The 72,089-nt window shown below is 33.4% G+C and overlaps 3 protein-coding genes across 5 annotated transcripts; all 3 read right to left on the bottom strand.

Annotated features, from left to right (window-relative positions):
• Window positions 1–17,716: 17,716 nt before the first annotated feature.
• Window positions 17,717–30,028, bottom strand: Sou (required for meiotic nuclear division 5 protein souji). Its single transcript, XM_088258306.1, has 9 exons — window positions 29,770–30,028; window positions 28,175–28,267; window positions 25,134–25,327; window positions 24,024–24,184; window positions 23,400–23,497; window positions 21,979–22,126; window positions 20,718–20,835; window positions 20,452–20,597; window positions 17,717–19,093 (listed from the first exon to the last, which is right to left on the bottom strand). The coding sequence occupies exons 1-9, from the start codon at window positions 29,903–29,905 to the stop codon at window positions 19,030–19,032; spliced, it is 1,158 nt and encodes a 385-aa protein (XP_088114432.1). The 5' UTR covers window positions 29,906–30,028; the 3' UTR covers window positions 17,717–19,029.
• Window positions 30,029–34,432: 4,404 nt separating this feature from the next.
• LOC148310523 (uncharacterized) lies at window positions 34,433–61,008 on the bottom strand. 3 transcript variants are annotated; one of them, XM_088258299.1, is made up of 24 exons: window positions 60,207–60,996; window positions 58,628–58,804; window positions 57,809–57,934; window positions 57,126–57,248; window positions 56,317–56,650; window positions 55,681–55,857; window positions 55,484–55,596; window positions 54,663–54,829; window positions 53,672–53,807; window positions 51,877–52,043; window positions 51,104–51,250; window positions 50,422–50,636; window positions 49,155–49,471; window positions 48,541–48,612; window positions 47,797–47,914; window positions 45,779–45,841; window positions 41,585–41,685; window positions 40,348–41,022; window positions 39,665–39,832; window positions 38,941–39,055; window positions 38,647–38,747; window positions 37,608–37,685; window positions 37,024–37,132; window positions 34,433–36,310 (listed from the first exon to the last, which is right to left on the bottom strand). In XM_088258299.1, the coding sequence occupies exons 1-24, from the start codon at window positions 60,627–60,629 to the stop codon at window positions 36,159–36,161; spliced, it is 4,374 nt and encodes a 1,457-aa protein (XP_088114425.1). In that variant the 5' UTR covers window positions 60,630–60,996; the 3' UTR covers window positions 34,433–36,158. The 3 variants fall into 3 exon arrangements, with proteins under 3 accessions (XP_088114425.1, XP_088114424.1, XP_088114426.1); XM_088258298.1 differs by having other exon boundaries at window positions 35,596–36,310; window positions 41,585–41,700; window positions 60,207–61,008; XM_088258300.1 differs by having other exon boundaries at window positions 35,596–36,310; window positions 41,585–41,700; window positions 49,239–49,471.
• A 3,719-nt stretch (window positions 61,009–64,727) lies between these two features.
• On the bottom strand, window positions 64,728–71,465 carry Gmd (GDP-mannose 4,6 dehydratase). The gene is made up of 6 exons (XM_088258305.1): window positions 71,362–71,465; window positions 70,156–70,350; window positions 68,481–68,712; window positions 67,187–67,419; window positions 65,936–66,151; window positions 64,728–65,418 (listed from the first exon to the last, which is right to left on the bottom strand). Exons 1-6 carry the CDS (start codon window positions 71,422–71,424, stop codon window positions 65,287–65,289), a joined length of 1,071 nt encoding a protein of 356 aa, XP_088114431.1. The 5' UTR covers window positions 71,425–71,465; the 3' UTR covers window positions 64,728–65,286.
• Between the last annotated feature and the right edge of the window lie 624 nt (window positions 71,466–72,089).

Below are 72,089 nucleotides of genomic sequence, written 5' to 3'. Positions count from 1 at the left end.
CTGCCAGTTTAGCTTCCGCTGATAGATTTTTATTTGCTAAAACTGATTTTAGTGCACCATTCACTCTGTTCCCAGCATTCACTCTCCTTTCTATGTCTTTATCAATCTTTCCGTCCCTAGAAAACATACTACCCAAATATATGAAATCATCTACCTGTTCCAAAATCTCCCCATTTACCAATATTTCACACTCAGATCTACATTCATCTCTTTCAAAAACCATGATTTTGGATTTGCTAACATTCATCAATAAATCACTTTCCTTGCACACATTATACACTTTTGTCACCAACGTTTGCAGGTCTTCTTTGCTATCGGCAAGAAGAACAGCGTCGTCAGCATATAAAAGGCAACAAACGGTCAAATTATTCATTCTTGCTCCAATATTCAAACCTTTCAGCTCTTTCATGCAGTTATCCATGTATAGATTAAACAGCCAAGGCGACATTACACATCCCTGTTTTACACCTTTAGAGATGTCAAACCAGGATGAAAAAGAGCCATTTACCCTAATGCATGCAGTGCTATCCTCGTACAAGGATGCAATGCCCTGGATGAGTTTACTGCTCACTCCATACTCAGATAACACCTTCCATAACTTCATTCTATCAACGCGGTCATACGCTTTTTGCAAATCCACAAATGCGCAGAAAAGCTTTTGGTTCTTTCCCAAAAACTTTTCTGTTATATCGCGCAAGGCAAAAATTTGATCCGTACATCCTCTCCCATTCATAAAGCCACTCTGAACATCCCACACTTTATCCTTAGTTATGGTTCTTACCCTTTCTATGAGGATTCGTCCATACATTTTACCAACAGCACTCAATAGACTGATTGCTCTATAGTTTCCACATTCCACCCTAGATCCTTTCCCCTTGTAAAGAGGCATTATAACTGCCCTTCTCCAATCGACGGGAGTATAATTCTCCTCTAGACACCGGTTAAAGAGCCTATGTAACCATGTGAGAACTATTTTGCCACCATTCTTGATGTATTCTGCAGCAAAATTATCGAATCCTACAGCTTTTCCATTTTTTAGGGACTTTGAGGCATTCACAATTTCTTCCATACCTATCTCTCCTGAATCATCATCCACACATATTCTAGGAAGTGTATTTACGACACACATGCTGTTATTATTAATTGCATGCGTTTCATACACCTCCTCGAAATACTCTTTCCATCTCTCTTTTATATCTTTTTCATTCGTCACCATTTTTCCGTCTTTCGCTGCAATCGATTTCATATTTGTATGCGTAGGAATACTGCATTCGCTTTTTATTTCATTTCTTAAAAAATATGATAAATGATTTGATTTATAAAATGACGAATTTCACTAACATACCAATTATTAATTAATAAACAACTTTTAATTACAGATATTCTGTATGTTATAAATTTATAGTATTATACTAACAAAAAATATTAACCGTTGCATGATACAAGTCCTTAGTTTTTGCCTAAACATGATTCTTTAATCGATTACCGTCGAAGTAATGATAATTCAATTAGATCTTTATTAGGGTACCAGTTTTTTTTATGGAATGAAATTTTATATTTCATGTTTAATAGTATAAATAATAAATAAGCCACATTTTTTCCCATGAATACAGGTATACAATAGATAAAAATATAAATGTTAGTTTGTTCAACATCTCAAATATCCTTACGTTTTTTATCGATCTCATTGAAGTTTTGAATACGTTGCATTCGAATAAGCTCATATTTTTTATGTACCTGTGACAGGTAAAAACATCCGCAATGGCAACGCCATCTGTTTAACGTAAGGGCAACACTCACAATACTAAACATTATTAATGGCGGACAGCTTGTTTCCTGACTGCTGCTAAATTATTGTATACCTACAAAGAAGCAATGTGAAATTAAACACATTGAAATTTCTGGCAAAGACCAGTCTTTATGATGTCGGTTACGACGAAACCCGGTCGCTAGTCAAATAAAAATTTTGTGGATAAGACTATATAGTTGTAATTTTGATGCGTGCGAACTTTTATGGTGGGGACTGACCGGAGCCATTTAAAGTGATGTGGGGACTGACCGGAGCCGTAACGTGACATGTTACGATGCGAGCCTTCGTCTAGTCAGTACAGCGAGCCGAGCACTCCATCCATAGTCGGAAAGCTCGCCGCGAGCGACGTTACGACGTTACGTTACGACGAAATGCTACCTTTATTTTTTTCTATTAAACCAGAGTGAACCACAGCAAGACATAGCTGGGTACAGCTAGTTCTAAATAAGTACCGTTATATTGCACAAAATCAACTTTCGCCTATCGGTCCATTACCAGAATTATGTATATAGGTAACATACATAAATATTATGTCGCTCACTCCTTTCAACGACGTCATATATCAAAAATCGTAAATTTTCAGTTGTGCATGTTGTCGGAATGCCCAGAAAATGTACTATATCCCAGAAAAAGCGGCATATTTTGAACTTAATATTTACCCGCTACAGGGCAAAAAATGTTGTTTTTGCATTTTGAAGAAAGGGTATTGTTTAACAATTTTTTTAAATATACTAATTATTTTTCAAATGGAGAAAAAACATTCAGGTTTTACCTAAAAAATCTGTTGCACAGTAAAAAGTTTAATAAGTGGCATGATTTTTATTTTTAAACATTGTATTATATTTTCAAACTTTAAAAACGATCTCCTGAAAAATCAAGTTTTTTGAAATATGACGTTGTTGAAAGGAGTGAGCGATGTAGCAAATAGACGCTATAAGTAAACTACTTAGTTAAACCTTGAAAGTTGTTGGGTCCTTTACGTTCCGAACACTGAACACAAGTTTGTGTCAGGTTAAAGGTCTTATTAAGGCACTCAATTGAAACGGGTTATTGGAAATATTTCCAACAATCTTATCACAAATTAATTATTTCCGTTTAACACGTTTCGTCTAGTAACGTTTACCACAATATCTACATATGTATGTACAAGCATTTCTAATTCTAAATTTACGTACTGCAGGAATTATTTTAACTAAATAACTATCAGAGAACGCCACACCACTCTGTCTGCAAAAAATCTAAAAAAAATATTTTTGGTAAAAAAAAGTTGCGGTAGATCAAAAACACGTCTACATACGCCGCGGGTCGGGATTTGGGACAACCGTGATTCTTTTAACTGGGCCACGCCTCTAGTTAATTAGGGTAGCCACTTATTCGGCCCGAATCTCAAAAAAAGGAACTAAATCAAGAAGCTATTAGTAATTTATATAAAAGGGTTTCAATCCACAATTCTGAGTCTCCTTAATTAAATCAGGCAAATAAAAACACACAGGTTGGAAGATTGGAGCAGGCACTTATTAGTATATCTTAATTTGTTAAACTTTATAATAAGTATATGTAAATATATATATATATATATATATATATATATATATATATATATATATATATATATATATATATATATATATATATATATATATATATATATATATATATGTATATATAAATATATATGTATATATATATATATATATATATATATATGTGTATGTGTCTGTGTGTATTTATATTTATTTATTTATTTATTTACATATACATATAATAAAGAAATTAATAATCAAGGCGGTATGGACATGTGGAGCGAATGGATAGCGACAGAACGACTAAGAAGGCGTATTTGGCGTACGAATGTGAACGGGAGAACAGAACGAGGATAGCCGAAAAAAACTTTGCATGTCCAAATCAATCAGAACACTCTTCTTATCATTCATCGTTCACTTTGTGTAAAACCATTTTAAAAAACATTACTTCGTGACTACCGGTTTCGAAATAATCATTCCAGCATCAGGTCAAGTGTAGACTTTAAAAGTGTTATATTACCATACCACAAAGTTAACAATGCTTTTAATATACAAATTAGATCAATCAAAACCTAAAATCTGGTGTTGTCAAAAGTCTTCGCAATCAGAGGGCATGTGACGAGATGTATGGATCTGAAGGAAGTTGAGAATATATGTCAGGACAGAAAATTCTGGCGTTGAGAGGATTCTCTGCCTACCCCTTCGGAGAAACGGCGTGATAATTGTAGCAGTATATATACATATAGCGCTTTGGTATCCGCGCTGATATTATAAGCTTTTTTCAATAGTATCTGTTTTATGCTTTAGGTCGTTTCCTATAACTGTCTTTATACAAATAATAACCCCCATACCGTGTATAACTTTGTTTGTGATTATTGTAAGTATTGATACATTCTAGCAAAACATAAAATTTTATTACAAAAAATACATTTACATTGATTTATCAGGTAATAGAAACACCTATGTGGGTAATAAATTCCAAAAATCAATTAAAATTTTCCTAATAGCTGTAATAATTATTTTTAATTGTGCACTAAAGGAATAAAAATATTATGACTTACGCTTTTTACCTTGGTAAACATTTTTTTTATTATTATTTCTAAAAAAATGGAATTGCAACTCCTTCATTTCATTTTTTATTTAAGTTTTACCTTGTAAATACCACTATTTCTTAAAATATAATGTGACACGTGTTTCGATGCATTCCGGATGAGTTTCAAACACCATATGTGAATTTATGTATTAATTTTAAATGAAACACAGATTTTTTGAGTCTACTAAGTTGTATTTTACTAACAAAAACACATTTAAAAAAATATATTGTGACCATATCGCTCACTCCTTTCAAGAACGTCATAAATCAAAATTCGTCAATTTTCAGCTGGGCAAAATTCGTCATTTTTAACTTAATATTTACCCGCCACAGGGCAGAAAGTGTTGTTTTTGCATTTTGAAGAAAAGGTATTGTTTAATTATTTTATGAAATAAACTAAATATTTTTCAAATGGGGAAAAAACCTTCAGGTTTTACTTAAAAAGATCTGTTGTACAGTAAAAAGTTCAGTAAGTGGCTTGATATTTATTTTTAATACATTGTATTATATTTTTTAACTTTAAAAACGTTGTCCAGAAAAATCGAGTTTTTTGATTTATGACGTTCTTGAAAGGAGTGAGCGATATGTGAAGCCAAGTATAAATTTTAGAGTTGTGTCCTTGGGACGTTGAAGGATAAAGAAAGGGTGAGAGCTGTTTCTAATTTTTATTTATTGACTTTAGCCTCTCCACTATTGTCTATGTTCCCACTGATATAAACAACTGATATAAACTGATAGAAACAGCTCCTACCCTCTACCACTGTCCACAATTTAATTTTTTTAAATTTATTTTGAATGTGTTTAATACATCACCAAAAAACCACATCAAATTAAATCAAGCCATTATTTTTTAAGGTACCCATGTAAACATTATTATCTGTTTCTCTTTTAAATAACTCTAATGTATGGAAGTGAAACATGGAGTTGGCAAAAGAAGGATGAAAGTAAACTGAATGCAGTCGAAATGCGATCTCTCAGAAGAATGTGCGACAAAACGATGTATGATAGATGTGCGAATAGTGAAATAAGGAAGCAATGCAAAGCTGAGATAAGCATTATCGATAAAATTAAGAAAGGTGTGTTGAGATGGTTTGGACATGTAGAACGAATGAGTGAGGAAAGAACGGTAAAACAAATTTATGAGGCGAATGTAAGTGGAAAAAAGAGCAGAGGAAGACCGAAAAAAACATGGCACGATCAGGTATGCCAAATACTTGAAAGTGGTCAGGTTAGGAGTCGTAACATCTCCTCATACATACCCGCCGATGCGGGTATGTATGAGGAGATGCATGAACGTGGAAGAGGCGAAGAATGTTTGCAAAGACAGAGTGGTGTGGCGTTCTATTCTCTCTGCCTACCCCTGCGGTTAAGCGGCGTGATGGTTAGTTAGTTAGTTATAATTTCGATACAATATTTACCAAGGCACAATAAAGTAAATCATTTTTAAAAGCAGTAATTCAATGACACGTGAATGCTTTACGATGTATATGAAAAGTTAATAACACGATGATGAGAATTTAATTTATAGCATATTGCAGCAATATTATTTTGCCTTTTAAATTTATTTGAAAGCATATCAAAACGTTTTATTTAAATTTCAAATAATAACGTACACACGAAATATTACGAAAACTATTTTTGCAATTAAATGAATAATTAAGTGGGCCAAGTGCCTTCCTAAAAATAAGTCTTGAAAGTTCATAAAGTCATGTATTGGTTCGTGCCATTAACAACTTAATTTAGACGTATAGAATATACTAATTGACAGATTTTGCAGATTTTAAACTAATGAAATATAACGTGATTGTAAATCTCTACGTAAAAGCCAAAAGATCACATCACATTTCACTTTTTTGACATTCTATAACCTGCAAAATGATAAAATCCTTTTTTTTTAAATATGGTTACAAAAGTTTTTTTTTTTAATTTTAGTTATTTTTCTTGACATTTCAATTCTCTCCGATAATGAAACGAAGCTCCTGTGTTTGGAGAGGGACTTACAATTATTATTTATTTTGTATGTTTGTAAGAAATATAATTTATTTTTATCATAATTCTTTTTTTGTGTTTTTTTCTTTTTTTCTTTCTTAAATTAAAATGCATATAGTTTATTTATTTTTTTTTTACATTTTAATGTCTTAATTTTTTATGTCTGTAGGAAGGTTATCAAAGTACTTGGTTCCCAAATATTTAAAGTTCTGTTGGAATGGTATGGTATTACAAAGTCATGTTGGTATCTGCAAGATGAACTTTTCTTTAGATTTATTATCGTTTTTTATCTAAGTATCTTTTATCTTTAAATACTTGGAGAATTGCTGTTTTTTTTAAATGGTTTCTACTTTTTTATGGCCTTATAACTCTAGAAAATAAAAATAAATATTTTAAAATATCTAAATAGGCCATTGTTTACGTTAGAAATTTAATACTGTTATAAAATACAGTATTTTTTTATTTTAGGGGGAAGGGGTGTTTGGAAGTCTAACCCTTTTAAACTTCAAGCCTGTTGCGTTATTCGTCATCTTAAATGACAATGACATCCTCTTTAATCGATCGTATAATATATTTTCTTTTTCGATATTTTTAATGTTAAAATATTTTTACGCAAATATTGAATTTGAGGGTTGGCATAGATTTGAAGTTACTTTCATCGCTTTTTTCCTTAAAAACTTTCCTTAGAAACTTTTATTTTGTATAAAAGCGATATATACATCATCTCCAGTCGAAACACCCATAATTTTATATTTTAACTATATTCAATAACATTGCTCCAAGATATATGCATATTATTGATGCAATTTGTATGTTTCTATAATGAGCAGAATCCTGAACGTTACACAAGTGTAGAAAATGATCACGATAAGCTAGCCAAAAAAACTGGTCGCCCTGGATGCTCAGACTTTCATCTTATTTCATATAAAAAATGAAAGATGTTACATCTCAAATTGAGACACCTGTAATATTTTTTTTATAATTTTAAAATAGAACTGACGGAGTCTTCAATAACAGATTTAAAAAAATACCAGTACACTGTCGTGTCAGATGGAAGGAATTCCCTTGACTGGGGTCACATGTCGCTCACTCCTTTCAACAACGTCATACATAAAAAAATCCTCAATTTTCAGTTGTGCATTTTTTCGGAATGCCCAGAAAATGTACGATATCCCAGCAAAAGCGGCATATTTTTAACTTTATATTTACCCGCTACAGGGCAAAAAGTGTTGTTTTTGCATTTTGAAGAAAAAGTATTGTTTAATTATTTTTTTAAATATACTTAATATTTTTCAAATGGAGAAAAAACCTTCAGGTTTTACATAAAAAGATCTGTTGCACAGTAAAAAATTCAATAAGATATTTATTTTTCATACATTTCATTATATTCTTAAACTTTAAAAACGATCTCCTGAAAAATCTAGTTTTTGATTTATGACTTTTTTGAAAGGAGTGAGCGATGTTTTAACCACTCACAGTCATTTAAGATGGATTCAGACAAACATTTTATTTTACTAGCCAATTTTCGATATTGTAATTTTGACATCTTCAGTGATTTTCCTGCCTAAGTACTTTTTTGAAACTACTGACTTGAATCAGCGCTCCAAAAATTAATACAGAATTCATGAATTCTAACCCAGGGGCAAATGTGATATTTTATTAATACAAAATTATTCAAATGTGCATAATATTATTTTCTTTCCACGATATGGGTAATTTAAAATTACGATCTAATTGAGCAATTTTACTATCATTCATAATAATTACCATTAAAATCGTGACCACCAACAAACAATTCACCCGTAGTTAATTCCTTCATGATACTTTTTTTTAAATATATAGGAAATAATAAAATAAAAAAAAATGCTTCAACAGAGATTGATTATCATTTGATTTATAATAGATATCGCTCATATCACTGTTTATAACACGTTATAACGTGTTTCCGCATTTGTACGCGTGTCATTTCAATCAATTTATTTAATATACCGCGAAGTTCCCAAATTTATTTTATTACCATGCAAAAGACGAATATTCTTTTTTTTAATGAGCTCTTGATTTTTAAAAAATAACGATTCTTCAATGTGTATGTAGGTACCTACCATTATCCTTTTTCGTGTTATTTTTTTATCATACTTTAATTGCTGGTTTTACATAATAATAAAATACTCAATGTTTATGATACTTAAGATAATTATTTGAAAAAATATGCATGTAACTTTTTACACATGTCGCTCACTCATTTCAAGAACGTCATAAATCAAAAAACTCAATTTTTCAGGAGAACGTTTTTTACGATGAAAAATATAAAACACTTCATTAAAAATAAATTACTAGCCACTTATTGAACTTTTTACTGTGCAACATATCTTTTTAGGTAAAACCTGATGATTTTTTCTCCATTTGAAAACTATTGAGTATGTTCAAAAAAATAATTAAACAATATCATTTCTTCAAAATGCAAAAACAATACTTTCTTCCCTGTAGCGGGTAAATATTAAGTTAAAAATATGCCTCCTTTGCTGGGATATAGTACATTTTGTGGGCATTCCGAAAACATGCACAACTGAAAATTGACGATTTTAGATTTATGACGTTGTTGAAAGGAGTGAGCGATGTGTGGAAATTGTATATAGATATGTTTGCACACTTAGATAGCTTATACTTACAACCTCCAATAGTCTCTGAAATTAATGAAGACACTTATTGTGTTGTTTTTCAACACAATTTTTTTTTGTTAATTATTTTTTCTATAATATAATATACACACAAGATAGTGAAAATGAAAACCAATTTTATAATTTTTATGACATTTACTCTTATTCGTTTATTCATTCCTGATAGCTCTAAAATTTCAGCGATTGCTTTGAAATTTCGACACAACGTCACATTTGAACACGTGCATATTTCTATATACATCTATCATAGGTGTATATTAAATACGCGTTTATAAAAAACACCCAAAACTTTATTTATAAAAACGTAACATTGCTCATGGCGGAAGGCATGCTTCTTGACGGCACCTGTGTATTTTCAATGTTTTCGATTGCAATTTTTAAATATCTATGCTCTTTCTATTTTATTTATTTTCTCATTAATCGATTCGGCAGTCACTTTGTGGTAAAATCTATCCATTTTTAATTCATGTTTTACTTAGTAAATACCACTATTTGAAATTATGTGAAATTGTGAAATTATTTCTTTTCCATTAAACCAGACTAAAGCATACCAACTCTTGGAAGGCACCGCTAGTATTGAATAAATAAATAAATAAATAATAATAATAAAATAATAAAACCCTTATCCGCACCCCAATGGTGCATAGGGCACTGTGTCTTATAAACGCAGTGTTATCATGATCGTTTTACACATGAAGGAAAGGCGATCAGCCCTCCTCTTCAGGTACCACAGTCCATGGTAATATTGAATGAATATTACTGTGAAAAAATTACCTATATTTATTTTTACCCCCCTTGGGAATCGAACCCGGGACCTCCAGAACGGTAGCCGAGCGTGCTGACCATTACACTACGGAGGCGGACAATAAATTAATATATAATTAAATTATAGACATCTATTAAAAATCTAGTTACCTCAAGATATTGACATAGTCTAATGCTTTAATTTATAATATTATATTTTTTTTTGCTCACTCATCTATAAAATATATTTATGCAATAAATAATTGCCAGTAAATCTAACTGAGAATTATATTTATGGCGTCGATCGTGGAAGCGTTTGATAGCTAATTATTATTAATATGTATTCTCTAAGTAAGCGCAATATAAGGAATAAAATACGACTATTATCTCCTGAAGAGTGAGTCAAGTGAACTGCATTGTGCGCATTCTGTACTGGTGATTGTGTTAATTCGCACGATGGCTGATTAAAAACGTATTTTTATTAATTAAATTCAAAGCCAGCAAATATGTATTCTGAAAATTGAATAAAGACTCATTGCACGGATCAAACCGTGTAAACTAGAAATGTAAAAATACTCGACTAGGTGAAATTTTATTTATTTTTAATTGATGTTTTACTTAGTAAATACCACTATTTCTTAAAATCTACTGTGACACGTGTTTCGATGCATTCCGCATTATTTTTTTTTTTCCGAAAATGATGCGGAATGCATCGAATCACGAGTCACTGTAGATTTTAAGAAATAGTATTATATATTAAGTAAAACATTATTAAAAATGGATAAATTTTACCACAAATTGACTGCAGAATCAATTAATTAAATTTTATTTATTACTAAGCCAGCCAACGTTTTTGTATCTCAGTCTGGTTATTTGAAAAATAAAAAAAATAAAATACACATTTCTATGTTTTTTTTTAAATTTCACAATGCTTGTAAACCAATGAAAACATTTGATATGCTAAGTGTCAGCGGCTGTCTAGAAGCATGCTGTCTGCCATGAGCAATGTTTGATATTACTTGTGTTGCTGTTACGTTCAATAGGCGCTGCCATTGAGGTCATAAAAGCTATTTAAAAAAACGTGGTTTTACCTGTCACAGGTAAAAATGTGGTTTCAATATTTTGTGTGTGTCAAAGTCATTTATATTAATATCTTAACGTAGATGAAGAAGACTAAGTATTTACAGGGCGTATGTCCTGTCACAGACTGGTTTAAGTGAATTCATATGAACGTTACATTCAAATACTCGCTATTTTATATTTAAAATAATACGCGAGTATTCAAATGTAGCGTTGTGTCAAAACTTCAAAGCAATCCGTGAATTACTTTAGGAAATTTAAGATTTTGAGAGAACGAACATTTTTATTTTTATAGAATTTGTCGCTTAGAATGTCGCGTTAGTTTTATTAATTTCTGCTCATTGCTATTTTTTTAATGCCGTCTTACTTATAAACTTACTTTCGTCTCGACTGATGAGTAAAAAACGATCATAATCCACTCTGAGATTCCAGTGTAGGTACCGTGAATATCGGGTAGGTACTTATTATGTTTTCAGTAGGTAGCTGTAATCACAAATACCTAATAATTTCGTATTTTTTTATGATTCCAACATACAAGCGGTCATTGCCTAAATTATTGTAGATTTACGTTTATATTACATATCATTATAATTTGTTATTTCTGTCGACATTGAGCCATATGTTAATATCATGGAATAAAACACAATATTACTAAGAATGTGAATGTTTACCTACTTCTAATAGATGCCTAATAGACATTTAATTATGGTAATACTGTAATGCCTCGAGTCAAACATCAAATGAAAATCTTGTACCGACCTGCAGTAAGTATTGGCTATGCAGATCCAATCTAATATTTATGTTAATGGGCCCCCGAAATAATTGAATTATTATTGTCATAAATATGCATTTTTATCTAAACGCCTTGAAAATTACAAATTTTATGCGTACCTACAGAAAATTAAGAATTTTTATGATAATTTAAACAATAAAAAATATGTAGATTTCACAAACAGATTTTTTGATCGACGCCTCCGCGGTGGGTACGGCCTAACGCAATGAGGACACATCCGATTCCCGGCAATGCCAAGAATACTTATTCAAATTATTAAATAATAACAATAATAATAATAAGCTATAAAATCATAATAAAGTAAGAGAAATATATCAAATAGAAAATTTAAGAAAATTTCTGCTGTTTGAATAATTTACCAATATTATTATTTATTGTTTAATTAAAGCCCAGCATTCAAAATCGCATTAATTTCACCGGAGACCACCGGAGATGTCACATGTCTTTCACGCCCGATTTTTTTAAAGAATATGTGTATTGGATTTTTTGTTTGTTTTTTAGAATATATATATATATCGTAGTCGTACAGGAGAAAGTGACCAACTACCAAAACGTGAAATGTTCAGGAGGGACATTTAAGTCACTTTAGCTCGGCAAGAAAATAAACATCAATGCAGTTAGTCATTTTTAACAAATCAATATATTATACTTCCAAATTTAAAATCCTTTGGGTTTTTTTTCAGGGCAATATTAAGGCTAGTAAGACATCAAATAATCAATGATCAAGTTTTTGTAAAAAATGCACTTGGTCACTTTCTCCTGTATGACTGCGATATAAAAAATATTTTTGAACTCCTTACCTTTCAATAACTCTTAGCTTTTCCAAAACATATCATTATTTTAAGGAAAAAAATCAATTTCGTAAAATGTTACCTGGATTTATAGAAAATTAGGTTGCGACTTAACGATTGCTATTTAAGATTATTATTTCTGTTTCTGAACACACTTTATAAAATAATATAGAATTAGATTTTCTTGGAAATATTTATATCTTTTAACTCCTTTCCTTTTTAACTCCTCACCTTTTACTACTCTTTTCTTTTCAAAGTCATATATTTATTTCGAAAATATTTTTTTCATACATAAAATATAAAAGGTTTTTTAATAATAAAAAAAAATACGTTAAACATGACCTGGGTTTAAAGAAAATTAAGTTGCGACTTAACGAATACTGGACCTTACGTGATCGAATAACCGAACCAATGATAGCTGCGTAAAAGCCCAGACTCCAATATTCCCATTTCATTTTTTTTCCAATATAAGAAGTACAAAAATTTTAATTGATATTTTAGGTATAAAAATGTCTGTTATGAAACCAATAAAACCTTAAATTTAGTTATCATTTAAATATATATACTTTGCGCGAAGTAAATGACTGTTTAAACTTATCTCTGAAGCTTTTTTTTAACAATTCTGGCTTTTGTACAATGAAATTGAAAAGTAAGCTTCAACATCCACCTAGCGTATTTTTATCAAAGCTCATCACTGATTTGGGTTTGAATCTCGGATGCAATTTATAATGCGCTTGCGCAGAGGCGTTTCTGCGTTGGCGAAAATAATTGAATGAATGATAAATCATAGATGCAAATGGCGCCTATGTTATCATATTTATTGTTTATTCATTTTATTCACGTAGGTTGCAAATCAAGTTTATAATCCGTAACATATATGTACGTATATACTATCTTCAAGATTTTATCTTCTAGTTCGTGTTTTTGCTCTCAAGGGTATACAACCCCAAGCACCTCAGCCATTGGTATTATTTTCCTTGTACTCTTCTTGAGTATTGGTACCTTTTTTTCCTTGTCCATTTCCTTTCCTATATCCAATTAAGTCATGTAAGCTCCACTAAATTACATCATTTGTATTCCATGAAATACATTCCACTCTTACATGTGTCGCCAACTTTCAAAATCCGCCAGATCCATACATGTTGATTTTTCAAAAAATGCTTAATTCTCCGGGTAACATTTATATTTCAAAAATTTGTCTATCTTTAGATAAAATATTATGAAATAGAGAATTTTCCCATTTTTTTGGAATTTTATTCAGTATATAAAAAAAAGACAAACCGATAATGACCTCAACTTAATTTTTGATGTATCCTCGCTCTCTGATTGGCCGATATGGGTCAGAAGGCAAGTTTCATGAATATATCAGAATTTGAAATACGACGCTATTTCTAGCAGGGTTTTCAAGTATGTATATAAATTTTTTAAACAATAAAAGCCACAATTGGCATTCCGATAAGAGTATAAATTTTAAAATCTTATAAAATTGAATCTGGCAGATTTTGAAAGTAGGCAACACATATATCCAAGAGTTTAGAAGACAGAACTTTTGTTGGTCTCATAAAATTAGTGCATTGATTCAACACGGTCCTCTATGCAACATTTGAGCAAAACTGCATTTTGAATACGATTTTGTAGAACATTTCTTGATTTACGTAACCCAAATTTTTCAAATCATTTAATAATGCGTGATAGGGTGCATTTACCCTTATCAGGATACATGAATAACTGATGAGAGACCTCAACAAATTTATCAGCAACCTTCAGCATTCCACAAAAGTTACTGTATAGTGCAGTGTGATTGCATTTAGAATTTTAGACCAGTATGTTTTTTTAAAGGTGGAGACTGACCGGAGCATTTTGTCGTAACATAATCTCATAATCGCTCACGGCGAGCATCGGCGAGCATCCGAAACTATGGATGGAGCGCTCGGCTCGGTGTACTGACTGCCTAAATGCTCGCATCGTAACATGTTACGTTACGACGAAATGCTCCGGTCAGTCTCCACCTTAAGATGGGCGTGCAGTAAATGTATTTTCTGAACAGTATTTTGAGGTACATACATTAATTCAAATATTTTTTTGTTGTAAAACTGGACTAAATATGTAATAATTTAAAGATATGTGTCTTTAAATGATTAAATATGTGGTCCTTTTGACCTTGGTCATTCCGTTAGTATATCCATAATAACTCTCTGAAAACCGTCAATACCCACCTGTATATAATGTCAATATAATCAAAATTAAAAACAAATCTCTTTGCAGCTATATTTTATTCATGAAAACTTACTACAAATAATTATATGTATAACATATCAATGAAGTGTAAAATTGAACTAAATATCTAAAAATATATATGGTATATGTATCTTATTTTAGTGCTAACACATTTGTAAATACACATTATCACCAAATGAAACTAAAAAGGATGGTTAGAATAGGAAAATACTAACACAAAATAGAAATATACATATACTCTCATATTGATATCTAGCATCAAAGAAAATAAATTCTAAATACATAGTAACTATACATAAAATAACTTTCCCTTACAGTTGGGAAATGGGGAAAAAATCACAACACAAATTTAATATGAAATCTAATTTTCGTGTAAAAATTTATATAAAACTGGAGGTTTTTTATCAACTTTTAACAGAACAACTAAAAATACAAATTTTCTTTTGGAACAAAAAAATGGGAATAGCTAACAAATGAGAACTAAGCATTGCCGTGAAATATTTGAATGTTTCATTAATTGATTCGGCAGTCACTTTGTGGTAAAATCTATCCATTTTTAATTAAAGATTTACTTAGTAAATACCAAGCACGTGTCGCAGTGGATTTTAAGAAATAGTGGTATTTACTAAGTACAACTTAAATTAAAAATGGAAACATTTGAATGTTCTGAGGTCAATGGTAGCTTTGACTAGCAAGCCTGTAGTATTTAACAAAGTCACAGTTATGAATCAAAATATTATTTGATTTATTTTTAAGAATGTTAATTGTCAATAAAATTTCAGTAGTAATATGTATATGGAACTTCGGAATACTAAAGAATATTTATCGTAAGGGATTACTACAAACCTTATCGTACATATTGAACATTGACAAATCAAGAATCTACATTTGTAAAAACCAGAGTATCTCTGACATTTATTCTTATTCATACTTTTAAACACACATTTTATTTTTCAAATGTAGGCTGCTGAAAACTAGCAGACAGAAACACCCTATTGATACGAAATTTTCCAAGTACAATAATACGCGAATTTAGGGTCACAATATAGACTAATTTAGAACTTATAGTTCTAGGTTAACCGAAACGTTTTCAGCTCACATTTGAAATCTATATTTAAGTCTACATAGAATTTGACATTTGTTTTTAAATGGTTAGTTAGAGTTGTTTTTGTAGAGGCACTAAACTTGATATTTATTTACGTTCAATTTCTCAGAAATCTAGTTAAAAAGAAAATTAAATGTTTTTAAAATAATATAATTAACAAGCTGAAATAAAATGGCGCATATTAACACATTGTTGTCGGGCAGTTTTTTCATCAACCCCGATCCTAATTAGTATACTAATTAGGGTCGTATACTAATCACAAGTAACCTAATCAAAAGTAACCGCAAACCCGATACCGATCTGTGCAATGTTTTTTGGCATCTATCGTGCTATACCAAAAGTAAGCAAATAGAACGCATATAAGCGGCTCCCGCTCTCTACCAATAGTATGTAAAAGACGCTTTTAAGCGTTTCCCGCAAACAATGTGTTAAGTGCGTTGGAAACATGACATCATGGTTCAAGAAATGTTTTTTTTTTATTTGAATGAATTGTTTTACGTAGGTTAAAAATTGTAAAATACAATATATTTTATCCGCCAAATGAACATACAAATATACAAATTACATCATAGAAAATACTTCATTATTGCTTTTTTATATATGCTGCTTTTTCACGGTACTCTCCAGAAAAAAACAGATTAAGATGTACACATTTGTATTCTAAAGTGTAGTTTAAAAAACACTAGACAGACGAAAATCAGACATAGCTTTCGTTTTAATATTATAAAATATACATTATTTTTAACATTAAATTCCTCAAGCGATCCAACAATATGAACATATTATTCAACTGAATAAGTTGTGGTTGAAAATTTTAAGGCAGCACGTCGTACTTTGTCATTTTCTTAAAAATTATTAATTACTACATTTGAAAGAATTAGATTTTTGAAAAACAATGTATGTATGTAACAAAGAATAAAAAAATAAGCATCTTAAAAACATGTACAGTGGAACCTCTCATGAGGAGCATAATTCGTTTCAGAATCTTATTCGTTAAGCGAAACACTCGCTATGCGAATAATTTTTTGTCTGGACTGGCTTACAAGTGAATGTCATTAAACATGGATTTGGCCTTTTTCTGTAACTTGCTATGCGAAATTTCGCTTGTTAAGGTTGCAACTTCTTCATATTTTTTTTCTCATTATGCGCATTACTTGTTATGAGAGGTCCCACTGTATTTCTATTATAACACAGGCATCCAAAGGTTTTTACTGCTACCCACAGTGATAATTGAACCTATTCTAAATAATGTTATTTTCAATATATTATATTTTACGAATAGTCATACGTAGTATAGAGGCTATTGTAGAATAAGAGATGACAGTGAACTTTTTGAGTATTCTTGTGAATTTAATTCATCACCATTTTAGTGTTTGTAAATACAAAATTAATTACATATACATATATCACCAAAAAATAAAATTACTCACCCTCCTTAAAATATACTTTTTATTTATATCACATTGTTATTTTACTGCCAAAAAAATAACTAAACGATTTTCATTTTTCATCGCATTATACCAAATTTATGAAATTGATTTAATTTTGTATTAAAGTGCATAGCGATACTGAGAGACTGCCATATATGGAGAAGGAAAAACATTACAAACTGTCAACTGGTGCAGATATTTGCAAATATGTACTTCCTTTCATTTTGACAGCAGCTCGGCTGTCCAATTTTAAAACACAGTAAGGGACATTTTTTTTAAAGTACGTTTTTTTTGCATTTTTGGACTAAGTAGAATCTACTTAGTCCAAAAATGCAAAAAAAAAACATACTACAAAAAAATTGTCCCTTACTGTGTTTTGAGTTTGGACAGCCGAGCTGTGTTAGCGTGTTCTGTCATTTTTTACGCTTGGGTTTTAATTACATTTTATGTTTACTGTAGTGTAGAAGTGTTTTAAATTAAATTTTTAAAAATTATATTACCTTTACAAGGATTTAAAGGATTACATACTTTATTTTGTGTATTAAAAACATTGTTAACTTTGTGGTATGGTAATATGACCTCTCTTTATTACTTATCCGTCCGCCTCCGTAGTGTAATGGTCAGCACGCTCGGCTACCGTTCTGGAGGTCCCGGGTTCGATTCCCAAGGGGGGTAAAATAAATATAAGTAATTTTTTCACTGTAATATTTATTAAATATTACCCTGGACTGGTACCTGAAGCGGAGGAGGGCTGATCACCTTTCCTTCATGTGTAAAAGATCAAGATAACACTCCGTTTATATAACGCAGTGCCCTATGCACCATTGGGGTGCGGATAAGGGTTTAAAGATGTGTAAAACCACTTACAAAAATTTTTGAGTGGTAAAACAAAGTGAACGATGAGTGATAAGGAGAGCATTAGATTACATAGCGATTTTTTTCAAACAAAGTACAATCAATAATGATTCGCTTTGTACATAGATGTCAGGCAAAATTTTTACATATTTGTTGCCTCTGTTATGCAGTTCCAAATACTAATACATATTAAATTTTTGTAGGCCAATAAAATACATATGGTTGAAACATTCTCCGCTTTGGCAAAATTTTTTTTAGGCAGTAATAGTATGATATAAAGGTAACAATATAAAACTGTAGATAAATATTTTGGTATAAATAAGTACTTTTTAAAATATATTATTTCATATGCTTACTTTATAAGTTTATTATGGAAAAAAAAAACTTGATTAAGTTCGTACATTTAAAACGCCTTTGAAATATTATTAAAAGTTACCAACATTGAAACATTGTACACTTTTCTATGTAGATTTGTCAGTAGGAAAAAATAGTTCAGTACATATTAGCAACCATTATAAAAAAAGACTTAAATGTACAAATCTGAATTTTTATCCAACAATGAATAAGTTTTCGTGTATGTAACGGTAAGAGAGTAGGTTTGTAGTGTGCGTACAATAATTACCACGTAGAATTACCAATATAGTGGCAAAATAATCTGCACCCTATACGATCTATAGTACTTTTTATAATAATAAAAAACTATTCTGATTCTAGAGGCTATATCAGAATACTCATTCGCACACAGTCATTGAACACAGAGGGATAAATGACACATTTACAGATTATCAACTGCGTATTACAAACATTCCGAGATTAGTGATAGAGAATGCGAATTCTTGTTGGGAATATTGCCATATACGGTTTATAAAGTAAGCGATTGGGAGAAATCTGGGAAATCCTTCAGAAATAGATGAGTCTCGCTTCATTTTGTCCCTGTTCCAGCGGGCAATATGGACATTTTAACCTGTGGATAGAGAATAACCAAAATATTATGTAAACACACTTATTTTTAGAAATATTTTTGTATATTTCTATAAATTTGGCATTTAATTTGTAGAACTCCATTTTAATTTATGTATTAAATCGCTCACTGGTTTCAAGAACGTCATAAATAAAAAATCCTCAATTTTCAGTTGTGTATGTTTTCGAAATGCCCAGAAAATGTACTATATCCCAGCAAAAGAGGCATATTTTAAACTAAATATTTACCTGCTACAGGGCAGAAAGTTTTATTTTGTATTTTGAAGAAAAGGTATTATTTAACCTTTTAAACGCGTTAACTTTGTTCCTAAGAGACGCTCGTGCGCGGCTGTATTTCGCCGTTTTTTAAATTATTACTTTTATCATGTATTTAGTTATGAAACGATTTATTTTCGTAAACAAAAACGTTCAATGGGATTCATTGTGCCTTTTTGGTACTCTATAATACACGTGTGTCACATTATTCTTGAAATATATCGTAATATAAACAAATTGGATCGTAACATAAATAAATCAAAGCACGCATCGTGTGTCACTCTTACCCACTGGCGATGCGTAGCGTCGAGAGTGAGACAGATATTGGGCATGATTATGGTGCGGACTAATTACCGACCGCAAGAAAAATCAGGGATCTGTTGTTTTATTTATCCTTGTGATGTTACAAATTATTAGTCAGATATTTCAACAGATGTCATAAGGCCGAGGATTGACGTATTATTTTATCCAAAGTTCCACACCATGAAAAAATCCCTCCAAGTTGAACTGAGGTTCGAAACTTGGAGCAAAGTGAAAACACAAACGCTTATGTCAGCCGCGTATGGGGCATGTCTTGTAAAAACACATACGGTTATGCGAGCCGCGTGGATCCGGTTAATTATTTTCTTAAATATAGTAAATATTTTTCAAATGGAGAAAAAACCTTCAGGTTTTACCTAAAAAGATCTGTTGCACAGTAAAAAGTTCAGTAAGTGGCTTGATATTTATTTTTAATACATTATATTATATTTTTAAACTTTAAAAACGTTCTCCTGAAAAATCAAGTTTTTTGATTTATGACGTTCTTGAAAGGAGTGAGCGAAATGTTAAATCAAAAACTGATTTTTTGAGTCTACTAATTTGTATTTTATTGTTAAAAAAACACATAAAAATCAATTGTTCGACCTAGTTATGGCATTTTCAAAAAAATTTTATAACTAGGAAACAATTATCACAAAATTGATTTTTATGCTACTAACAAAATTGATTTTTATGCGACAAGTATTTTTTAGACAAATACATATTAAATAGACTAATATTTTTGTACTTGATTAAAAAATAAAATAAAAAATCAAGCATTATTACCTGGTGCCTTGGGTGAGTTTAGTTAGAGCGTCTTTGGAGATGACGTGTCCGCAGAGTAGCTTCATAGGAGGGTTCTGTTCAGAGCCTTGCTGACGCAGAATAGGACAAGCAAACACGGAATGGTGACCGCCACCTTCCACCTCAACCTGAAAGAAAGCCAGCGTTTTCCAAAGATATCAATTTTCATCCAAATGCATCGTTCCCAAACAAACAACGTAGTGACATTTCTCCACTGCCACCAAGATTAAATGAAAAGATCTTCTTACAGGTAGTTCATCCTTAGCACCCCAGGCGTGATGCTGGTGTGTGTGAGCCATCTTCATGCGGATATCCAGCAGAGCCGGCAACACGCGACTGCCCACACTGACAGCTGACTGAAGAGGACTGAAATAAAACAATATTTATTTTATATTTTATTTATTTATACAAAGCAGTAAATTGTAAAAATAGACAGGCGCTGTAGCGTAGTTGGGTACATGCTCGACTGCAAAACTGACGTCGCAGGTTCCGTCCCACCAGTTGAAATAAATTTAAGAAAGATTCATGATCAATCGGTCTGGGTGTTTGTGATGTGTTTTTCACATTTACCTTCCCTATCCTTACTATCCTACCTACAGACAAGCCTCTAAAATTGAAAGGCTTAGCGGGTTATTCCTTTTAAAAAAAAGATAATCAAATGTGCTATGGCTTAAGAGAGAAGTTTAAGTTATAAAATAAATATGAATATTTTTTTGGGCTGCAACAAATAACGGACAAAAAATAGGGTGCATCTATTCAACAAAATAATTTTAAAAACTTAAACAATCTATCTAAATCTATCCAGAATTCTGAATTAAGAGTTTCGATCTTAACTCTAGAACCACTTTTTCCGAATCTCTTATCAATAGTAATTATTGTAGATTGAATCCACATTTTCACTTTCACTTTGATCGTAGACCTCAATGGTATAGCATTGTTTTTTACAGTTATTTAAATGTAAATAAGCTATTGTAATAATTTAAAATGTAAAATACGTAAATTATACATGGCTCTTGAGGTGATTTTATACAAAAACTGCGATATATAATTTTGACTTCATAGCGCAGATTATTATTATAACAAAAAATACATGTGTGTGTGGCACTACTACTACTACTACTACTACCATCACGCCGTTTCATCGTAGGGGTAGGCAGAAAGGATATAACGCCACACTCTTCTGTCCCGACATACACTCCTCGCCTCCTTCACATCCATATAAATCACATTGTGTGGCACAATCTATATAAATCACAATTTAGAAAGAAAACAAAAAATAATAAGAACAAAAAATATTTAATGGCCGTTAATAATGACACCACCCTCGAGACAATTAAATTCATTTGGTAATGTATTTTTTGATATTTTAAATAACGGGAAATTCATTTGGCCATAAAAAAAATCATTGCCCATCCCAAATACATATTCAATCTCTGAACAAAATGACCAGGAACATTAGATTTTGAGAGCCTTCAAGTAAGAAAATAAATTTAACTGAATAATATAAACCTTAGAGGAGGGAGGCGTAGCAGGGCACAAGCATCACGGAGAAACACTTCTATGACGTCGGGCCACAGAGCCTCGTCCCTTAGGGAAGTGTAGCTGGAGGGGAGGGCGCCCCCCTCGTAGGCCAATAGACACATTGTTTTCTGGATTTCTGGAAAAATCAGCTTTTAATTCAAAATCATTTTTAACACATCAGCCTATCAGCCGCCAAACGTTGGCGATAGGTATGTTTTTACATTCGAATAACAGCCGCAGGTTAACCCACGCCCACATCCGTGTTAGTTTATATTATAAAAATACTTTAGTGTGATATCTACAAATCAGTAAAGAAAGCTTTTTGTAATGCATTATTTCTTATAATTTTTATACAAATTTATTGACGACACTTGACCAAAGATGTCCCTGTAAGGATAGAATTATCCTTTTCATTGAAATATCAACTAAAATCAGTTAGAAATCAAAACTTTACATCCCAGGTATAATATTTTATTGATTTATTTTTTCAAGTTTTCTTGTTAATTTATCACATTTCTGATCTAGACACACGATAAAATACGTGCATAATAGTTATGCATACCATATTTATTGGTAAAACAGTAAAAGATATAATTTTATGAGATAGTTTATTTTTATAACTCTGTTGAATTTGAACGCCTTTCACGCTTCAAACACGCGAGCATTATCATTGGTCGGACTGATTTGAAACCACAAAAACCAATCTGTAGTGCGCGCTAATCTTTTTCTGCATTTAAAGATTATTTCTATGTTTTTTCTCATTTTATGAGGTGCAAAATATTAGCGCCTCATTGTTTAACAAACCATATCACCTCCCCTCTGGGCGGGGCAACTTTCTTACTTGCGGGGATACATTCAATTAGTGTCTTTGTATACATGTTTTGAAAAAAAACTGATATGCGTATGGGTTAAGACAACAAATTAATATTGCTGTCTCAAAACCAACACTGTGATTAATTGAAAAATTGAAGTGTTCTGTATCATGTAGCCATAATTAAAAGATTTTTTGACATCTCATCATGGATGAATAAGAATATAGAAAGTCTGGGCATTTACGGGGCTTACAACCGTCATAGGCTGGTGATCACTTTACACATGTGTAGCATTCACCAATTCTACCCACGATTGACAACCACACTACTCAATTTTTGGAACCCCTAGAATGTATTGATCACTCCATTCAGTTTTTCGTTATACATATTCGAATATTCCAACATAGATGTCGGTAGTGAACTCACATAAACTGTGTCACGAGTTTGATCAATATATTGAGGGGTTACGAAAATTCAAAATAAAACCTTAATATGCAATACCTATTCTTTAAACAGTTGAATAAAGAATCGGCATTTCAAATTTCTGGTATAAATAAATATAAAATAAAAGTTCGAGAGCTGGTAGAGAACACAAACCTTTTTCGTGTTTATTAATAAACTGCGGAAAGTGTTGCTGAGCATAAAGGACAGCCGACAGTGGACCATCCCTCCTGGCAGCTAAAAGGAATGCTAACCTGAAGAAAAAATTAACAAATACAATCATAATATTAACAAAAGTCAATTATTACAAAAAAAGATAACAAGGAAAGAGGTTGGAATCTAATATCACAGCTCGATTACATTTTACTTAGAGGTATGGATGGACTTATTAGATATTGGACATTCAGAATGATATGCAAATTAGTATTTGATTATATATTGTGTCTGTCTGCCTCCGTAGTGTAATGGTCAGCACGCTCGGCTACCGTACTGGAATCCTGGGTTCGATTCCCAGGGTGGGTTAAATACACATAAGTGAATTTTTTTCACTCTAATATTTATTCAATATTACCCTGGGCTGGTACCTGAAGCGGAGGGCTGATCACCTTTTCTTCATGTGTAAAGATCAAGATAACACTGTGTTTATATGATGCATTGCCCTATGCACCATCAGGTGCGGATGAGCGTGCTGACCATTACACTATGGAGGCAGACAAAAATGAGTGTTTTTAGTGGTGCAAAGTGAAATCAATGGCAATGGTGGATAATCCAATAGAAGACCTGTGCAGTTTGAAGGGAAGGTGCGAGTGCTGGAGGCTGTCAGCGTGTTCCTCCACCCACTCCAGAGCGGGACGAGGGTCTCGGGCAGAGAGGGCCTCCACGATGCGGTGCAGACCAGCGAATGGCTCCCCGCGACCAGTCTCCTCCTGCAAACCGGCCTCCTAGAAAAGCAACACAACGTCCTTGGATTTTATTAACGGCCGTAGCCAATAAGTACATAACATATTTATACTTTACAATAAAACAATACCATAAAATAATATATTTTCTCTTTAAAGTACTTATCTAAACAAGGATGAACATTTATTATTTCTTTATAATTAGGAAGTGACATATTCCAGGTACCAATATGGTCCGCGAAATCATTGCCAAGGTTTTGCATTCGGTAAAGGAGTATTGAATTATTGTGCATAGGAATTAAACTAACCACAATAAAAAAAATCCACTATAATAATAATAATAATAATAATAAAACCCTTATCCGCACCCCGATGGTGCATAGGGCACTGCGTCATATAAACGCAGTGTTATCTTGATCGTTTACATATGAAGAAAAGGTGATCAGCCCTCCGCTTCATGTACCAGTCCAGGGTAGTATTGAATAAATATTACAGTGAAAAAATCACTTATATTTATTTTACCCCCCTTGGGAATCGAACCCGGGACCTCTAGAACGGTAGCCGAGCGTGCTGACCATTACACTACGGAGGCGGACAAAAAAATCCACTATACAGGTACTTATTACTTTACTTTTGTTTTTCAGCGGTTAGTTTTTTTCCTTGTGGATGAATGAAATTATCTTGCTGTAATAATTAGCTCAATGAGAAAGTTTATCATTGGAAGACTTTGGACCATTGTTTTTCTAATTTATCACGACAGGCGCCGTGGTGTAGTCGGGTAGACGCTTGATTGCGAAACTGGCGTTGCGAATTGCTAAATAAATTCATGAAAGATTTATTTTCAATTGGGTATTTGCGATGTATTTTTCAAATTTACTTTCCCTATCCTTACTATCCTATCTGCAGACAAGCCTCAAAAAGTAGAGGGTTTGTGGGTTATTTCTTTAAAAAAATATATTTAAAAAATTTCAATTAAAATTCCCCAACTGACCTGACATAGCGTGTCGGCCACGGTATCGAGTCCTTGCCTGTACAGGTGTTGTGCCACGGCCCTGTCGAGAAGGTGACGCTGCTCGGGAGCCGAGAACAGAGCATCTCGAGGTACTGCCCCCGACAGTTCTGCCACGAAGCTGCGATCGATCGCCTTGCCGACGCGAGATACGCAAGCGTGACTCTCTCGGTGTTCTGAACGACAAAACATGAAACGTTTAAAACATGTCGCTCACTCCTTTCAAGAATGTCATAAATCAAAAATCGTAAATTTTCAGTTGTGCGTGTTTTCGGAATGCCCAGAAAATGTACTTTATCCCAGCAAAAGCGGCATATTTTTAACTTAATATTTACCCGCTACAGGGCAGAAAGTGTTGTTTTTGCATTTTGAAGAAAAGGTATTGTTTAATTATTTTTTTCAAATATACTAAATATTTTAAATGGAGAAAAAACCTTCAGGTTTTACCTTAAAAGATCTGTTGCACAGTAAAAAGTTCAATAAGTGGTTATATATTTATTTTTAATACATTGTATTATATTTTTAAACTTTAAAAACGTTCTCCTGTAAAATCTCCTGTAAAAAGTTTTTTTATTTATGACGTTTTTGAAAGGAGTGAGCGATGTATTCAAATAATAAGCATTGCATTTTCAACGACATAAAAGTCGGTGCAATTCTTCATTACCAGGGTGCAGGGTGCAGGGTGCACAATGCAGGGTGATCCTGATATTTATTTTACTTTTTCTACTTATTGTAATCCTTATCCGCACCCAATGGTGCATAGGGCACTGCATCGTATTGATGCAGTGAGATCTTTATCGTAACTTGCATTAAGGCAAGGTGATCACTCCTGCAGGGACCAGTCCACTTCAGGGACCAGGTAATATTAAATAAATATTAGAGTTTGAAACCGCTAATATTTATTTCCACCCCCCCATGGCAATTGAACCCGGGACCGAAAGCACGCAAACCATTTAACTACGGAGGTGGATCAAAATTTATTTTAGTCATCCCCTTAGCATTAAAGGATTTTTCGATTGCTTTTTTGTGGATAATTATTTTCCAGTACTTAAAATTTTGCATTGTAATTTGGTAAAATAAAGGTAATTTGTTTAGTAATGCTATTTTATATTGGAATACTCCGGAATAACAGTTTAAGAATGTCCTAAATGACAAATAATAGTGGCTCTGAACAAAAATCCTGACCTAAAAATGCCTCCGTTTGCATTAATATTTTTGTTTGAAGCCCGATTATTTGCTTGCCACCTGGAGCGTTTGTAACCCGAGGTTTCACTGCATATCCAAAATCTACACATTTCTAGAAGGGCCGAGAGTAGAATATAGTTATTTGCAGTTTTGTGATCATTCTAGAAATGTAACTTAACCGGTTAACTGCACAAAAGCGTCTTAAGACGCATAATTTTTTGTGAACAGAGCGCCGCTCATATAAAAATTACGTCTTGTTTTAAATGGGCTTTTACGCGCTGTTTTAAATGGGCTTTTACTAAAGAAAATCAATTATTTAAAATGTACAAATATATTGAACGCATAGTGACATGTATTGAGAATATCTTTGCATACTTAGAATTGAAACAGAATTTGTTTTATTTGTTGTCCAATAATCCCCGAGTTGCCGTCACTGCCGAATTTGATGACAGTGATTTTAGTGTCGATTCTGATGATTTTATTTTTTTTTAAATCATAGTGTCTGTGTGTACGTGTATTATTTTAATATTAAACAAACATAAACAATTACTATTCACATATAATTTGGTTTTCATATTTTCTATGACAAATTTTGTGACAACCCGGCACCATGAACAATTAATTTTATGATTATGGATACTGCACGCCTGGCGCGCTCTTCATTTTTTTGGTAAGTTTTATAAATAAATGTTATTACACTTTTAATAACAATATGTTTAGAAGGTTTTATTTTTGTCGTAAAATTCGCGGCGTGCTGGTTACCACCATACATGTACCTGCCGGCAGTTAAAAGGTTAAATAAATACAGAGGGACTACTGCATTTAAAATAACAATAGTTTGGCTGATATGTTTATAGTACTACATAGCAACTTACATGTCAATTTTAGTCTTGTTGTATGTGATATTTTAGTATGGTGATGCTTTTAAAAAGGTGACAGTAACAATTATAATTAATTAAGTTAAGTGTTTTCCATTTTAGAAAACGGGTAGTAGGCCATAAAAAATTAAGAAACCTAGTTGTAGAAAATCACAAACTAGGTTATCATTAGTGAAGTACAAATACATACATTGTAACCAGACAAAAGTGAAAGCGCCTTTCTTCCGTACATCATAAAACTGTTCAGCATTAAAGAATGTTTATTTATATAGGTAAAATAATATTGTAAGTTTATACCTAACCACAGCATTGGATTAATGCTGTCTTATATTGATTGTTAATCACAGAAAAGGAGGTGACAAGTCACAAGGAAATAAATAAAATACAGTCGATAAAAAACTGGTATATAGATAAGTTTAATAAAAATTAAATGAAACATGGAGTTAGCAAAAGAAGGATGAAAGTAGACTGAATGCAGTCGAAATGCGATCTATCAGAAGAATGTGTGACAAAACGATGTATGATAGATGTTCGAATAGTGAAATAAGGAAGGAATGCAAAGCTGAGATAAGCATAAAATTAAGAATGGTGTGTTGAGATGGTTTGGACATGTAGAACGAATGAGTGAGGAAAGAACGGTAAAATAAATTTATGAGGCGAATGTAATTGAAAAAAGGAGCAGAGAAGACCGAGAAAAACTTGAAAAGTGGTCAGGTTAGTAGTCGTAATAATCGTCGGGTATGTATGAGGAAATGCAAGTACATGGAAGAGGCGAAGAATGTTTGCAAAGACAGAATGGTGTGGCGTTCTATTCTCTGCCTACCCTTGCAGTGAAGCGGCATGATGGTTAGTTAGTTAGTTAGTTAGAAAATGACTTTTCAGGCGTCTCCTAGAATGTAAAATAATTTGGAAAAAATCTTCCTTATATTTTATGAAGGTGGTGCTTTAAAATATATATACCTGAAGCGAGTTCATGCAGCCTGTCCTTACATCTCAGCACTGTATTTTTTAGATTTTCTACGTCTTTTGGAGATAGTGCGACATTATCTGGAACTGAAAAATAAAGTAAAAATGTCACGAATCTTTATTTCTTTACCGCAAATGCAATCAGGAATGAAATTTCCGGAATGTCATAACGGATTACCACAATAACAAAATCATCCCAAAAGCTATGATGTTCGATCCTTTCTTTTTTATTACTACGGTTAAATTTTAAACCATGTTCATTATGTAAGTATTCACAATATATAAATATAAATTAAAATCATGATGGCTCATAGTATTATAACCAGAAGTAGGATTCAAAATTTTCAAGAACTGGTTCGCCCTTTAGGTACTCTCCCTACCCTCCCCCCCTTTAAAAAAAATAGTTTTTACATTTATTCATTTGTTTGTTTTTTATTCTGCACACAAACAGAACATTCGCATAACAACTGAGAATGCTCCAATTATAATAGTAAGTACAGATTTAAAAGTCAATTAAAAGTAATGGTTAAAGTAATAGTCAATGGTTGCTTCTCGTTGGAAGGGACAAGGTAGAAAGTGAATTAATTAAAGTCCAGGTGTAATTATTTTATTGTAAAACCTTTATACAGTAAATTTTTATTGTTTCTATTGTATGTAATGTATATAATCTAATAATTAGAAGAAAAAAAACAAATAATAATAAATAAAAAATTGTATTAACATGTAAGTATTTCAGCTCAACACAGGCCATGCCTTAAGAGCCGTAATACATGTAGTAAAAAAAAATATGTATTTATGAAATAAATTAATAAAAAATAAAAAATGTAACAAAGGGTTAAAAACCGGTTCGGCGAACTCTAATAGTTTTAGGCACCGGTTCTAGCGAACATCACAACCTTATTCCATTTCAATTTACAATATCTTACAAATTTCATCAGCCAAATGCCATGATTATGTTTAAATCCTTGTTCAATACTATAAAACTGCACGAACCACGCAAGTATATGATTTATTTTATTTTTTACTTAATATTTTTTAAATTACGTCTTTATAACCATCTAAAAACTGTAAAAACAAAAATTCCATTATTTTCACGTAGCACACTTTACGATCTCATTAATTTTGTTCTCGTTCAAGTTCAATGATATTAATTTGTAAAATAGAGATTACATAACCTAAATAATGTAATTAATAAATGAAAATTATTTATTTAATGTGTCTGATTTTTTAATGATAAATATTTTTTATTACAATTTTTTATATGTAATAGTATAAATTTTACAAAATTTGGGTAATCTTGACATAGTGCTAATTTTTCGTCTAAATTTGAACGGAAGCAGATATGACTGTATATTGAAAATTAAATATATTCAGTCTTTGATTGCTGGTGCATTCGAAAATTATACATAATCACTTAAACAGTATTTTGACAGACGTATATAAATATAGTGATATTTGCTCGTAACAACAAAGAAAGTTCATTGCACCTTGTCATTCTTGTAACTTTATCTACACAATGTAATATTTCGATAGTTCAACGTAAATATAAATCAATTTTAGCTAGAATAGTATGCCAAAGTATCATTTACCTTCCGATATTTCCTGTCTAAGATTTTGAATGTGATTCAGAGCTTCGCTTAATACTAAATCTGCGTGCTCCCCGAGACCATTGAACTTGGTCAGAGCGTTGTCAATATCCTTTTCCACGGCCAAACACGAGTCCATGTTGTATTTTGAATAAAAGTCTTTCTTACAATCTACCAAATTACGATTTTAACCTTCTCGAAAACACTATCCGAAAAGCTTTAAAAACAGGCAAATTCTGACATTACAAATATTTACTAATATGGTGGGTCAACATTTTTTTTTTAAATATGACAACACTAAATATTTACCGTTTTCTAATTTGGAACTATATTTGAAAACCGGGGAAAGTTGTGCATGTAAGAAATATAACAAAATTTCTATCGATATTATCAGATGTCCCCTAAAAAATATTATTTGATAATGTTCACCCAAAAACGTATATCGTAGGCAAATAGGATTAAGTGACGAAGTGAATTTTTTTACAAAGTCGTGATTATTGACTATTTGATACTAGCTTAATATTGCCCTGAAAAAAATCCCAAAACTATTTAAAACTTGGAAGTATATTGACGTGTTAAAGATGCATGGCAATAACAGCATTGATGTTTATTTTCTTGCCAAGCAAAAGTGATTTAATAGCCCTCCTGAACATTTTACGTTTTGTTAGTTGGTCACTTTCTCCTGTATGACTACGATATATGAACTCTTTTTTATACAAATGCCAAAGGGTGAGCGTAAATAAAAAGAAATAAATAAAGAAACTTTATATTTACATCAACGAAAGTCGTTTTCATGTTGTTTTCGATTATTTTGTGTTGATAAATTGTGCAGTCAGAATCTAGTCTAGTCCAGTATCAAATTTGAAGGAAAATATTGTCATGAACCAAGATAGACAAGGGAGTGTATGAAAGGGGAATTTTACATTATTATTTTTAAGTAAAACAACAAATACAATGGGTTTAAATTTATTGGTAGTTATTTTACAAAAATTCTTCATTCTAAAATCTTATATTCAAGCAGAAAATTCACCAAGAGATACAAAGTATTTTTTTGTACAAAATTGTAGACAAAATTTTACAAATACAAATTTTAGACATTAACCAAAAAAGAATCATTAGATTTATATTTTGTAAAGGAACTACATTTTATAAAATAAAATAACTTAATTTTTTCCATATTTATTTTATTTCATTGGTGACTGGGTTTCGCTATTACCAACATCATTATCACCAGTGTAATGATGTCAGTAACTGTGCAATACAGAGGTAGTATCATTTATAAATTTTGTACATCAAATGTAATTGAATCTGATGGTGAATTTTATGCTAAATAGTGTCCTTTACAACATTTGACGAAACATGGATAGCCAAAAAATGTATTCCATTTGAATAATCAGCTAGTGTAGCTAAAAATCTAGAAAAAATAAATTATAATTGTGAGTTTCTCATCAAAAAAAAATCTGTATGATTTTGTCCCCCATTCAGGGAAAAGTCATCCAAGTCCAAAAAAAATATTTGAATAATATTCAATATTTAAAATTTGAAAATGTATTTTAAAAAATTCCGTAAATGTTATTTTCACTTTTTTTACGAATACACATTTCACTGACTATCACTTAATTTTATGATCATAAAAGACAATTGTTTAAAAAATCAATTGTTTATAAAATTTTATCTGGGCAGATTCTAGATTTTGTGGAATTTAGTGATTGCGGACAGATTAAAAAAATCTCTAAATCCAACTCAATAATACTCAATAAATCCAACTCTATAATATTCAAAACTTATTATAGATTTGTAAACTTACTAACCTTTGCCTGAATGAAGACCATTTATTCCTAACTATTTCCTAGGTATTTACAAAAAAGTAACAAGTGATTGACTTGATGCATCTTATAAGTAATTACGCACTCATGATTTGGAAAGTCTATTTGATATTGTTTATTTTTTTTTCCAGACAATAAAAGATGTACAAATTTTCTGTTAGACCTTTTGATTTAAAAAAAAGGAGAGCCTTCTGGTCCAACAACGGTAAACCCTTCAGGCCAAAGAGGTGAGCCCTTCGGGTAAGCAGAGTAGGGTCAGTAGTAGATCTATTGTGCTAACACAATAAAAGCCAAAAAGGGTGACCCTTCAAGTCAAGACCAATATTAATTGGCCTTTCATACCTCTTATTTTGTTTGTATTTTATAGATATTATTGTACTACCGATTTATTTTTTTATATATTGCAATGATTTTCTTTATTCTTCGAATTTTGTAAAAATATTGTTGACATTTCCATAAAATCTTCCACATTCTAAACATACCTAAATATATCGCTCACTCCTTTCAAGAACGTCATAAATAAAAAAAAACTTGATTTTTCAGGAGAACGTTTTTAAAGTTTAAAAATATAACATATATGTATTAAAAATAAATATCAAGCCACTTATTGAACTTTTTACTGTGCAACAGATCTATTTAGGTAAAACCTGAATGTTTTTTCTCCATTTGAAAAATATTTAGTTTATTTAAAAAATTATTAAACAATACCTTTTCTTCAAAATGCAAAAACAACACTTTCTGCCCTGAAGCGGGTAAATATTAAGTTAAAATATGCTGCTTTTGCTTGGATATAGAAAATTTTCTGGGCATTCCGAAAACATGTACAACTGTAAATTGACAATTTTTGATTTATGACGTTCTTGAAAGGAGTGAGCGATATGTATTACCTACTTATTTACAAAAACTGAGTCTAGTAGCTAGTGAAACAACACCGGTTGGTGATGAATTTTTCAACTAATAACCACTAATCAAGTTGTCCATCATGAACTTTCAAAAAAAAAATTTAAACCCATGAAATAGAGTATAAATACAATTTACATTAAAGAGCGGGTTGTAAATAAGTTAGTTGATCTTGAAATCGATAGAATGTCTTATCTTAGAGCCTTTAGCCGTACAAATATATACACTTACATACAAATATACAAACTTCCAGGATGATGTATAGATATATTTACACTATTATTTACTTTAAAATGTTTAGTCGAACTGCAAATGTTAAAGGCAACTTGAAATATTAATGGGAAGTTTCTGTAACCATTTTAACTACAAATAAGGTCTAACCTGTCATTAACTAAAGAAATATAACCTCAAGTAGATGGAAACTCTACCGCGCACTAAGTCGAGAGGTTAGAAACTGCCATAAGTTGAAATCAGTTTAGTAAGAAGCTTACGCAGCAAGGCGGAACCATTAGAGATGGAGAGAGATCATCCAGATGTACCGTTACTAGGGCCGGACATGTGATCCATTCCCACATATGAAAGATGGATTCAGAAAAAGAAATTAACAAAGCTCATATACCTCTATTACATATCTGAGATGATGTTTTTAAATTGTAGCAAAAATAAATGTGAATTTTACAAAAAGAGTTAAAATTTTACATTTTCTTGGCTCTAATGAATATGAAATAAGAAAAAAGCTACAAATTATATGTATTTGGCACATAAAAGGCTACTTTTATTGAAGGTTTCAAATCACCTGTCGACACAAAGACCGCTCTCCTGCAACTCTTTGGTAGTAATTTAAAACTCAAATGTAGTAATACTTTGAAGTAAACTAATTAAATCACAAGTAGGGTTTTTTCTTGTTTAATACTGCTCCACTTAATGTTTTAGTAGAGCACTATGAGATATGGTTCTCAGAACTACTGTATCATTAAAATAAATAGTTTATCTACAAATCTATTTTTATTTTTTAACAATAAAGGATTTGCATTTATATACAAAATAAACCCTACATTGAGTGCTTAATATGTAGTAATGTATGTTTTATAACTATTTATAGTATATTTTCGTGATTCAAAATCAGATAAAACTTAAGTCAACACATCCAACAAATAAAGTCAGATCAGAAATGCTACTTTGCGGTAAAATAATTTAAAGTGCCCTGGAACAGTCAGTAAGATTGTCAACATTGCTCACTTATGTGACAAATTGATCAGTACAAACCAATTGAAGTGTTTGACATTCGCAATTCTTCATTGACAGAAAAATTATTGATAAATTTCGAATAATGGATATATTTTATAATTTATATTTGAAGCACTAACTTTGTGATTTTCCATTTTATAACTAAAATGTAACTTTGTTTTAAAATCACAATAAATATTTTATTATAACTTAATTATAATGTCTACTGGTTTCAAAGCTAACCGCTTCTTTATCAAGATTAATCAGCCTTGATAAAGAAGCGGTAAGCTTGGAAACCAGTAGACATTATAATTAAGTTATAATAAAATATTTATAGTGATTTTAAAACAAAGTTACATGGATATATTTTATTTCAGGGGTTCTCTATATTCTGTCTACGGCGGTTAATTATTTTCAAATTTTGTCTGTTGTATTGAGAATCTCTTGTTGAATGTAATTTTCCAGAACTATGGAAAGTAAAATCAAAATATTGACACCTCGAAATAATATTCCACAATTATTCAATTAAAACCTTCAATCACAGAAATACATTTAACAATCTTTTACTGACCATTCCTAGACTCCATTGAGCTTCCAGAAGGAAATTGTAAATCAATAGCAAGGCGTTTGAAATTGGGCACAATATATTTAATTAATTGCCTAAATTTCAGAATTAGGTTCAGAGCTATAAAATGAGTTTGAAACGGTACAAATTTAGCAAGATTTTTTTTATTATTAACCTTTTACATTTTCCCTTGCAACATTATTCATTGGGCACGTTTGTGATGAAACAAATCATAATTCTAATACCATTCTTAGAATGGATATTGGGGTCAGTTAAATAAATAATAAAAAATACATCATAATTAAAATAAATACTAAATTTCATTGGATTTCGACAATAATAATGAGAAATAAACATCCTTTTATGGTTGTAAAATAAGAAAAACAAATGTAACAAAGATTTACTCAAAATCTTTGTTCTTGATACTATGTTTTAAACAATATTTAAAATGGAGACCCGATGTTTATCATTCGAGGATCATCCTACATGATAGTAGCTTAAAAGGTATTTGAAACTTGATTTAGCTGTATAATGAACAAATTTCACATATTGAAATACATATGGCGAATAAATTACTTTTGTTCTATTTTCTCGTCATTAGGAAGTAAAAAGTCATAAAATGATTATCATTAGTTGTGATTAAGTCAGAAACTGTAAAATTTGCCACTTAATTCTAAACGGAAGAAACGTTTTGTAAATTAACATTTACAGCCTTTTATAATTCCTTAACTGGATACTTAAATCGACTAACTTCGGGCAATTTACGGATCCGTTAAGTCAAACCGACTCCAAAAGCCCGGGGGTTCACAATTGAAAAACTATCAAGGAGGATGGTCAAAACTATTAAGGAGGATGGTTATTTTTTAATTCTAGTCATTTTTTTCTTTTTGGTTTACTGTGAATAAGTTAACATAAGGCAGCGTATTTCAGGTATATTTTTTTAATGTCGCAACCCCAAAAATACAAAAAAATTATTTAAAAAAATTCACCATAATATTGAAATGTTTATCGAGATTTTTACTGATTATAATATAGATTACGTTGGCGTAACCGCACATCGTCATTACAGTGTGAAATGTAACTAACATTTAAAAATTTAAAATAATTCAAATGTTTTTATCACGTTAATCTATTCACACTTGAGCAGTAATTAATGTCAGAGATAAACAAAAATGATACTTTTTTGACACGGGAACATAACACAGTATGCAGTCGGACAGAATTAACTTACATATTAACTCAATACATATACAGTGGAACCTCTCATAACAAGCATAATTCGTTTTAGAATCTTACTCGTTAAGAGAATCATTTTTAGTTTTGACTAGCGCAGAACTCCTGGCTCACGAGTGAATGTTGTGAAAAAGGGACTTGATCTTTCTGTGTAACTCGTTTTGCAAAATTTTGCTTGCTAAAAGAGCAACTTTTTTGTTTTTTTTTTGCTTGTTATGCGAATTAATGAGAGGTTCTACTGTATGTCCTCCTCCGCCTCCGTAGTGTAATGGTCAGCACGCTCGGCTACCGTTCTGGAGGTCCCGGGTTCGATTCCCAAGGGGGGTAAAATAAATATAAGTGATTTATTCACTGTAATATCTATTCAATACTACCATGGACTGGTACCTGAAGCGGAGGCTTGATCACCTTTCCTTCATGTGTAAACGATCAAGATAACACTGCGTTTATATGACACAGTGCCCTATGCATCATTGGGGTGCGGATAAGGGTTTTTCTACTGTATTACCAATCGCTTTGCTCTAGAATGCAACAATATATATCCTGAAATTACGTCGGTGAAGTCTCTCCTTAGAAATTGATATCGCAATGAGGATGTGTGGATTTTTCACATTTTTTAATACAATAAACTTATGATAATGTTAGTGATTTCTTGTTGTGGGGGGGTTAGCGTTGGGAGTGGTGGGGGTGGAAGGAGCGGCGGCCCTGACGACGGCGGTAGCGGTACCCGTTGTAGACACGGTCGGATTGATGATGCGAGCGTACATCTGTCTTCCACCGACTGCACCACCACCTAAAGAAACAAAGACCGTCAAGTTAAAAAATGACTCATCAATCTATAAAGTAATATCTCATTCCCAGAATATAGAAAATGAATTTAGGTTTTGAATCAGCAGTCAAAAAAATAGTGATTGTCCTGACAAAGAGACCGGTAGACAAAAAATCTCAGTGAGTGGTTATATACTAATATTACAGACATTTTTGGAAAAAAAATATAAAAGTAAAAATGACTAACCACAAAGTAAATGCTTTAAATATTAACAATATATACAAGAAAATCATGTAAATCTTAAGAGATGGCGCTTTAAACTGGCATGTGAATGGTTGCATGTTACATTGAATATATACATGCATGTTTCAGACATCATGGTAATATGGATGGTCAATAATGGGCTAAATAGTCCAAGTTACGTTGTACAAGGTGACCACTCAAACCAGCCAATGACATGTCGTTAACCATGTAAATGCAAGTTTTTGCAGGTCTTTGCAATACACTATAGTTAATCTTCTTCTTCTTCTTCCTCTTTTTTTAGGACTATGTCCTGTCATTCTCCGGTCCGCTCCTGGGAGGTGGAAGACCAGCAAACTCTCATAGACCAGCTATCTCTCCTAGACCAGCTATCTCTCCTAGACCAGCTATCTCTCCAAATCTTCTTAAATAATAAAAAAATCTATAAATTTTCACTTTTCACATCTCATAATGACCAACCAATTAGAAAAAATTACCTCGAGATAGAGTCTGGTGAACTGGCAGTAACTTGAGGCCGTGTAACCTGGCACCGCTGGCCAATATGACCCTCCCTGTTCCAGAACTATTACTCCCGCCCACCGCTCCCTGTAATGCGAGTAAGACATGAGAACTGATTAGATTAAGTCCAAAGGTAATTACAAACATAACAAGCTAAAATAATATTCTTTCATTAATTGATTCAGCCGTCACTTTGTGGTGAAATCTATTTATGTATTTACATCATAAACACCACTATAATTAATACGAAAAAACATAAACTGCAACATTTTGAAACAATAGAAATTCATAAAAAATATAAATAATAATAAACCTATAATGAACAATATGACAATGACTAAAGCCTTCCCCCTATTGTCTATGTGCCCACTGATAAAAAATAAATAATAATAATTAAATAAATAAATAAAAATAAGAAACAGCTCCTACCGCTCTTCAACCTTCAACGTCCCAAGAACCCAACTCTAAAATTTAGAATTAGCTTCACATACAGTGTTTGAAAATGACGCGCAATGCATTGAAATACATGTCACGATAGATTTTAAGAAATAAATGATATTACCTGATGCAATCTGATGGGAGATCCTTGCAACTTGAGCGCCTGTCCTCCCAACATGACGCTTGTGTTGGCCACACGCCCCTGAAAAAATAAGAATAACCAAACTTGTTACTGAGGAGTAAAACGCCAGTGAAAAATTACCTGTAGCTGGTGCTGCCCAAGACTAAAATGGTTTTCAAAATGTAAATTTCGTTTTCCCGCTGTCATTATTAGGTAAAGAAAAATACAAACTTTTTTAACATTACCATGCATTTTGTATGTACATGTCGCTCACTCCTTTCAAGAACGTCATAAATCAAAAATTGTCAATTTTCAGTTGTACATGTTTTCGGAATGCCTAGAAAATGTACTATATCCCAGCAAAAGAGGCATATTTTTAACTTAATATTTACCCGCTACAGTGCAGAAAGTGTTGTTTTTGCATTTTGAAGAAGAGGTATTGTTTAATTATTTTTTTAAATATACTAGATTTTTTTCAAATGGAGAAAAAACCTTCAGGTTTTACCTAAAAAGATCTGTTGCACAGTAAAAAGTTCAATAAGTGGGTTGATATTTATTTTTAATACATTGTATTATATTTTTAAACTTTAAAAATGTTCTCCTGAAAAATCAAAGAATTTGGATTTATGACGTTCTTGAAAGGAGTGAGCGATGTATGGAAAAAAAACTTTTTGAATAATTTCCCAAGTCTCATCAATTCTGGAACCGAAATATTTTTCAAACTTTGGTTCCTTCGACTTCCAATTCGTAAGCACTTTATTGAACCTACTTGGAAAAAGCTTTTAAATGAAAAAAAAAGAATTCAATGATAATAAAAAAAATCATGTAAATACAAGTACATAAATCATACGATGTGAATAGCGTTTTAAAAGTATATCATGACCAATCTGATTCTTCAGAAATATTTTGACACAATTGACAAATTTAAAAAAAAACTTAAAACGTAAATATTTCTCGGATAGAATTGACATTGTGTATTGATTATTTGCTGTCAATCTGTGCTGTGTCACAGATGTGCTCTGACGTGTGTATATATAATTACCTGAACGGGAGTTGAAGGAGAGGCGGCCTGAAGTCTCAAAGCAGGACCCAGTAAATGTCCTCCGCCGCTCGCTACACGAACCACTTGCCCACTTGATGAAACTGAAATACAGATACATTATTACAATCTGCTAGTAAAGTAAACCCTCTTGAATGTTTTACTGAATGATAATTACTGAGAAAAGACCAGAAATTTACCGAGAAAAAATCAGAGGACACAAATCGGATACAGACAGATCTGTGAGAGATTTTGCATGATTAACACACGCTTTTAAATTACAGTAAGAAGACTTACCAATGTTGCTTAACAGTAAAGTGTGCTGAGTTGTTGTAGGAGTCGCTCGTTGGGTACCTGCCATCTCTGAATTATTTACCGACACATTCTGACCAGATACCGCGCTACCGCTAGCCTAGACAACGACAAAAAAAAATATGTTTCAAAACTTGTGTCTTAAAATTCGCAGATATATTTATAGCAAAGAGAGGTTCTATGGAGTCTTGGTTGTTAGAAAGTACAGAAAAAGCTCGTTAATTGAACATTTCTTCATCTTCAAATCCTTATCCGCACCCCAATGGTGCATAGGGCACTGCATCATATAAACGCAGTATTATCTTAATCGTTAACACATGAAGAAAAGGTGTACAGCCCTCCGCTTCAGGTACCAGTCAAGGGTAATATTGACTAAATATTGGAGTGAAAAAATTACTTGTATTTATCTACCTCCCCCCCTCGGGAATCGAGCCCGGGATTTCCAGAATGGTAACTGAGCATGCTGACCATTACACTACGGAGGCGGATTAATTTGAAAATTTAAGAAATCATTATTAGAAATACATATGTATTATTTAAATGGCATCAATTCAGCACATTTTCCCTACCGACCTGGGACAGATCATTCATGAACTCTCCTCTGTTGAGAAGTGAAGATGATGGCGCAGAAACTAAGATTGTTGTGTACCCTTACGCTATACCTAAAAGCAAATGTAAGGAGGAAGGAAAGGAAAGGATGATGACTAACCTGCAGCAGTAAGTTGGAGTTGGTGTTGTTGGACGAGGAGGTGTGCAGCAGCACCTGCTTCCCTTGGAGCTGGGCCAAGCTGAGGCCGGACACTCTCAACGCACCCGCCCCGCCTGCCCCACCAGTCGTAGTCATCTTGTTTCCGGCGACAATACTTCCACCACGTACCTGATGGACAATATATGGATCAACTTTCATGGACAATATTTGGATCAACTTTCATGCAGTATTTACACGAAGACGATTGCAGCCCCAATCCAATGACAAAACCTATACCAAAATGTAAAAAACTTTCATATATAGGCCAGTAGTGTAGACAATTCAACTATAATAGGTATATTTGACAATACAATACAACTTTGATGTTGCCAGTGATTTTTAGCCACTTAAAACAGTCAAAATGTTATTTTTCCACTAAAATTCATCATATGTATTATTATCATTTCATGTAATTATCAAAAAATAATGAAAAAATGGAAATCTTCAATGTAACAGGCGCCGTGGCGTAGTTGGGTAGACGCTTGACTGCGAAACTGGCGTCGTGGGTTCGATTCCCACCAAATGCAAAATAAATTCAAGAAAGATTTATTTTCAATTGGTCTGGGAATTTGTGATGTTTCAGATTTACCTTCCCTAGCCTCACTATACATACTAATTAAAAAGTGTACTACATTTTTTTATACCTGTGCATTTGTCAATATCTTGGCAACCAGTGGAGTCGTTTGCCTTTGATTGGCTCCTCTCATAGTTCCATCTCCCGCGGGTCGTGTTCCTGCCTGTCCAGAGGCAATCTGGACAGTCTGCCCGTTACCAAGCTGTACAGTTTGTCCTCCTAACTGCACAGTCTGCCCGCTACCCAACTGCACTGTCTGTCCACTGCCCAGCTGCACTGTCTGTCCACTACCCAACTGCACCGTCTGCCCGCTGCCCAACTGCACAGTCTGACCACTGCCCAATTGTACAGTTTGTCCCCCGCCCAGCTGGACGGTTTGGCCGCTGCCCAACTGTACCGTCTGCCCGTTTCCTAACTGTACCGTCTGCCCGCTTCCGAGTTGCACAGTCTGTCCGTTCCCGAGTTGCACCGTTTGTCCGGTGAGTTGCACGGTTTGGCCGCTGCTGAGCTGCACGGTCTGCCCGCCTAACTGCACGGTCTGGCCCGCCAGCTGCACCGTCTGCCCCCCCAGCTGGACAGTCTGGCCCGTGAGCTGCACAGTTTGCCCGGCTAGCTGGACGGTCTGCCCGGAGGCCAGCTGGACAGTTTGGCCCGCCAGCTGTATGGTTTGGCCCATGGTGGTGGGTTGCGGTTTCGATGGGACCGGAGATGAACCGGGAGTCACGGGCGGAGAGGAAGACAATTTCTGAAATGAAATCCATTGAAGCTTTACTGAAATCTTTCATGAACACCGATTCAAAATGGAAGTGACCATTGCAGTTTTTTTTTTAAAAATATATATAGTTTTATGTGCAAATTTATGCATGGCGATAGATACTTCTTAAGAAATTCATACTTCTTATTGATAAAAAAAGATAGAATAAAAATTAAATAGTAATTCAACTCAATAAAATAAAAATATGTTTTAAAACTTTTTATTTATTTATATCTCAATTTCATTTTTGAAATTTGATCAATATTTATTTTTGATCTATTTTGAGTTGATTAAAGTATACAAACAAAACTAAAGTATATATTTAGCAAAGTATGATTGTATATAAATGGGTAAAAGGATATGCAGGATAGTTAGTGGAGAAATGATCCAAATAGATCTAGATCCATGGACATAGCAGTGGAATATGTTTGTTGGGATGGTGTACGATAAGCAACTTGGCGTGAAGGAATTGCAGTATGGAGGAGGGAATGATAGGTAGAGGAAAAGGAGTATAGCAGGAACGGCTAGTACACTTGAGATTGCATATCCGTACCTGCGTGGAGTGTATGGTGTGCAGCAGCTGGTCGTGCGACATGGGCTGGCCGTGCGTGCGCTGGTGCTGCATGAGGGACTCCAGCAGGATCCGCTGGTGAGCTGGGGACAGGGCACCTACACATCAATACCATTATAGTCCACCATCATCTCTTCGGTACATGCACCCATTCTACAAGACATAGCTAGTCAAATCACTCTAGAGAATACATCCGATGTGAGTGTTCTATTACTGGCCAAAGTGAGATCACCTTTGACATTTTCTCTAGAGTAATTTTACTGTGCTAGTCAGGATATACAAACAGGCAGCAAATAAATAAGAAGAAAAATATAAAAATCCATTTATTTCAATCATGCAAGACAGATAAATTATCACATTTCGGACGGGTATTTTTTACGCCTACGGGGACTGCTGGCGAAGGGATTTGATAATTATGCACATATCGCTCACTCCTTTCAACAGCGTCGTATATCAAAAATTGTCAATTTTCAGTTATGCATGTTTTCGGAATGTCCAGAAAATGTACTATATCCCAGCAAAAGCGGCATATTTTTAACTTAATATTTACCCGCTACAGGGCAGAAAGTGTTATTTTTGCATTTTGAAGAAAAGGTATTGTTTAATTATTTTTTTTAATATCCTAAATATTTTTCAAATGGAGAACCTTCAGGTTTTATCTAAAAATATCTGTTTCACAGTAAAAAGTTAATAAGTGGCTAGATATTTATTTTTTATACATTTCATTACATTCTTAAACTTTAAAAAGGATCTGCTGAAAAATCAAGTTTATTGATATATGACGTTGTTGAAAGGAAGCGAGCGATACGGTTAAGATCTTAACAAAGAGATTGGTATATAATTTTCATTTAACATTGGATAATTCCTTCTTTTCTGACTTTGAAACAAGGCCGGCGCAGAAGGTAAAAATACCCTTCCGTCCTTAAGCATCAATCGAAGGAACGGTTAGAAATACCTTTCCCGTCCAGAGTGTGTTAACACATTTTGTGCGAGAAGGGTATTCTCAAGCGCCTGATGCTTATTAATTGGCTGTGCTTGATGATGCATATCTGTGGGACAGGAGTTCTACGTTTTATGCTGACTGCACTTTGAAGCACTGACACTAAAAGCACGATTACACAGTTACATTGGATGGCAAATACCAAAGGAACAAGCTGGTTTTGTGAAAGGAAGAGGAACAAGAGAGCAGATCCTCAACATCCGCCAAGTGATCGAAAAAAGCCGAGAGTTCCTGACGCCAACAGTTTTATGCTTTATCGATTACAAAAAAGCTTTCGACTGCGTGAAGTGGGAACATCTGTGGAAAGTACTCATGGAGATGGGAGTCCCATCCCATTTGATAAAACTCATCCATGGACTTTATGCCCAAAGTAAGGCAATCGTAAGAATCAATGGCATAAACACTGCAAGCTTCCCCACTGAGAAAGGTGTAAGACAGGGATGCATACTCTCCCCTGACCTGTTTAACATCTATGGGGAATACATCATGCGCAGGGCTCTCTACGAATGGAATGGAGGAGTGTCCATTGGTGGCGTAAAGCTGTCCAATATACGATATGCGGACGACACAACACTTCTGGCCAAAGACCCAAAAGAGATGGTAGATCTCCTTAAACGAGTAGAGATTGAGAGCAAGGCACTGGGACTAGAGATTAACCAAAGCAAGACCAAGATCATGATCATAGATCGATCTAAGAAGTTTGGTGATCTCGGGAACTCACTGGAAGGTTTAGAGATAATAAACGAGTTCCAGTTCCTTGGATCTCAAATCAGCAATGAAGGAACTTGTGAAGGAGAGATTAGACGTCGTATCGCCATCGCCAAAAGTGCCATGTCTAAGCTAGACAAAATTTGGAAAGACCGGGGTGTGAGTAACAACACCAAGATGAAGCTTGTCAGGAGCTTGGTCCACTCCATTTTTCTCTATGCTGCTGAAACATGGACTATAAAAGCAGCAGAAAGGAGAAAAATTGATGCCTTCGAAATGTGGTGTTGGAGGCGCATGCTCCGAATTCCATGGACAGCTAGACGCACCAATGAGTCCATTCGCCAGGAACTACGCTTGGATGGCTTGTCTCTGGCCAATATCTGTACCCGACGGATTCTCCAGTTCTTTGGACACGTTGCGCGTGGCAACGAGGATAGCCTGGAACGCCTAGTTGTGATCGGTAGCCTGGAGGGAAAGAGAGGGAGAGGAAGATCCCCCACACGATGGACCGATCAAATTAAGGCAGCAGCAGGCACCTCAGTGGTTGGAGCGCTACGTGCAGCGCAGTCAAGGGATAACTGGAGAAGAGTCATTGCTTCTGCAAGGGTCACAACCCTCAGCAATGAGGATTAAGACGGAGAAGAAGCACTTTGAAGACATTTTTTTTTTATTCTATTACACAACTGAAGGTGATTGGTAATTAATGTCAATGAGTCAGTGAAATAATTTCAGTCGAGAATAATGATTCTCAAATTATATCTGTCTTATTTTCGCACGTTATTATTCTTTAACGAGTGAGCAGAAAGAGAACAGTTTTGGAATGCATTTTTTATACATAGTTTGTTTGTTGTACTGCTAATGCGGTATGAGCAAGTATTTATTTTTTATGACGTGTTATAAACATATCATCTGCCTTCTTCTCACACTCTATTATCCTGACATGAAAGAATGAGACAAAAGTTTGTTAGCGAACTCGGATACGTATTGGATCGGTATTGGAGAAACCTATTAGATATAGCGATTTTTGTCAAATTTGGTTTTGGCTTACTTTCTGCTGGTTTTAAACCGCTGTACACATTAGTCAGTATGCCGCGAATCCCGTACAAAATGTGTTAATACAAGTAATTTCAGTCTGTCTGCCTCCATAGTGTAATTATTACCGTGTTTGACTATCGTGCCGAAGGTCCCGGGTTCGATTCTCAGGAGGGTCAAAATAAAGATCGTGAACACATGAAGGAAATCAGTTCTCCGCTCCAGGTAACAGTCCAGGGTAATATTGAATAAATATAGGAGTGAAAAAATCACTTATATTTATTTGACCCCTCCTGGAAATCGAACCTGGGACCTCCAGTATGGTAGCCAAGCGTGCTGATCATTACATTACAGAATCGAAGGCAACTTAGGGTAAAGGAAATTATTGATGTATGAAGAAGGGATGATAGGTAGAGGGAAAAGGAATAAAACAGGAATGGCTAGGTTACTTGGGGTTGCATGACCGTACTCGTACTAGCTCAAATTGTACACTGCTAATATGTACGAGTTCAATGAGGTAATGAAACTAAGAAATGCGTAGGAAAATATCTTAATAATTTTTTTATACTTTTCCACCCTTTATTTTATGATAAAGCGATAGTTTTGAAAACTAAAAAAAAAATTAACTAGCAATAAAAATTAATTAAAAATTACATGCTATATTCAGATAGTGGTACAAAATACATCTGTAAGATTCATTTATGAGGAAACATCTTGATGCATCACACAACGTATTTTCATAGCACAAATACTACACATGAAATTAAGATTAGATGCAGAACATAAAAAATACCACAAATCTATCAGATTTATACTACAGACTCTCGCAAGCTTCAGGTGTATAAAATGTATCAATCTTTGGATGGAATTGGTTCACTAATACACACGTTGCAATAAAAATACGTTTAAGAATGAAACATCCATACAAATTGAGAAATTCATATCCAATATCAGTAATTACATTGTTTTATTTAACTCAAATCAAATGGACAAGAAATTTGCATCCGCAATTAAAATTCAACCGGTGTTATTTTTATTATTATACCTATATATTTTTAAAAGTTTACCCATTTATACAGGCTTTTCATTTTAAATTTTAGTAAAATTATTTGCTGTGGCAGAATTGTCAGATGAATATCAATAAAACTCACTTTTTTAATTTTTTATAATGATATTTTGAATTAAAAAATATTATGTAAACTAAAAAATCGGTTTAGTTTGCAAGAATGTTTTAGCTAATAAATTATCAGTGTCGGTAAATTATATTTGGCAATCTCTTATTTCAATCATTTTGGCGGTGCGAGATTTAAAATTTATCAAAAATTAGATATAATTTATTTAAAAGGTCTGGTTAGTTGGGCTAAAATGAAGTGTGATATGATCATGATTAATTCTAGGTTGCGGTTATTCAAAATATTAGTAAACAAGAACCCGACCTGTAGATTGCACCTGCGGTCTCTGCACTACCACTTTAGCTTGAGTCTGCATTGGTCGAGGAGCTGTCGAAGATAACACATATTATTTCTAACACAAAACACATAACAAGGCGATATTTCTAACACAAAACATATAGCAAGGCAATATTCCTAATACAAAACATATAACAAGGCGATATTTCTAACACTAAACATATAACGAGGCAAAGCGGGAGCAAAGCGAGGCGAGATTTTTAGACAAAACATCCGAGGCAAGATTCCTAACACGACATACATACATACAATGTAACAAGGCAATGTTTATACTACTTCTAGTACATTGCAAGGCAGTACATATTTCTAAAGCAAAATACTTACTTATGTACGTATATTAACCTCTTAATGCTTTAGGGCGAGCGTTACTCATGAGAAAAATGCGTAGCAATTTGCAATACGAGGTCTAATTCTTTTAACTAGCAATTTAAATATGTTCTATGTAAAAATTTGTTGTAAAAAAAGGGGTTTGCATTTCAATGAGATAATTTGAAGAAATTTGTGCTTCCACAAAAATATATAAATCGTGAGCATAATACAAAAACTAACCAACTGAAAAAAGTTTAATATGTACTTCATTATATCTAAATAGTGATTTTTAAGTTCGGAAAAAAGTTTTAAAGCTTGAACTAAGAACGTTTGAGTAACATTATAAGAGGAGTTCAGGAAGTAATTAAAAAAATCCATACTCTCAAAATTACATTAACTTTTTTAGATAAACTTTTTGCAATAAAAAAAAGCTGGTGAGGACGGTCAAACAAGATAGAAAGACCAATTAAAGTAGTTAATAGGCCCCTCGCCGCCTTGTACTTGATCCGGAGGAATGGAGGCGAATCGTATGCCCAATGCCTGGCCAATGCAATAACATCCTAGGAGACCACGACACCCAACACTGATCGGGTACATTGAGGAAAAATTGATATCAACACTTCGTTGTCAGGACTCGTATAAACGCATTTTTCTCTTATTTGGGCGTAGAAATCGGGACTCGTATAAATACGTTTTTTTCTTCTTTGTCATTTTGTTTGCTTGTGGGACACGTCTTAATACGAGTTTGAATATAGGCACAAAATACAACATCGCTACTAATGATTCTATCCATGGACATAGAGAAAAAAAAATGTAGGAATGTGAAGAAAAAGATCTCCAATGACAATGTGGGCTTTGCGCGGCCAGCGATAAGCGAGTGAATTCCTGCATTACATTTGCCAGCATTGCTGCGTACCACCTCATCCAGGAGCATGTTTTGAGCGGTATCACACTGTAAAGCATCATTAGACTTTTAATGTGTATGTAAAATATGCTAGTACTCAGGACATTTTAAACGACAAGTGTGACATATATGTTTTGTTCTCAAAATAATATGACATATATGTGTTTGGAGTATGTGTATGTATAATAAGTAAAATGATATCTGATTACTTATTACCAAATCAATGTGTTTATTGTCATCGCACAGGCTTCAAGATTTATTTGATAAGATGGGGCAGGAAGAAGTATGTTGTTTTTTGTATGTCTCTATTTGTTTTGTCACGCAAAAGATAATAAAAAAAAATTAACATGCAGTATTATGTGAAAATTTTGAACTAAATTGCACTATGACTCAATATTTGAAATACTTATACGTATTATTAAGTAATAGGTATGTTTAAATTTAATAAACTACGAGACTAATTTTGCTAAATAAATTTTTTAAACGCCCGCTGTTGGCACTAATCAGCAACGAACCCTCCCAACAACTGTGTTATAATCTATTAACAATACATATATGCATCGGTATTTTCCCTTTAAACTTCTATATTTGCATTGGGCACTGCATCAATATCCTAGAATCATTTTTATAAGAAATCAGCAACCAGGAATTGAAACCGAGCATTTCATAAACAAACGATGGGAAAATTTCAAAAATTCACTGCACTATGAAGCTAATGGAGTAAAAACGAATGTGTACTTACATTTTTATTTTAAATTAGATTTTTTATTACCTGAGGGTGGTGGAGTGGAAGGCCTCAAAGCCTGCGGACTTATAAGACTCTTCCCTGATGCTGAAGAGTTTAGGACTCTTACAACACTGCGACCCCCAACAGTCCCTTGTCGAACCACCTAAACAAGTGAAAAGTTCACAAACAAAATTTGCAATAAATCTTGAAATCCGCGCGGGAAAGAATGATGCAGTAAAATCTTCTAAAAAATTTGAAAAACATTTTAAGTTCAAAATTAGTAAATTTGAAAAAACAACAAAGAAAAATTTCTTCCTAACTGATGAAGCAAAATCTCAAAAGTAAATGTTGAATTTGCACTTTTTATTAACAAAACAAGAAATAATTTGCCATACGAATTTAAAACTTGTAATAATGCAATCACCATTTCGACTTTTAGAGGCATTTCTTTGTATTTCGAATAAGTAAAAGTTTCAAAATCATTATTAGATCAAAAAAAAATTAAGTCATCCCTAAATCCAAATTATCACCTATTGAGTAATAGATTTTTTTAAATATATATATTGAATTATATAAAGTGGAATTAAAATTATTACAACATTTCATACTTTCATGAGATTGTGGATAAATTAAAGAGATTATAATGCGTATTTAATTTAGATTTAATGCTTTATGACTTCACTTATTTTATTTTACTTTAATATTAACAAATAATATTAATAAATCGCGTTGAAAAGATCGATAATAATTTTAGCATTATTTATTTATTTTTATTTGAGTTAAACTCACCGATGAAGACAATACTGAAGATCGAGGCTGTAATAGGGAAGCACCGGATATACTGGAAACTGCTACGTTTATCTGCGACAAAGTTTCATATGTATTATTGATGCATGTAGTTATATTATCAATACATTTCTTCCCAAGACAAAAATTTGTGATGAAACATTGGGTTAAATAAGGCGTTGGATTTCTCACCAAGTATTTTTACACAACTTTGCTTGTGATGTAGATTATTGTAAGATTTTATGAAAACACCCTAATAACAAGTTTATTTAGAATTCCAGATAATACAAGACAAGCAAAATTCTCTGTTGAACCTTTGGTTCAAAAAGGAGAAGCCTTCGTACCCGACTAAGGTAAGCCTATACGGCCTCTAGATCAATACAAGTAACCCTTTGGGCAAAAAAAATCTAAGAGCAATACTCTTAACTAATCGAACATTGAGAACTTACATCCTGGGATGGCAGCAGAGAAATAAAATCTTGGTGATAAAAACACAACTATGCAAAGCCAGCAAAAAAATGTAATACAACGAACAACAAAGAATAATTTGAAATAATAATAAAATAAAAATACGCAATCAAAGAAGCACATGGTCAAAAAGCCTTAAAAAATAATACCTTATCAGTTTGTAAGAGTGAAGTGGGGGCGGATGCATTAGAGACTACAACTTGCAGCGCTTGTTTCAAAGGTTCTGCTTTAACCTGTTCTTGCTTGGCTTCCGCTTTGAGCATTTCTTGCCTCGCCGGATCCTGCTTGGCGGCCTCTTGTCTGGCGACCTCCTGCCTCGCAGGTTCCTGCTTGAGCACAATGTCCTGGCGGGACTCGGACCGGAACAGTTCGGGGATGGACGGCTCCGTTCCTTCCACGTCCACGTTGGCATCCTCCCCATCGCCGTCACTCTCCATGCTGCTGTTGATGACTGCCGGGACGATAGCTGAGAAAGGAAATAACACATATCAACTAAACAGTCTCCCCAATTCTTCTCTGTCTTAGTCATCATTACTGAGAGTTGTGACCCTTGTCGAAGCAATGACTCTTCTCCAGCTATCCCTTGACTGCGCTGCACGTAGCGCTCCAACCACCGGAGGTGCCTGCTGCTAACTTAACTAGATTGGTCCATCGTGTGGGGATCTTCCTCTCCCTCTCTTCCCCTCCAGGCTACCAATCACAACCAGTCGTCCAGGCTATCTTCATTGCCGCGCCCAATGTCCAAAGAACTGAAGAATCCGTCATGTACAGAAATTGGCCAGAGTCAAGCTATCCAAGTGTAACTCCTATCTCCCCAACAGTGACTAGCAAATCACCAAATTATCGGAACACATCTGAATGAGGGTTCTGGAATGAATAGGTCTCTGGCATTATGAGATGTATAGAATTGTAAGATGTATAGCTTTAGGGGGCATCTGGGCATTATGAGGTGCAAGAAATAATGTTAATTAGAGTTATCTGGTATTATGCAGTGGCCAGAATTAATCCATGTTTGGTATTATAAGAGTATAAAATTAAGAGGTGTATATTTTAATTTGTCCGCCTCCGTAGTGTAATGGTCAGCACGCTCGGCTACCGTTCTGGAGGTCCGGGTTCGATTCCCAAGGGGGGTAAAATAAATATAAGTGATTTTTTCACTGTCATATTTATTCAATATTACCCTGGACTGGTACTTGCAGCGGAGGGCTGATCACCTTTCCTTCATGTGTAAACCATCAAGATAACAGTGCCCTATGCACCATTGGGGTGCGGATAAGGGTTTTATATATTATATATATATATTTTAATTAATTTCCGCCTTTATGTGTCTGGAACTAGAAGAAGCCTGTGCTTAAGAGGTATCTGGCTTTAGCATATTTAGGGAATCTAAAGAAATGATTAAAACGGTTAGATTACCAGGTGGAGGATTAGCGGAGCTGTTGAGGATCTCTGTGACGACCTTCTTGTTGGAGCGAGCGCGCGGCCGAGAGCTGGAGGGCCGCTTGGCCGGGCCCCCTGCTGCCCCGGCGCCTCCCGCAGCTCCCGCAGCACTAGCAGCCTGCGCCGCCGCCTTGCCCCCCTTGGTCTGCCCCTGCACCTCGGCGTGGAGGCGCTCAAACTCCTCTTCACTCCTGGAGGCAACAAAATAAACCATTCAAAAAAATTATCCATGCAAATTGTCAACGTACACACGTTACAACACATCTGCTTCAAGCCTGCATATATAACAAAGGCTATTTTGTGTGTATGATAATAAAAAACAATCAATATATCATTTATTATATCAGACACTGGATTATTCACCCTGCGGATGAGATGTCAATCTTATAATTGTCTCAAATTTTTATATGAAAGAAGATGAAAGTCTGAGTAAAGAGTGAGCTAGTACTTCACTAATTGCTCACTTGATGGCGCTTCAATCGGCCATATTTCCAAATATATCGAAAACCGTACCGACATCTGAAAGGTTCCACGACTATTGCATATTTACAGGTTTCAAGAATTAATGCAATATGGATGTTATGAATAGAAGTTGAAATTTGAAAATATATTATTGTGACATTTGTCATCCAAGATGCTGGGATAATTTATTTTGTACCTGTCTCTGTGCAGGTAGTGCCAGAGCTTGCGCGCAGGCAGGTAGCGCACACAGGGGTCGGGGGCGCAGTGCATCCGGTCCAGGGCCCCGCTGACGGCCGCCTGGAGTGCCTGCTCCGGGGCCTCGGGCACGAGGTACTGAGAACGCCTGCAATGTACAATACATTCATTCAAACTAACCATTACCATAACTCGTTACAGAGAGATATTAATTAACCTCGGAGGTGATTTGGAGGTTTGGCGCTACCAGGAGCAAAGAAGCGGAGGGAGGATTATCGACGTACATAATATTGTCAGGATCCCCATTTGCTTTCTATAACCTCCGCCTATGACGGCATCTATCAGCGTGATAGTTGGAAAAATTTTGTTTTTTTATTGTTGTTGAATAATATTGCACTCACAAATCAGATACAGTAAGTCCTCTACTTAAGTGATTTCGACTTACGTGAATTTGCTCTTACACGATTTAAAATAAAACACACTATGGACGGGAAAGGTATTTCTACCCGTTCGGTCGATTGATGCTTAAGGACGGGAAGGGTATTTTCTCATTTCAAAGTCAGAAAAGAAACAATTAATATTATGTACCAAACTTTTTGTTAAAGTCTAACTATATGTACATAATTATCAAATCCCATCGCCAGCAGTCCGCAAGCATAAAAAACACCACATTTAAAAAATACAATGAGTAAATTTTTTGTTCTTGTTGCTAAAACTTTGTTATAGTTGATCAGAAGTTAATTGACTCATTGAGAACATTGAATGAAGGGTCACCTCAGCAGAGAAGTGATGTGCGCTCTGGTCCCCTCTCCGCTGGGCAGGCAGGCCACAGCATCCCGGACTAGGGCTAGAAGGGTGACGTGTCGCGGCCGACCTGCAGCTAGCAAACTGTGACCCCGTGCCCCCCTTTTGCCTTCATTCTCCTCACTGGCATAAACACCCTAAACAGAAAATAATCAAGCTCCATAAATGGTCAATGAACATTCAAATTAAGGCTGAGATTCCAATGGGCCTAATATTTATTTTTTTTTTAATTAAAAAAAGAGAAATATTTGTGTTTTTATTATTTACACAATTATTTCTATTTCATAGTGAGCCTAAGCGGCTCATTATTAGAAATAGATATAAAATTGTAGTAGAGTGGGTTTGAACCAAGATACTCTGACTTAAGAGTCCGCGACACTAACCACAGGACCACAACCCGACACTGATCACAGCGACACAAAGGATGGAAGGTCCCTTGATCTCTTTATTTAAAAAAAAAAGGCCGAGATCTCAAATATACAAATTTAGAATGCGACCGGCCGCGCTAGGGGCCAGACATGTTTCGCACAAAAATATTTTTTTAAATATATATCGGGATTTGATTTTTATTAGAATATATATTTTTTTTAAATATTTGTATAAATTTTTTTTAACTTCTTACCTTTTAATAACTCTTTTCTTTTCAAAGCCATATATTTATTTTGAAGAAAAACTTATTTTTTCAATACCAAAACAGTGTATTAAGTAAAAATTTCAATTACATCAAATATTAAATGGGTTGAAAGCAAATTAAGTTGCGATTTATCATATATTGTGCCTTAAAAATGGTTAATGATAAATTATTCAATTATTACAAGTATCCATAACTCATTCTGATCTGTGTCCAATAAATCTGACACTTATGCAATGCCGATTCACTGAGCCATTTCAAGTTATCACATTTACACATAACCCGATACCATAGACAATTTGACTTCATGACAATTAAACATATTTGACTGTGTTTTGCCAGTTTTGATATAATATTAGATTTATGGTTGTCAAGTTGTTTTTTTTGTTGTTAATATTACAATCTGTCCTCGTACGAATTCCGCATGATACCATGTGATGCAAAGATATTGAATAGGGCTCGTAAATATATATTTTTTTATTATGAAACTAAAGTTAGTGGTTTAGGTATTATTAACACATTATTATTGGGCGGTTTTCTTCATCAACCCCGACCCTAATTATACTCAGACAGTATGGCGCCCGACCCTCAGCATACTAATTACAAGTAACTGCAAACCCAATTCCGATCTGTACAATGTTTTTTGACATCTCACGCTATACCAAAAGTAAGCAAATAGAAGGCTTATAAGCGTCTCTCGCTCTCTACCAACAGTATGCAAAAGACACTTTTAAGCGTTTCCCGCAAACAATGTTTTAATAAAACCCTGACCCTAATTATACTCGGACAGTATGGCGCCTGACCCTCAGTATACTGATCTAAAGTAACTGCAAAAACAATTCCAATTTGTACAATATTTTTTGACGTCTCACGCTCTACCAAAAGTAAGCAAATAGAAGGCTTATAAGCGTCTCTCGCTCTCTACCAACAGCATGCAAAAGACACTTTTAAGGGTTTCACGCAAACAACGTGTTAATAAAAACATTTCAAATAATTTCTGAACTGAAAAGTTAAACTGGTATTCCTCAGAAGCAAAAACAGTTTAGATAAAGTTTTACATAGATATTATATACCTATAGGAGAAAGATTTCTGCGCGAATATGTTAAAAGGTTTCGCAAAAATGATAATGTTACCTTAAGAGGTCCTACAACAGCATTGCCGCGAGATAACCGGTACGTGAAGGCACGGTGCGGTCGCTGGAATCTCGCCCTCTCTTGCACTCTGAAGGCTTCCAGCTCGGTCGGATTGACATGCCATCGGTGTAGCCATCTGAAAATCATTTATGAAAATTTCGGTTATAAACGCTACTGGGATATTATTTCAGTGTGTACATAGGTCGTATAAGAAGGAAACGGTACAAAAGGGCATATAAGGTTAAAAAAGGCAAAATGTATAGGATGTTAATGACCAAACACATATGAGTTGTGTGTTTAAACATTTACTATAACCTTCAACGTCCCAAGAACACAACTATAAAATTAGACTTACGTATCGTGTCTTGTTCAAACACCGTCACATACGGTGTTTGAAAATGATCCGGGATCAAAACACGTGTCACAAAAGTGGTATTTACTAAGTAAAACTTAAGTGAGAATTTAAAAAAGAAAGCATATAAGAAGACACTACAAAATACACTCTGGTAGTGAAAAAGCGTATGAAAAAGACCAGGAAACTATTTTTTTTTAAAATACAGCTTGATTTTACCTAATTCTCACTAAGTTATGCCAAAAGGAAAATAAGAAGCAGAAGCAAGCCACACACACACACCCGCTAACACACACATATTATTACACAAGCTGTTATTTTTAAAGCAAGCCACACACACACACCCGCTAACACACACATATTATTACACAAGCTATTATTTTTATCTATTACAAAGCGAGTGTTTTTGCCTAGAACTTTCACTCATTAATTACATGAAATTATAGTAACTTTAAACATAAAGAGTAAATCCACTCACAAGTAGGCATAGGCTATGAAACGTATAAAGTTGAAGCCTGAGTAGGGACATGATAAACGGTGTTGCATATGCCGTAGCTAGATTTCAGAGTCACTTGGACGTTAGGTAATTCAAAAATAAAAAAAATTATCTATTACAAAAAAAACTGAATAATTTCTTACTTAGTGTTGTTGTGAGGTGATGGCACCCTCTCTGTTGTGAGGGACGGAGCAACAGAGGGTGGTGCGGGTGTGGGAGTGGAAGGAGCCTGACGATGGATCAGCCACTGAGAACACAGCTGGGTCAAGTGAGTGTCTGTATCGCGACCCGCGCCTATCCATTGATACACCTGCAATTGAAAAAACACAAATTCAATAAATGTACATAGAGTAGAAATGCCAGTAATCTGCTTCTCTAACTGAACAACTAATAACTTTAGATCACTTGCAGATGAAGACCATAAAAATTATAGCAAAAAATATTTCAAAGAAAATGTGACTTACTTTTGATATATTTCGAATATTGAAAGCATTAACTTTGTGGATCATTGTAATATATTTTGAAGACATAAAATACTTATACAATATGTTTACCTGGTATTGAAAAATTTATAAATGCCACAATAGCGGTATGTTCCACAGAGTTTCTTAGAAAAATGGCAAATCAATTTATTTTTTCCAACAAGAGTAAAAGCACATTATTTCAAACAATTTTGAATTAGTTAATTTGGGGGGAAAAAATTCACTCATTTTCAAAATACAAATAAAACATACAGCAAATGGAATTGCAAATTTAAACCAATAATTTTTTTTAAATCAAATCAAATTTAAATATTTTTTTAGGTGTTTCCTAACAATTTAACTATGAAAAAAATTATAAACTAAATATAAAAATAATTATTTGAAATGAGTGAACAAAATTTTTCAAGTATGTATAAAAATGCTTAAAATGCGTTGTTCGCTTTCTTATAAAGATGTTTATATGCAACGAGCGCAATAATTACCTGGGATGCCGGTTTATACTGCAGATAAGGAACAAAGTCATCCGGTAATGATGGACTCTCACCAGCCAAATAAGCCACCGCCGATGGTAATGCCTTTACCCAATCTTCCACAGCTAAAACAAAAATAACAAGAAAAAATTATCTCACAAAAGAAAGGGGCTTTCCACACTAAAGCACTAAAACCATTGTGCACTCACCAGAATACCAGTGGTTGAGCGGTGCAATTGGATTCTGTCTCCAGTGGCGTAATCCCGCCGTCAGGGCGGGCAGGGGCAAACAGTGGCGAGGAGTTCCGCAGACCAGGTCTCGCAGCACGGAAAAGAAACAAGCGTGGGTCTCTTGTACCAGCTCTATACCCGCCTCCTCTGGAATCACTATAAAAAAAAACACATTGATGTCAGTCAGTGGAAATCTTGATAAAAATTTTGTCTGCTTCCGTCGTGTAAGCATGCAGAACATCTCTTAAAAAAGTCACGACGATTTTTGCTAAAAGATTTGTGGTACGTCGACCATAACCATAACAATTGGTAAGTACTTTTTTTGTTTTTTTTTATTACCTAACGCCCAAGTGACTGAAATCTAGCTATGGCTTGTGCAACACCGCTTATCATGACCCTACTCAGGCTTCAACTTTTTAAGTTTCATAGCCTATGCCTACTCGTGAGTGGATTTACTCTTCATGGTTAAAGTTACTATAATTTCAAGTAATTTATGAGTGAAAATTCTAGGCAAAAACATTCGCTAGGTAAGTACTTTTTCTGTATGTCCATATTTATGGTACTTACCATAAATATAGTCATACAGAAAAAAGGTGAGTAAATTATTGAACAAACCAGTTTCCTGGACAGGTGGAGGCTCCGCCTTTACCGTGATGGGACTGACTACCGGGGCAGCAGAATGCAGGAGAGGTTGCTGCGCCGCCAGCGGCGTGACGGGGCGCTCCAGCTTGACGGGCAGCGGCGGCAAGTCCGCGTCCGAGTTGGAGTCGGTGGGCGGCGTCTTGGCGCGGCGCGGCGGCGCGGGCGGGCGACGTGGCGGCCGGCGGGGCGCACGCGGCGCTGGCGTGTGATTGGTGGAGGGGGGCTCGCTGTGCACCGAGACGGTCGACCCGCACCTCGCCCTGATGGAGCCGAGCGTGATCCCCGACGTCACAAACTCTGGCAAATCCTGATAAATACAAGCTAATTATTAAGTTGCGTTTAAGTAGCAAACTAATCTCATACTCCAGAATATTCTTTAAGCACCCAGGATTGTCCACAGTAGTTTTCCATGAATATATATTCTTCTTCATCTTCAAACCCTCATCCACCCATGCACCACATGCACCCTTTGGTGCATTGTGCACTGCATCATATAAACGTATAATGTTATCTTGATCATTTACACATGAAGGAAAGGTGATCAGCCCTCTGCTTCAGGTGGCAGCCCAGGGTAGTTTTGAAAAAATATCAGAGTGAAAAAATCAGTTATATTTATTTTACCCCCCCTGGGAATCAAACCCGAGACCTCCAGTACGGAGTACTTATACTACGAAGGCGGACTGTATATAGTACACAAAGAATCTACTGCTAATATACAATATTTGGAAAGGATAATCAGTGGACATAAAAGTAATAACCAATAAAAATAAAATATTTCTTACGGGTTGCTGTTGCTTTCGTCTGCGATGAGATGCGAGGGCACGTCTTCTCCACTCCTCTGATAAGTTGGGCCCCCCTATTCTGGAAGGCCCCAGGGTCGAGACTATGCCATTTGCATCATTACCCTGGATAAAACATAATACATTTGAAGAATTGTTTTATCAAATACAAAAATAAATACAAAAATCTGATTTTAAATTAGCAAATAAAAAAAAATCCTTACAAAAACTAAAGTGCAATGATATTTTGAAAATAATTTTTTTTTGTTAAAATAACAAGAGGAAAAAATCAAATATAAATTTGAAACCATACGGTAAAGAAAAATTGTAGCAATGAAATTTTTTTTTGCAGGTCAAAAGGTGAAAACTTTTTTTGAAATTCAATTATCTAAAAAATTTATATCATCTAAAATTTCATATGACCAGACATGAAAAAATAGAGCCGCCAATAATTTAGCAATGTTACCAATATTAACATAAGTCCATCGTTTCTGTGACGTCATTCATTACCAACTTACGAAAATAACGTATTTACAAAGGCGAATTTTCCAAAAGAAAATGATGAGTGAAAATATTGATTATATCGGCTATTATAAACACAAAAGAGTCTAATATAATTCTTTATAGGTAGAGTATGTTAAATTAGATATTCCTCCCGTCTGACAATGATCCATTGTAATAATTACCTGTAGATGCATGAAATGTCTTCTGTGATGTTTGGGTGGGGGGGCGGGGGGACCTTCTGGGAAGTTCTCATCATCCGAACAAACTCCCCCCTCCCCACAAACCTCACTTCTTATAGCTGCTAGCTCCTATAACACAATATAATAGTATTTACAAGGCATTAAATTTTGCAAATGCCTAGAAAGCTTAGTAAATCAATTCAATCTTTTAGCATCAAGTAATTTTACATATTAAAAATTATTGATGCAGCAAACAATCAAGCTTTCTTCTTGTTTGTCGTTAAACTTAACTAAAATTGTAGATTTTGGTCCTTAACTTTCAACTCATCAACTCTGGAATGTCAGTGATCAATCTTATGGATTTTTTTTTTTTTAAACTCCCTGTAGGTTGTCCACAAACAATTTGATTTTTGAGTAATAATAATACAAATGAAGAATCTTCATGATGATCTTGATTTTTTTTTAATATCTTTCAAATTTTATACAACTCATAACTTCGGCATAATAGGCGCCAATGAATGTGACAAGAGGTAATGCACAAATCGCATAAGATTATAGTTGCTTAATTATAAAACGATGTTAAAAAAAAAAAACAATTCATATAAGTTTGTTTTCGTAATTTACACTTTCAGAATACATATTTATATCGTTGATAAATCTATCACACACACCACATATTGCAGATCAAGGTTAACAAACATAACATCGGTACAGAGGATGCTTCGTCCAATTCAAAACATTGGGAAAAGTGCAAATAAATAAATAAAAAATTGCCTAAACAGCGGTGAAAAATCTAAGAATCTTGTATTCAGTTATTCTTACCTGAAAATAACGGCGTTTCGTTCTGACATGTATAGTTGGCGGCGCAGGGGCGTGCAGAGATGGTGGAGGAGGTACAACTCGCGGGGGTACTCCCGGAGGGAGCCCCGCAGCCAGGGTCAGCAACCTCTCACGAGACACCAGCACTTCCTGCATAGTCCGATACCATTCCTGTCGCCACTGGAAAATAGAATTCAAAGATAAATAAATTAAATAGCTTATTTATAGGCTTACCTTACGTCCCGGTTGGACCGGGATTGTCCCGGTTTCAGACACGGTTCCCAGAGTCCCGGCCGGTTTAGATTTTGTTCCGGTTTTCGCGACCTCTGTCATTTATCTATTCAGACGGTGCATTTCTTACATAGAATTAAGGGAAAACAGTTTCGGTAGTGCCGAAATTTTTACATGGATTGTACTACATGATCTACTAAAATGGGAAGAAATAGAGAGATCTGCAGAAGCTATAAACGAAATACACCAATCAGATGAAAGACAGCAAATAAATGATAGTCTTTTTGATCTTGATTTCAAAAAAAGTTTTTGTGACAGCTACAGCTCACATAAACTTTTTTTGAATTGATAATGCTGACACATTTTCGCCAAATTTTGAAGCGTCAGGAAAAACAAATGTCTTTAGACAGTTTTCTAGTTAAAAATAATTTATTATTTGTCACATATAATTTTTTTTTTTTTTTAATTATATTCGGCGTTGTTACACTTCTTAACAATTTATAAGTAATTTTATTTAAATAAACGTTATTAAAAATACATAAAAATTGAGTATTCTTTCGGCATGGAACGCATTATCGTATTTTACATTGATTTCTATGGGGAAAAATATTTCGCTTAACGAGTAAGATGATGGAACGAATTATGTTCGTTATAAGAGGATCCACTGTATTCGTTTTTTTCCCTACCTGTCCCAGTTTAGAGCTTCATAATTATGGTTAGCCTACTTATGTGTAACCAGTGGCAATGACAGAAATACACAAATATAATTTTGAGAGGGGATTTGGCCCGCGGACTTTAGGTTCAAGCCCCACTACACCACAACTTGATTCCTATTTTCAAACACAAGCCAGTCAGGCTCACCTAAAATTGTATTGAATCGAATCATTTGTGTTTATCATAATATAAATAAAAATTAAAAATTAAAAATCTTTTACTACGGTTTAAAATTGTGTAAATTTATACAACTGAACAGTTTGTTGAGCGAATTTTCTTCCTAAACATGTATGGCTTTCTAAGAGACAAATTGCTCTCTAAAAATATTTTAATTTCGATAAATAAAACATACATATGTTGTATCATAAAAGAGGCTGTTATAACATATGATAAAATAAATAACATGTAATAATAACACTGGGAAGTGACATTCTGACAGTTTAACAAATGAGAAATTCAACATGCATGTTTTGTTTGTTTTTACAAACAAGGAATAAGGCTTAGTTATATGATATCTGCACATATTACATACATTATTGTACAAATTCATAATTTTTTCCTGTCACATTACAGATTATTCAAGATTACATTTGATTTTAGTACAAAAATATATTATATCAATTGTATATCGGCTTACTTGATGCTTGATATGCTGCTTTTTAGCCAACTGCATGACCCTTTGCATCCGTGCAATATCTGGACGGAATGCTCCATCCCTGAGTTTTTGATGAAACTCCACCAGTGGAGAAGTGAACTTGAATGTCTCCCTTGAAAACAGTCTCTGTACTGTAACCTCTTTTTCCTCGTCATCGTTGGCTGGAAACGTCGGAAGGAATTTCTTCAAATGTCGCACGTTGGCCTCACTCAGAGAGTTCCAAGTATCCAATGACAGGAACTCTTTAAAAATATCTGGGTTCTCGCAGAGATCTTGGGGCAGCTCGAAAGTCGTTCCCAGTATTCTGGCTGACTCCAGACGTTCCTCGTCTTGAGAGGAAGATTCTCCGGAACTATCGGACGAAGAAATAGAATCATCACTGCCCGAATCATCTTCACTATCCATGTTTGGCGACTGCGATTCGACTATTCCGAAATATTATATAAGGCCTTGCGACCCCTCTTGGCATATTCACATTTCGTATGCATTCTCAAATTTGATACACAAACGAGATTCTATTTTCAACTGTTTATGTCAAGAATTCAAATTACGAGAATGCAAAATATTACAGCGAACCAGATCAAACTTTACCGGTAACATTTGACTCAAAGGCGGAGGCTAATTTTATTTTAAGTCGCTTCGGAAAAATCGTTTACTCGAAGAATTATTTTTCTGCTTTGTACATAATAAATCGGTACATTGGCAAGCGACGCGCCTGGCCGAGAAAAGGCAGAGATGACGACCGCGCAAAGCGACATTTTTATTCAGGGTTGTCAGATACAAACTACGATAAATATTATTCTTATCAAGTAAAGCATTTTTTTTAGTAGCGAGAACAATAATCAAACTTTCATGATCTTTCAGTAAGTAATAGTACGAGAACTTATGTTTATCTGTTTATAATTAAAATCAATCAAACGAATTATTTATTTCCGCTTTTAAAATCAATACAAATGCATTTATAAAACTTATTCATATTGTATTTTTGGGCTAAGGTAGCGAAAAGAGAAAGCTGGTAACATTACAGATGGTAGTAGGTAGATACAGTATATTTTATTTGCTGAATAAGTACCTACCTACAATAATTGAAAATAAAAATGAAATATATACAAACACCAAATAAAAAAAGCAAATTTATTGTATGTTTATAAATGTGTCGTATTTATTTGTAATAATTTAATTGTAATAACAATTGTAAGAAAATCATACTTTTAGAATAAAATGGACTTGACTAGATGAAGTGCCCAAAATTATTTACTTCTAAACATCCAATAATGTTATGAAGAATACATGTTTTTATTCATTTTAAATTACAGCATACTCTTAAATTACAGTGAGGTATGGTTAATGATTTTTTCCAGTTTAAAAGCACTAAAAGTTATAACTCTGGAAGAGTGATGGAAGAGAAAGGATTCAAAAGAGATATAAAATCCTAAATGGTTCCTTTGACTTGTTTCTGTCAGAGATGTTTCAAATAAATTCAAGCACATATTTGCGAGGTCATCACCAGAAGCTTTTGCACTCCAGGTTCCATCTTGACCCAAAGAAAAACTTTCTATCCAGCGTAGTAGCTTCAGACTGGAAACTTAGTTATCAACTCAACTATGGTTAATCAGTTTTAAAACTGCTTAAATACTTTTTTTGAAGAAAAATTACGGACAAAATATAGTGTATGAAATAAAGGCATGGCGGCTAGACTGCCAAATAAATATATCTCACTTTTTTAATATTGAGTGCATTGATTATTTTACTCGTATCTTAAAAATGATGCTGTAAAAAAACCAATTACCTCTTTTTAATACTTACAGGCCAATGAAATTTGATTAACAACGATGTAATTATAATTTTTCAATTACAATTTTGTACACTTTTTCGGATCCAATTTTATAAATATATTGTTTGTGCATGCGAGTTTACTTAGTAATAAAGTAATATTGCACTGACTAATCTTTTTTACGTTCAAATTATGGCGCTCATAAAGATTCAAAGTATAGAAATCATCCGTATGACCCGTATACGAGTCAACTGTGGCGAATGTGTTAAATAAAAAAAGCTAATTTATTTTAATAGTACTTTATTCAAAATATATTAATTTTTTACATAACATTTACAAACAAAAATAAAATTTCAACTAACAGAAAGAAACACAGTTCAATACAACATGAAATTAGAGAAGACCATCATATTAAACATACATCATGCAGGTATGTCCTTTAGGACAAAAATACTGTTTCTTCTTCATAGTTTCAATACATAGGGCGAAAGATGGACAAAAGCACAAGCCTATCCAAGCCAATCATTGTTTTGCAACGCTAACTGACGTGCCGGATGGTAAAATTTCGTGTGATTCCGTGTAGTGCACAAACACCCATATTGTTGGTAAACAGTGATCACTGTTTCATTTTAAAGTGCACTTACTATACATTTTCTGTTACCAGTGTGAAATAAAAGCATTTATTATTAGATGAGGCATTTACAGACTGAAATAAGATTTTGCATTTTCATAAAAAGTTTGTTATTTATGGAGAATTAGTCCATATTAGTTTAGGTCACATTGGTTACAATATTTCTGATAAATTAATCATACAGTCAAAGTTTGGTAAGATCGCTCAGCAGTTATAAGATCTGTGCCTGACCAGCTTTAACACTATTTTTGTGAAAAAAGATATACATATACAAAATTGTAATATGTAGTTGTTAAATCTATATGTAAGAAATTTCGACAACAGATCATTTAAAATTCAAGAAATATAATTATCATTTACAAATTAAGAAAAAATACATACTGGAATCTAATTACATATCTATTTTAAATTTGTTTGAAAATAATTTGTGTGTTATTTCATCAACATTATAAATTTTAAATATACACATTGTCCTTTATTCATAAATAACCTGCCATTGAAATTTAAAGATTTGGTAGATATTAAAAACATATCTGAACCAACACTTAAAATTTTCAGCGCCAGTAGAAAGGTGCCAGTGGGAATTTACTATTTCATAGCAAAATAAAAAGCTGTCAATATATTATATGTTTATACAAAGCATGAAACTCCTCCAAGTTGTTATGTATTAAGAATTAATAACACACCTAGACTCAATTAAATAATACACTTATATCACATTTAACTAAGTTATGAACTAGTTTACAGGAATGCTTACTCGAGAATTCATTTGAACTTACGGACATAGAGTAATACGTTTATAAAAAGTATACATATATACCGGTCCTTTTTACATATGCAATTTTAAGCCACAAAATATCAAATATGTTTTTTTTTTTATTTTGTATGAATTGAATAATATTTTAAGATCCAACTAACAAAAATTGAATTTTGGAAATAATTTTTTACATTTTGACATATAACTATGGCAACTAAGTACAAATGCTCTGAAAAAAATACGTTTGAATACTACTTCCGTAAAATTTCATTTTGTGAATCATGATAATGTACCTAAGAGCGGTCGATGTATTTAATAAAATATTATGTCATCATTGTAAAAAAATATATGGAAAAATGAAAGCATAGTGCATCATGATTCCAATGAGAGTTTTCGATTTTGAGCAATTTTTATGAAACCCGAATTTCGGGTTTGACAGGTTTTTTAAAATTAAAACTCGGGTTTTCCCGGGTCCGCTAAGTTGGTTCCAGGGGTTTAATAACAAAGAACTAAAATAATAAATAGTTTTTAATTCAAATTTTACTTGTTAAATACCACTAAAAAACAGTATTTACCAGAAAAATTTGTCTAGCAATTCAGGTCAGCTATTTGTTGCCCGAAACCACTAAATTTCTTTTCTTATGATATATGAAACAGATTTAGATTTTTTATAGTTTTCCTTATTGTCAGTCTCCTGTAGTAATACATATATACTAAGCTTATCAGTTAGGGACATCTGTTTAGTATAAGCACCAATACTAGTAGCATCATCTTCAACTTCATCTGTATTGGAATTGAATTCTTACTTTACATTTCTGGTTCCGAAATCCCCAACTCACAAACTTAATTGAAATAGAGTCATGGCGTACAATCTCAACTTGTCTCACTGTTTTATTTGTTAATTTGTTTGAGTAAAAACTCGCCAGGTTTTTGGGTTCGGGGAAACCCAGGTCAAAAACCCTAATTCTAATGAAAACTTCCGCATTTATATAAGACAAAAATTAATGCATGTTAAAACTAACATATTTATGCCTTTATTTCAAATCCCTATTGATAATTTGAACAGCTGTTAAGCCTTCGTTAAAAAGTCCATACAAGAAACAGAAATCAAGCGGATCCCCACCCCCTGTACCCTTATCCATTTAAAATCATCAATTTCTCTAGTAAATTATAATACTTCTATACCCATACTTAACGGTAGCAAATGCATTATTAAAAATGGCAGTTTACATGTTTAATTAAATTATCAAAGAGAAATAGGTATTTTCTCTATTTATAATGTTCAGTTCGAGATACGGATCAGTTTACGGATGTCCATTCCTTGAATTTGTATTATTATAATTTTTTTAAATATTTGTTTTTTTTTATTATTAATGCCTTTTTACAACCACAAAATTTATATGCAAACAAAAAATAACTATAGAATAATAAAATGTTGCGTTTTTAACCTGTATTATAATACAATGTATTGATAATAGTATAATCATTTACTTGTTTGCCTTTTGGAACATTATGTCGATTCTCGACCAATATTCAATGGAAAAAAGAACCATTTTACCTTCTCAAACAAAAATGCACAAAAAAGGTGCGTCAGTTGAGAGGAAAGTATTATTAAGTTAATAATTAATTATTTAATAGCAGATTAAAAAATAAAAATAAATCATGTGTTGCCACATAAAAATAATAACTTTTAATAATATTTACAGACGATGTTAAAATAAGTATAATGCCTTTTCAATGATACAGATTAAATTAATTATAAAATAATGACATTATCAGGATAGGACTTCAGAATATTTATTGCACGATGTGTGTCAACCGCATCTGGGTATTCTTATACTAGTTTGGAGTCAGTGGCTTCAGGCCTCCGGATATCACTACTACACATAGAAATATGCAATTAGGCCTGTGGATTTCTTTTCATCAGCTCAATATCAGAGTCCATCATATCCTTCACCAACTCTGCAAATGTCACTTTAGGTTTCCAACCCAACACCTTTTCAGCTTTTGACGCATCACCAAGCAAAAGATCCTAGAAAATAATTACAATTATTAATTAATTGCACAATACAGTCAGGCCTGAACCTGCTTATAAATAATTTGAGATTTATGTTTCATATCTGTTTACTGACAACCGATACTAGTGACGGAGCTACCATTTATTTTCTGTGTGCATATTATTGCACTCAAATTGGGTAAGTATAAAAAATGACATTATTTCATTTGTATTTGTTATGAAAGTTGTAATTGAACGCTTCAATTTAATTTTATCCCTACCAGCACCCAGTTAGTGCAAAGGGCGCTACATCGGATCGATGCAGAGTGAACTTGATTATCAGTTATGTTTATGAAAGTAAGGTGAGATAAGTCCTGAAGGGAATGTACACATTGCAGATGGTGAAAGTGAAGGAGTTCAGAGTGGAGGACATTTCTGCTTTATTGAGAAAGGAAATGGAAGTGGAAAAGTATGTACTAGGCACTAAGATGCATAGTGAGGTAAAATTTCCAAATTTAATATTGTTCAATAAAATCCAGATTGATTTTCTCACCACTTCTGTTGGCCTGAAGTACTTGGGGTTGACCTTGATCAGGACATGTCCAGTTTCCGCATTGAGTCCTACTTCATCCACCCCTTTACCTTCCCACCGGATCTTGATTCCAACATGGTTGAACGCCGCCTCCACAAACTCGCGGACAGATCTCGTCTCTCCCGTAGCTATAACAAAGTCACCCGGCTTTTCTTGTTGAAGCATTATCCACATTGCCTGGAAGCAAGATTGGAAATGGGAAAATTTTATTAAACAAATTACTCCCCCTCCCGTATCATATTTATTCTATCAAAAAAATATCTGCTTAACACACGAAGAACGGGTATTTTTTATACCTGCAGAGAGGCCTGGCGACGGGATTCGATAATTATGTAAGTATAGTTAAGACCTTAACAAAGAAATTGTTACATAATATTCATATAAAAAATAATAGTAAAATTCATTCTTTTCTGCCTTTGAAATGAGGCCGGCTTAGAAGGTAAAAATACCCTTCCTGTCCTTAAGCAGAAACCAACCGAACGGGTAGAAATACCTTTCCCGTCCTAGTGTGTTAACTGATTACACAACTTGTGTAAGTGCAAGCATTGAGATATTGGAAGGACGCATTTCATTAAAAAATGTAATGAATTTTATTTCAATAAAACTAATAAAAATATGCTATAAAGAAAATGAGCAAATATGACTGTTTAGGTACATGGCACAAGTTAACATTACATAAAGAGAAAACTATATGCTAAGCATATTAAACAATTTTTTGTAGGAAAATTATATTTGTACGTGACTGCAATAATTTCAACATTCTTTTTTTGTTCAGCACATATTTAAATTTGAAAATGAACATAAACCAAAATGAGGATGATTTACGAATGGAATTTAAAAAAAGTTTTTATCATAATTTACAATCAAACTTTCATATTGCAAAGTCAGTAAATCATACAAAAATAATCCATTATATAGAATAGATATCATTTATACATTATTTAATGGATTCACATATATGTTTATTAGGAAAACATTCAAGATATTTTTCTTTATTTTTCGCTTAAATCATAATTATGTAATTATGAATTATGAAAAAATGTTTATTACACATTGCTGTCATATTGGATACTGTCGAACAAACAAAAAATCAAAATTGAAACAGTTTAGTTTTTTCTGGGAATCATAAATTGTTTTTATCAGGGGGCAATAAGGCACGTTACCTTACGAAGTTTTGGTGATAAGCGAAAAGATAACTGATATTAAAATTACCTCAACATAATCCTTTGCATGTCCCCAATCCCTTTGGCTATCAAGATTTCCAAGTTCTAAATGTGTCATCAGTCCGAGACTGATTTTAGCAACGCCGCGGGTTATCTTTCTAGTCACAAAGCTCTCTCCTCTTCTGGGTGACTCGTGATTAAAGAGTATGCCATTTGATGCGTGCATTCCATACGCTTCTCTATAGTTGATTACTATCCAATAACCAAACATTTTGGCACAAGCTGCAAACACAATGTTAAAAATTAAAATAAAAACTATTGAGTAATAGGATATTAACAAAAAGAAATGAATATTATTATAACAAATAAATAAAAGACAATTGGTAGTGTTCTTATTGACATTTTAGAAATAAATGAGATTTATAATTCAATTTTATAATTCAAATGGCACAGATACACACAAATCGTGACACCATTATTTGTTCAAATTCTTACGTTTCCCTGCCCAAATTATGATCTACAGTAAAACGGCACATATGATTGGGTACTGTATGGGGTTTGACAGGAATGCAAGTTAACAACATTGCTAATATATCAATATGAAGTTAGAAGCGAGTGATAATCAAATATGTCAGCGACTAAGTAAAATGCTGTTTATCGATAAGCAAGATTTGAAAATTAAATCATTGATATTTAAGAATAAATAGAAAGAGAATATTCAAATAATCCTTTTGGATTCAAGTATTTTAAATCTGATATTTCTCAAAAGTCAAAAAAAATAATGCTTGTATTCTTCTTATCCCTTTAAAGTTCTGTAATTTTAAAATTACCATAAATGATAAACGAGTTTCCTCGTTAAAAATATGCTACAATTAGTGATTTTTTTCTGTTACATATGCACCTAATGAACATTAAAATCAGACATCAATATGATGCAATGCATCATTGGAAGCATACGAGAGTTAGAAGATTATATAAATGTACCAATGGTACTTTTGCAATGATATACTATGTGTATAAAGTAAAAAAAAGGTTCAATGTGTATATTTATGTAAACATTATTATAATGATTGAGGAAATATTGTTAGTTATAACTTGCCCACCTGATAATGAGGCAATATAATTTTATTTATATTTTTTTAATAAAACTTTGATTTGAAGGATAAATTGTTGAATTTCCAAATTAATCAATCTGTCACTATGGCATTCAAACCTCTGATATTTTATTTAAATGGTGCAAAAATATTGAGAACAAAACAAATCGATACATGGCAACCGAAAAACGAAATGTCCATTTTACATTATTTTTAAAAAAATATGACACTCTTATTTTACTATCTTACCGTATGGTGATCTGGGATAAAAAGGCGTGGTCTCTGATTGTGGGGCTGGAGCACTGCCATATAGTTCCGAGGTAGACGCCTGGTAGAACTTGGCTCCCACGCCGGTAGACTTCAAGGCATCGAGGAGACGCAGTGTCCCCAGTCCGTCGACTTGCGCCGTGTACTCGCCCAGTTCAAAGGAAACCTTCACGTGACTTTGGGCAGCCAAGTTATACACTTCTGTCGGTCGAACCTGATTAATAAAGATGTATCGATATTAATGATGCAGATGGATATGTTTTTTGTACTTTTAGATGTGATGAATTCGCACCTAAACGGGTATTTTCTGGCAATTTTTCACTAGCAAATAAAAATATATAGAACAATTGATACCATTCTTATTCCTTTAGTGTTTGTTACCCTGCTTATACATACAAGGTAAATTTACAAATAAGAGATTTTCACATATTTACTAGTGTTTTCTAAGACATAATGTATGGAAAAAAAAACCTATTGAGATAAGGGAGAGAGAGATATATGGGTATATTCTACGACAATGGTCAATGTTTCCAAAAAGGATTATTTTCAAAGAAAAACAAATTAATAGGTCACAAACTTGGTAAATTTTTTTTTTTCTAAACAAATCTGGTAAATATGGTGGTAAAATTATTGATTTTTTTGGGATTATTTTTTTTAATCCTTCTTTATATAGAGAATGTAGTACTCCTGAATAATAATAATACCCAATAATGAAATCAGGTAAGTCAAATTGCACAATTTTACTGAAAATGCCAATTCAAGATTTTTACAGTAATATATAAAAAATGCTTATCTGTTATTAAATTATTTTGCAATAAAAATTAGGACATTTTAAAATAGTTGATAAATTCAATGGTTAAACCAAATAAAGAATTATTTACAATATTTTGAATATGTACAATCTATATAAGTATAGAAATACTGGATTTATACCCTAAAGGAATGTTATAAAGATATGTTGTAGAGATCTTACAGAGTATGGAAAGGAAACATGAAATTTATTGGCAATCAATATGCCCTAAAGCCTAAAATAATTTTTTTGGCATTTAGAAAGAATGACACATACAAATGAGAAGAATTTTCTTAACTAACTAACCATCATACCGCTTCTCCGCAGAGAGAATCGAACGCCACACCACTCTGTCTTTGCTATCATTCTTCGCCTCTTCCACATTCCTGCATCTCCTCATACATACCCGATGATTATTACGACTCCTGACACGGCCGCTTTCAAATATTTGACATACCTGATTGTGCCAAGTTTTAAGTATTTTCTTACATTTAATTAATAAGAATCTCGCCAGAAGTAGCTTTCAACTCACACTTGAATGGCGGTTGGATATTGTATACGTGCGAGTTCCATTTATCGAGTGGTATGGATGTAAAAATATATATATAATGTCAAATGTTACATCAGTGTGTACAGTGATCGCTTAAGCTAGACAATCAAATAATAATCCTAAGCCCTGTAAAGGTCAAATATTTCCTGATAAATCTCTGTGTGGTCTGAAGCGGTATTCTTCTAACCCTCTTCATCTCCTTATATGTTGAACAGCCCATGTCCTCATATAAGTCGCAAAGATATTCGCGGCATGGGCGTCTTCTGGCGTTTGTTCCCTCTATTATTAGTGATTAATAAGTCAGTTATTTCCCAAACCTGCGCTATGATGGACACTAGGCAGCTGCCGTCCGTCATATCTCCGTAGTGAAGCTTCATCCTCCCTTGTCGGTGACTAGCCGGGTCTTCATAGAGATGCTGAATGCGTCCCGTGTTGAAGGTACTAGAGCGACGAATGACTCCGTGGACTTCATATCCTTTGTCCAGCAAGAATTCTGCTAAATATGATCCATCCTGGATAATTTAAAAAAAACTCAGTCGAACAGCACTTATAAACTAAAATGTTTTTCATTTAATACATTGTTTGTAGGAAACGCTTAAAAGTGTCTTTGACATACTGTTGGTAGAGAACGAAAGACGCTTATAAGCGTTCTATATCTGCTTACCTTTAGTACAGCACGAGACGCCAAAAAACAGTGTACAGATCAGAGTTGAGTTTACGGTTACTTGTGATTAGTATACAATCCTAATTAATATACTAATTAGGATCGGGGTTGATGAAAAAACCGCCCAACAACAATGTATTAATAATAAAATAAGTTTTGCACATTTTTTTTACTTTTGTACAACCTATCAAGGGGTGAACTAGAAAAATGTCAGAGAATGCACACTAGGATTTTGTATATTTATATAAAAAAATTTAAATCCTACTAAAAAATCAATATATTTCCAGATGTTGACGACACACTGATTCGGCATTAGATAACTAAGTAATTTAATGTGAAAATTCTTTTAAGTACTACATACGAAATTACTTCTCAACATATCAGTACGTTTGTACTACTCCACGGGTTAATATCAAAATTATAATTATAAAAAATAAAATTTTCAATCAACCATATTTAAAACTTTACTTCCATCTCAAACAAGAGATTCAAACATTAATCTTTTTAATAGTAATGAAATAGCATGGTAGTCATTAATGTTTCTACACTCAACCAACTCTGTATAAAATTAAGTTAGATGGCTAAATAGTTTAAAGAAAACTTCATGCCCCTGATAAATTAACCTAGAGTATGTCAAGGCTGTGAAAATTTTCAATTATATGACTTAAATTTGACACTGAATTTAAGAAAACGAATATTTTGTTAAATATATACCTATATTAAAGATTCATTTGAAGCATTAATGTTTGTTTTCGTGTATTACATGTAATGATCTAGATCTGACATAACATAAAACAGGCAAATGGTAGATAAATACAATTAATGTATTAATAAATTAAATAATAAAAAAGTACGTTACCTGACCGGTTATGCCGGTGATGAGCGCGACTTTTCTTTCAGACTCAGCATTTTTGACAGACATGACTGAATACTTCAATCAGCTAACGCTGTACGCTACCGACTGAAGAATGGGTAATAATTTCCAATAAAAAATATCACACGTCGACTGAAAACGCCACAACTGTCCGACAGTCGCTTATCAATAGGTGGTTCCGCTGATTAAACATAAACACAAAGGCGAGCAAACACCTGTCTGTTGAGACAGATGTGACTTAAAATATCATGATTTTAATTTTATATATACAAGCTTGGCCATATATTTATACAACGATGACTTTCAAACGATCGTGTTTTTATTTTTTATACATTTTGACCATTTTTTTGACAATTAACCGGCGTATCAAACGTCACTTGTTTGTCATTTATTCCATAGACTTTTAAAAAATTGCAAAGATAATAATAATAATGTATTTTGTGGGAGCTAAATCACATTTGTTTATGTTGCGACAAGGAATTAAAGTAGGTACCTACATATTATTGTTTTTTCTGAAGTAGTTCAATAAAAAATAATATTTTGGTTTGGAGTAATTTTTATAGGTAAACTGTAAAACTCAGACGATTTTGTAAATATATTTTTGTATCTTGTATCTAATGGTATTTTTTCTTCGGCAAAACATCCACAATTGAGTGATACATTGTATGTTATAAATATTACGCTGGTCTTATATTGATCAACATAAAGGTAGT

Source organism: Brachycentrus maculatus, unplaced genomic scaffold, assembly GCF_059751285.1.
Source record: "Brachycentrus maculatus isolate JH-2025_06_01 unplaced genomic scaffold, ASM5975128v1 h1tg000092l, whole genome shotgun sequence".
NCBI lineage: Eukaryota > Metazoa > Arthropoda > Insecta > Trichoptera > Brachycentridae > Brachycentrus > Brachycentrus maculatus.
This window is presented reverse-complemented; position numbering and strand designations above follow the sequence as displayed.

Bases quoted from the DNA above. Each gene is read 5' to 3' on its own strand.
- Sou (XM_088258306.1), bottom strand. From the start codon at position 29,905: ATGGACTCGTGTTTGGCCGTGGAAAAGGATATTGACAACGCTCTGACC. The intron at 23,498-24,023 runs GTCTTCTATTGG...TTTTTTCTTCAG, and splicing joins CTTCCCTTCAAACTGCACAG to GTTAGCATTCCTTTTAGCTG. The intron at 22,127-23,399 runs GTTTGTGTTCTC...TGATTTTTCCAG, and splicing joins TATTAATAAACACGAAAAAG to AAATCCAGAAAACAATGTGT.
- LOC148310523 (XM_088258298.1), bottom strand. From the start codon at position 60,629: ATGGATAGTGAAGATGATTCGGGCAGTGATGATTCTATTTCTTCGTCC. The intron at 58,805-60,206 runs GTAAGCCGATAT...TCTATTTTCCAG, and splicing joins AGCAGCATATCAAGCATCAA to TGGCGACAGGAATGGTATCG. The intron at 55,858-56,316 runs GTTTGTTCAATA...TTTTTTTTATAG, and splicing joins TCCACCTGTCCAGGAAACTG to TGATTCCAGAGGAGGCGGGT.
- Gmd (XM_088258305.1), bottom strand. From the start codon at position 71,424: ATGTCTGTCAAAAATGCTGAGTCTGAAAGAAAAGTCGCGCTCATCACC. The intron at 68,713-70,155 runs GTTTGGGAAATA...TTTATTAATCAG, and splicing joins TAGTGTCCATCATAGCGCAG to GTTCGACCGACAGAAGTGTA. The intron at 65,419-65,935 runs GTGAGAAAATCA...ATTATTTTCTAG, and splicing joins ACTTCAGGCCAACAGAAGTG to GATCTTTTGCTTGGTGATGC.